This window comes from Nicotiana tabacum, chromosome 12 (assembly GCF_000715075.1).
Source record: "Nicotiana tabacum cultivar K326 chromosome 12, ASM71507v2, whole genome shotgun sequence".
Lineage (NCBI taxonomy): Eukaryota > Viridiplantae > Streptophyta > Magnoliopsida > Solanales > Solanaceae > Nicotiana > Nicotiana tabacum.
In genome coordinates, this window is record NC_134091.1 from 117,666,791 (window position 1) to 117,738,879 (window position 72,089).

The 72,089-nt window shown below is 38.8% G+C and overlaps 2 protein-coding genes across 2 annotated transcripts; one reads left to right on the forward strand and one right to left on the reverse strand.

Annotated features, from left to right (window-relative positions):
* The first annotated feature begins 21,194 nt into the window (after positions 1-21,194).
* On the forward strand, positions 21,195-32,459 carry LOC107821284 (plant UBX domain-containing protein 7-like). The gene is made up of 10 exons (XM_016647714.2): positions 21,195-21,497; positions 23,296-23,420; positions 23,894-24,007; positions 27,907-28,102; positions 29,137-29,214; positions 29,336-29,404; positions 30,593-30,736; positions 30,818-30,923; positions 31,374-31,636; positions 32,009-32,459. The coding sequence occupies exons 1-10, from the start codon at positions 21,396-21,398 to the stop codon at positions 32,171-32,173; spliced, it is 1,362 nt and encodes a 453-aa protein (XP_016503200.1). The 5' UTR covers positions 21,195-21,395; the 3' UTR covers positions 32,174-32,459.
* An 893-nt stretch (positions 32,460-33,352) lies between these two features.
* Positions 33,353-46,907, reverse strand: LOC107821286 (outer envelope pore protein 37, chloroplastic). The gene is made up of 6 exons (XM_016647715.2): positions 46,414-46,907; positions 39,825-39,914; positions 39,200-39,382; positions 38,185-38,279; positions 34,715-34,835; positions 33,353-33,726 (listed from the first exon to the last, which is right to left on the reverse strand). Exons 1-6 carry the CDS (start codon positions 46,804-46,806, stop codon positions 33,595-33,597), a joined length of 1,014 nt encoding a protein of 337 aa, XP_016503201.1. The 5' UTR covers positions 46,807-46,907; the 3' UTR covers positions 33,353-33,594.
* Between the last annotated feature and the right edge of the window lie 25,182 nt (positions 46,908-72,089).

A 72,089-nucleotide genomic window follows, 5' to 3' on the forward strand; every position in this document is an offset into this window, starting at 1 on the left:
ATGGTTTGTACTACCAGTCCTTGGGAAATGTATAAAGGTTCAGTTATTTTATCATTCATTTGTCTCAATAAATCTCATTAAATTGGATAGTTGTTAATTGGCTTACCTAACGGGTTGGGTTATGTACCATAATGACTAGTTAGATTTTGGGTCGTACCAAGTTGGTATCAGAGCTCTAGGTTCATAGGTTCTACGAGTCATGAGCAAGTATCTAGTAGAGTCTTGCGGATCAGTATGATGACGTCCACACCTATCTTCGAGAGGCTACATGGCATTTAGGATAAACTTCCCATCTTTCTTTCCTTATCATGCGACATTGATTCAGCTTGAAGCGTAACTCTTTGAAATCCTTCCACGCACTCGTATGCGCATGTGAGCGCTCGGTATCAACTATGCATCATTGGCATATGGATTCCATGGATTAGGTGCAAGATGTGTTTTTTGTATTTTGGTGATGGGCCAGTCTGGAGGACTTGAGGCCCGGTTTAGACCACAGCTTAGGCTCGGTAGTTTTAGTTGTGTGATCTTATGCTTTTGGATTTCTATGTTCGGTAGTGTCCCTACGAATGTGATTGGTGGCTCGGTGAGTGGTTGGATGGCTATATGATGCGTAGGATATGACTGCAGGATATGTTCAGATGGTTTGAATGTGACGGGAAGAGTTTGCTTGAGATGTGAAAAGGACTATTGGATGCTCGATTTTTGTGGATGTGTCATACAGTCTTGAGTTATGAAGATTTTTGAGAGATTTTTTTATGTTATTTCATTTATGGAACGAAGTAGATTTTCATGTCTTGTTGATAAGTTTAGACTCAGGAAGATTAATTGAGTGCGTAGTAGTTGTGGCTATGAAAGTGTATAAAGAGATGTAAGTTTGAGGCTAAGTAGGTGGGTTATCACTTGAGCGGTAATCTACGGATTTGTGATCCTTATGATGTTGTGTGGAGGCTTTCTTTTCTACCAGCAGGTATATGTGTTGCGATTTGAGTTTGGAGTGGTTGAGAAAGTTGACCTGACCGTCACGAGGATGAATGCGAGATTTGTAGATGATTTGAGATAATAGATGGTTTGTGTTACACGAGCTTATGAAGAATTTAGCTGAATCTCATTGTAGTATTATGGTAGTGATGGGGTATGGTTATTGTAAGTTAACATATGTTTGATTCCATGGTTCTGAGCCAAGTAGGGGAGTTTGTTATCGACGATTTGATTGCATGGTTACGTGTTGTATTGGTTTCGGTCTGAGGCATACTTGTGGATCGATTATGGCTTGCAGAGGATGGTTTGGAGGATGACTTAAGCAAGGAAATTTCTGGATGCATGGTGTATTACACTTTATGGGTATATGGAAATCATGGAATGATTTGAATGTTTTATTCATGAGGGATGTAGTGCACATGGAGTAGGAATTTACTCGGTTGCTTAGAGGTATGGATTACTTCTTTGGGTTTTATTGTGCTAATAGGGCACAGGTCGTTCGGCCCGTTTGGGTGGTGCAATTGAGATTTGAGCAGAGTAGATGACTCTCGAGAAGTTCTAATGGATTTAAGATTTATATGCAATAATTGAGAATTTATTCAGATTTATATATGGCAAGATCTAGGATTCGCATTAGATGGTGTCGAGACTCGCGGTATTTCTGTATCACTATGGATTCTACATTTTCAGTATCAGGAAGGTAAAGGAAACAGTTTTAGGTTCACATGAGGTCTCTTCAGAGTGGGTGTCTCTATTGTGGTACTTTGGGGTGCTAAGAGGGAATACATCGACTTTTGGACTTTAGGGCGGTGTGGTTTTATGCTAGGGTCTCGTGTGGTGAGTTTTGGTTGAGGATCGTGGTGTTCTGGCAAGGGGAAGTGTCAACTTGAGGGTAACTCAAAAGTAACTCGGAGAAATAGGACAACTTGGTAGTAGCTTGGATCAGCACGGTAATAGATATGATCAGTTCTTTGGGTGCTTATGATGTGGTGAGTCTCTACAGTTGTTTTGTGGCAATACTCTTAGGTTTGGCGACCTGTGTGGCTTGGTTGAGTTAGAGAGATTCAATTATGATGGTTTGGTTATGTGCAAATCAGTTTCGGAGAGTTCTCAATGGTTTCTTCCATAGTTTGAGATGGATATTTCCTACCGGCATAAGGAGCATGTTGCGTATTATGATTTTCTCCTGGATGGTATTAAGTGACATGTTTCTAACTGATCGGGTATGTATTCTGGTGGTGACTTAGAGTTGATTATACGATTCTCGTACTTTTCATATGATGGCATGGTGGATGCGGTATGTTGTGTGAGATTGAAATTTGCATGTGCAAGGTCACAATTCAATTTTGAAGGGAAGGCCATGAATTCTTAGGCAACATGGACGGTTTCATATGACTAGATGAATGATGTTACTACTTGGAATTGCCTGAGGACAGTGTACATTCAGAAGGCGCACTGAGTTTTGACCTACAAATGCTTCATTTGTATTGCGATACTCGTCTGGTTGATTGACTGTTGATGTTCAGGTTTTACTATGTGGTACAGAAGAATTATAGAAGTATTTTTCATGGGATAATCGTGTATGAGAGATGTGTTAGACATTCAATTGCTTTAGTTGGGATCAGCTATGGTGATTCATGTGCTCTATGGATTTTGAAACAGGGAGTTCTTAGAAGCAAATTGTTTCGTGCTTGTGTGCTGTGAAGATATGGCCAAAGCTAGACGGATGATAGAATATGTTATGGTTAGATCAGTGTGGACTTTCGGAGGGATTAGTTATCTATTTTTAGATAACCAAGGTTAATTTAAGGGCTCATTGGTAGGCCTAATGAGGATGTGTATCCTACACCGGGTCGGATTTATTGACTCAGCATCGTTATTGTAGAAAGGTGTGTCATTCAATTAGAATTGATCTTATGTGTATCTGATGGGTTCTATATAATGCTATTCTATGCTCTGAGGGATTGTAATTTGTTGGTTATATGAACACATGATGCGGTTCTGTTTGGGCCTTATAGCGGACTTCGTGTGATTTGGTGATTTGGGTGTGGAATAGTTGATTGCGTCATGGTTATGGTCCTTTCGGGTTATGGCATTGTGTTATTTGCTTCACCATGATTACGGTCATGCACCTTGGGTATTGGATGTCGAATTGTGTGTGGTTGTTGATTTTGAGCATTGTGGCTTGAGGTATTTCATATGGAACAGTATTTGGATGGGGTCACACATTGTAGCTGGGTTATGTCGGGATATGATCCTTTATGTTAGATTCGTGTGTCTTGGTTCTACTATGTTCGATGGGTTTTTAGCATTGCGGTTGTGGTGGTACTTGTTGAACTTGCGGGATGGTTCTCTCGTTTGAGTCATTTTCCATGATCGGGTACATTTGGGTTATTACTTATTGGTGCACAGATTGCACGGGTTGTGGCTTTAGGTTGTATTGATGTGGCATGTCACTAGAGTGGTTGTGTGATGAGACGAGGTCATTGGACCTAGGATGGATACTATCAAATTTGATTACAATATATATGAAGGAATAATATCTGAAGTCAGCTTAGGATTTGGCTCAAGTTTTTGTGAGGCAAAAGGGAACTCTATGACTTGTTGATACGATAAAGTGGTTATGAGTTTCTGCATGTTTCATTCATCATCGGCAATGTGCAAAGATTTTAGAATGAGGTTTTGCTTGATATGAGGTTTATTACCAGTACCGGGTTTGTTTTGAGCAGTTATTGTGGTTGGCAATTATTGCTACGAGTACGCGAGTTATGCGGTATATCATGTGATTATATCTGGGGTTATGGTTATGGCTTGATACAGCTTGTTCAGACTTATACAGTGTGTAGATGCGATATTCAGGTCTAATAGGAAATTTCGGATGTTGAAAATTGGATTCTGTGATTTACGGGCTAAGGTTGAAGTAATGATCTTCAGATATGTTGTGTTGTCGGGCCTATATAGAATAGGGTGATGTGGGATCACCCCCGAGTATGCACATAGTAAGGCTACACGACGGTTTGATAGCTTTGGAACGACTTTGGGTACGTTCGAGAATGAACGTATGTTTAAGTTGGGGAGAATGTAAAAACTCGGCCGGTCATTTTGAGCATTTGCATTTTGTTCAGCTATTTGAAGTCTTGAGCAGCATCATATGGTGTATTATGACTTGTGTGAATCGTCGGTTTTGGTTTTCAGGTTATTCTGAATTAATTTAGAAGAATGAATATCATGATTTAAACTTAAAGTTAGAAGAGTTGACTAAGTTTGACTTTTTAGTATTTGACCTCGGATTGTAGTTTTGATGGTTTCATTAGGTCCGTATGGTGATTTTAAACTCGGACGTGTGCCCGGATTTACATTTGGATATTTCTAGAAGGTTTCGTCACTAATTGGCGAAAGTTAGAAATTTGAAGGTTTGGAATATTCATAAGTTTGAATGGGAGTTGACTTTGATGAAATCGGGTTCGGATTGTGGTTTCGGCAATTGAAATAGTTTCGTTATGTCAGTTGGAACTTGTGTGCAAAATTTGAGTTCATTCTGGGTTGATTTGATATGTTTCGACGCGCGTTTTGGAAGTTGAAAGATTCAAAGTTCAATTTGAGGTGCGATTCGTGGTTTTGATGTTGTTATGCGTGATTTGAGGCCTCGAGTAGGTTCGTGTTATGATATGGGACTTGGTCCCGAGGGGCTCGAGCGTGTTTCAGATCGATTTCGGACCATTTCTTCTTCATATCGCATTGTTGGTTTCTGCTGAAGTCTGGTGCGCCAAATGGTCCTCGCGATCGTAAAGTATGTGATATGATCGCGTAGAGGAAAACTTGGAGCTGGGCAGTTTCTTAATCGCGGTCATGATTGGAGGGTTGCGATCGCGTAGCTTGGAGCTGGATACTGTCCGTGTTCGCATGGTGGAGGCCATACCCAATGTTTAGGGTAGATTGCTAGGGTTTGGTACTTTGACGAGCTAGCCGCCGAGAGAGCACTGGGAGGCGGGAAGCTGGGAGCTGGAAATTCTTCAACACGTTCGCGTAAGATGGGACGCGTTCGCGATGCTTGGTCGCCTGTGTGTTTTGCGTTCGCATGGATATTTATGCGATCGCGTAGCGTACTGTTGGGAGGCAGTGTTGGTTGTCCTTCGTGTAAGCGAAGGTTGTTCCACGATCGCGTAGGGTAATTCTGGTCAGTGCATTTTTTTGCTTCGCGATCGCGATTCATTGTTTCGTCCAGTGAAGATAAAATACTCCATTTTGGAGGTTTCAGCCATTTTATCATATTTGGCGCTATGGAGCTCGGATCAAAGTAATTTTTGAGATGATTTTCACCACATGGATTGGGGTAAGTGTTCCCTACTCGATTTTGATTTTATTTCATGAATCAATCTTCGTTTTGGGCATTTGATTGATGATTTCTTGGGGGGGGGGGGGTGTTAAGTTTCATAGAGTGAATTTTTGAGTTTTGAACGTCGATTTGGAGTCGGATTTGAGTAAAATTAGTATGGTTGGACTCGTAATTGAATGAGTTGTCGGATTTTGTAAGTTTCATCAGGTTCCAAGGAGCGGACCCGGATTTGACTTTTTGGTTGACTTTGGGATTTTGATTAAATATTCAACCTTTATCATTTGAAATTGTTTCCTTAGTCATTATTTGATGTATTTGAGTTGCTTTGGGCTAGTTTCGAGCCGTTCGGATATCGGTACGCGTGGAATGGTATTTTTATAGTACCGTTTTGGCTTGCTCAGTATTAGATTTGGCTTGTTCGAGGTAAGTAATACTTCTAAACTTTGTGATGAGGGTATGACCCCCTGAATATACGTGTTATGCATCGGTGATATGGTGACGCACATGCTAGGTAACAGGCGTGTGGGCGTGCACCATGTGAATTTTGACTCGGTTGTTTTTGTGGTACAGTGTAGTTACCTGATCTTATTTTTATCCACGAGGTCTATACGTGCTAGAGTGATTGAATTGTGATCCATGTTACAAATCATGTTTAGGCTATATGCTTATTCTATTGGGATCCCATTGAGGTCATATCTGTTGTTGAGTTATTTTCTTAAATTATAGTTACATACTTAGTCATACTCATTCATTTGCATATTATATCTTTGTCTCTGTTACTATTTATTGATACATCATATCATCATTTTTGGACTGATTTTCATGACATTATGAGCCCGAGAGACTGAAGAGATTGATGACTGAGTGAGGCCGATGGCCTAATTATGAGTGATATTGATGGTATCGGGCTACACGCCGCAATAAGTATTATTGATTCATGATGGGATGGGGCTGCACACCGCAGCAGGTATTATTGATTCATGCCATGATTGGCTTATTATAGCGCTTCGGTTGGATCTGCCCCTCTCGAGTCTGCACACCCACAATGAGCACAATTGCTATTGATTGTTTAGGTTGGATCTGCCCTGTACACTGTCGAGTGCGAGCGTGAGTGCCGAGAGCGAGTGCTGAGTCACTGTGAGGACTGAGTGACTATAAGGAATGAGTGACTGTGAGGACTGGGTGACTGAGAGTACTGAGTGAATTGATACTCTGAGAGTATGCATATGGTTTTATCACTGTGTTGCATTGCATTTGACATGCAGGCATAGAGATGCATTTTCATCATGATGTACGGTATTACGTTATTCATTACTTCTCATACACATTGACATGTAGGCATAGAGATGTACTTTTCTCATGCCTCTCATATTAAAACATTTACTTGTTGAATGTTTTGGGAAAAGTCACAGTTTTACAAACTTACTCATACTTTGGTGATTTCGGTTTGAGTTTTATTTTTATACTTGAAAAGCATGCCTATTTTCCAGAACTGTGAACGAACTGAGCATTATATCGTTGAGTTATTACTTGTACCGCTTTAGTTATATTGTTATGAGTTGTTCCTAGATGTTGGTGTTGGACTTTAACCCTTGTCCAAATTCGTCACTACTTTCAACCTAAGGTTAGGTTTGTTACTTATTGAGTACATGTGGTCGGTTGTACTCATACTACACTTCTGCACCTTGCGTGCAGATGTTGGATGCTGATGTTGTTGTGTGTGGTGGGAGATGGATTTGAAGATGTACATGCATTCCGGTCATAGCTGCATTTTGATCTTGGTAGCTTTAGATTTTTTAATATGTTCATGTATATTTCAAATAGATGATGTATTTTATTTCATACCAACTTTGTAAATTCTAAATATTAGAAGCTCATGGTTTATACAACCAGTCCTTGAAAAAGGTATAAAAGTTCAGTTATTATATCATTCATTTGTATCAATGAATCTCATTAAATTGGATAGTTGTTAATTGTCTTACCTAGCAGGTTGAGTTAAATGCCATCACGACTAGTTGAATTTTGGGTCGTGATAATAGTCAATTTTATTGTTAATTAATGCTAAAATGTGAATTTCTTAATATGTATGAAAACAACCAAAAATCAATTAAAATGGACTAGAAGGAGTACTATTTAAAATTTAAAGGATTTCGGAAAATCTTAAATTATTATTGTATACGGTCAAAATCCATTAGTCCGTCGTACGGACTAGTCGAGATGATAATACTTTGATCGAAGGGCGTCTGCGTAATATCAGGCTGAGGTCCGAAGTAAGGTCATCAAGTTTCGAGTTCTAAGACCGATCAATGACAAAGCTCGGTATCATTATCGAGCTCGTATCCAAATCGAACTACGAGGCAAAGCCAAAATGTCGAGCTTAAAACGCATAGACCGACCGGCACCGACCCCGAATCAACATCGGACTCCAAGTCAAAATCGAGCTCGAGTCAAGATCGAGGGCTCGAGTCAGTACGAGCTCGAATCAATATCGAGCTCACAGACAAGAGTCGTTGCAACCGCACTAAGGGAGAGAATCCTCGCGGGAATTAGGGAAAAACTAATTCATCATGGGTTCCCCACTATGTATTTTTTATTATATCTAAAGTAGGATTCCTCCACTATAAAAAGGGATGATTATTGTTTCTGTAAGAGACATTCACACATTGTAACAAAAGACTACTTCTCATATTGAAAAATCAATCCTTTGAGCTCTTTTACTCCATCTTATCTAGTTCATCCATGTTTCTCCTTTCCACCGTTTTTATCTTTCATTCTTATAGTCAAGATTGTATATTTCTATTTCTTTTTACGATTTGTATCAAGTTATACCACATACCCTTAGAACTACGTATAAATTCAACTCTATCTGATTTTCCAGGTAAACAGTTTGGCACCCACCGTGGGGATAAGGATAACAGTGGTTGTTTGATATAAATCTACAACACACACCATTTTACGCTTGTCTTTTGAAAGTATCTTTAACTTCAGAATTAGCAATGGCAAACCCTCGATTAATGGCTTTACCTATTGATAACGAAGCTGGCCTTCAAGATAAAACCAATAACATGACGCCCAGGGCCGGAAGTCCGCTTATCGATGCCATTGAAGCTCGTACCAGAGTACCTGAAGCTCGAGTCGAAGTACCACTGGACGTTAATTCGCATGTGGCCCTTGGGGAAAACCAACGTTCTAAACCTGAAAATAGCATTCATGGTGGCACTCGATCTGCAGCTCGAGACACCCATAACGTTGAGGAAAATAGGGTCAGCTTGCGTATGATTTTTGAAATGCTGCAAGCCCAATAGGTGGCGATAGCTCAGTCGCAGAGCCAAACCCAAGTACCAAGCAGGTCGGAGCCCAGTCCACCTCGAGAAATTGCCCACAGAACGGAGCCAGCCATAGTGAGGTCAAATGAGCAAGAATCGGGGACTACTCCTGAAATTACTAAGATGCTCGAAGAGCTCACAAAGCAGATCGAAGCCAACGATAAAAAAGTAGAAACATATAAATCCAGGGTCGATCAGATCCCGGGGGCTCCACCAATGATAAAAAGGTTGGATTCCAAAAAATTCGTGCAAAAGCCTTTCCCTTCGAGTGCAGCCCCAAAACCAATCCCCAAAAAATTCCGTATGCCCGAAATTCCCAAATATAACGGAACGACCAACCCCAACGAACACGTCACCTCTTACACGTGTGCCATCAAGGGGAACGATTTAGAAGACGATGAAATCGAATTTGTGTTGTTAAAAAAATTCGGTGAGACCCTCTCGAAGGGAGCAATGATTTGGTATCACAACCTACCACCGAATTCCATCGACTCATTTGCCATGTTAGCAGATTCTTTTGTAAAGGCACACGTCGGTGCCATAAAAGTCGCAACAAGGAAATCAGACCTTTTCAACGTAAAACAAAGGGATAATGAAATGCTGAGGGATTTCGTGCCCCGATTTCAAATGGAACGCATGGAATCACCACCGGTCACAGACGATTGGGCCGTTCAAGCTTTCACCCAAGGGTTGAACGAGCGAAGTTCGATAGCATCATGTCGGCTGGAACAAAATTTGATCGAGTATCCAGCAATAACTTGGGCAGATATGCACAATCGATACCAATCAAAAATCAGGGTCAAAGATGACCAATTAGGAGCTCCTTCCGGATCAGTACATCCAAACAGGCCGGCTATTAAAAACCAAAAGGACATCGACATAGAGCCAAGGTCGAGCAGAGACCGATATCAACCATACACTGTTGATCGAAGGAACAATGGTTCGGGACGCAATTCCGCCTGGAACAATCGAGGAAGTGATCGAGGACAAAATTCTCGGGGATTTATGAGCAAGAATGGTTTTGACAAATATGCCGATCCTATAGAGGCACCTCGGTTATCGGAATATAACTTTAGCATCGATGCATTAGGCATTGTATCAGCAATCAGAAGAATCAAAGATACTAGGTGGCCCAGACCCATGCAAACCGATCTTTCCCAAAGAAACTCAAATTCGATGTGCAAATATCATGGTAGGCATAGCCACAAGACCGAGGATTGCAGGCAATTAAGGGAGGAGGTAGCCCGTCTATTCAACGAGGGCCACCTTCGAGAGTTCCTCAGTGATCGAGCCAAGAATCACTTCAGAGAAAGGGACGCCAACAGAAAAAATGAACAAGAGGAACCTCAACATATCATTCATATGATCATCGGTGGGGTCGATACTCTACATGGACACGTACTCAAACGCACTAAGGTACCGACCACTGGGGTAAAATGAACCCGAGATTATATGTCCGAAGGCACTTTATCATTCGACAATGAAGAAGCAGAAGGCATTTCTCAACCCCACAACGACGCTCTGGTAATTTCTATCCTATTAAGTAAAGTTCAAGTTAAGCGTGTTTTAGTGGATCTAGGTAGCTCTGCGAACATCATCCGATCGAGGGTCGTGGAGCAGCTCGGTCTGCAAAATCAAGTCGTGCCCGCAGCTCGGGTCCTAAACAGCTTCAATATGGCCAGTGAAACGACTAAAGGGGAGATTATTCTACCGGTGAACGTGGCTGGGACCATCCAAAATGTCACGCCCCAAAACCGAGGAGCGCGACCGGCGCTCAACCGAGTGAACCCGACCGAGCAAGCCTATTAGATTTCATTCTACCCAAACTCATCCATGAATAGAGATAATACATATTATCATTAATTAGACGAAAATGTATTCATGTCTACAATACTAATTCATTTCCAATTGTTTTATCATTTTTAAAGTCTCAAATGGACAAGTAATACATCCACAACATAACATAGTTTGTCTTTCCCCAGCACCAATACACAACCCACACTATGTCTACGGAGCCTCTATAGATAAAGAAGAGTATAATGATAATGCTGGCAACAAGGCCCCGACTATACCTCAAACAGGATACACAAGTACAAAAGATTCATGACCCCGGAATAAAGTGGGGCTCACCAAGTCAGCTGGAAAAAAGGTGCACTGCTATCACTGATCAATATCTCCTGCTGTGGAACCACCTGCATCTATTGAAAGATGCAGCGCCCCCGGCAAAAGGGACGTTAGTACCATTGAATAGTACTAGTATGTATAACTAAACACCCTCTCAATAGAATGACAATTAATACAAACAAGATTATCATAATATCAATGAAAGCCTTAATCAATATCAAACCTCAATTTAGGATCAAGACAGTGTTCAAATTAATTTTCGTATCTCACATTGGGAGATTTTTAGTATCGATATACCATTGTCTGCAATACCAGTGTTCACAATACCAATGCCACCGTACTTTTAGCACGGAGTTCGATCACGACCCGATCGGCTAGGCTATCTCATTAGAGAATCAACCACAATTACCATAAATACCAATACCACCGTAAATTTAGTACGGAGACCGATCACGACTGGATCGGCTAGGCCATCCATTAGGGACATCAACCACAATTACTCTCAATATCAATACCACCATTTTTAACATGGAGTCCGATCACGATCCGATCGGCTAGGCCATCTCATTAGAGACATCAACCACAATTTCTCTCAATATCAATTTCCAGCACAATTACCGCCATGTGTGTGGCATGGTGTCCGATCATGACCCGATCGGCTAAGCCGTCTTATTTGAGACATCAACTTTTTTATATCAATCATCGCATTTTATAATACTTTTACATCTTTTCATTTCATTGGCACTAGTGGCCATAATTATAAGATCATTCTTGGCACGTTGGCCATATTCAGTATTTCATGCTCACATTATCGATTTCAAATATCATCCTCATCATCAACAACAAACACAATTCAAATCAAAGTGTGTAGTACACAGGTGAGCAATTTAGAGTCTAATGCACATAGAGATATTTCAGAAAAATTTGGCATAATAGCCTTCATTTGAACTTGACTTAAAGTCGAAACATTATTAATGCACAGCCCATATTTTAACACATCCTCAATTGGTAAAATAACATTAATAGAGCATTTGTGATGCTTGTTGAACATATATCTTTCAACCCAAATCTTACTCGGAATAGCCAATTTCATAATGAATCACTCGGGACTTATATAATTTACATGAATATCGTGGGATTCAATTCTAAGAGAAGAGTTTAGCCAACATACCTCACTTGAGCTTCCTTACACTCTAAAATATTCCGGAATTCTTAGCAACTTCAATCTATTTTGAAAATATAACAAATTGAATCAAAATTAGGAAGATGATCACAGTTCTAGCTCATTTGAGCATTTTATCAAACACTAGATGTGCATTAAGGTTTCAAGGTCCTTTTATGGAGGATTTCATCATCCCACAACCCAACCTTTACCATTTTTAGCTCAACAATATTTCTACACCCTTTGATAATACATGCATGTAAAATAACCAACCCTCTTGCCCAGAAATTATCTTGCTTATTATCCATTTCTACACAAAATTCAAAATTGAGGGTTAGGGTGTAGAATCTTACCTCTAGGATGAAGACCTAGTGAGTTTCCCTTCTCAATCTTCCAAAACTTGGGCAAGAATTGAAGAACAATTATTGGAGAACACCTTCTCACTCTAGGGCACCCTTTCCCACTCTAAAATGTCAGATAATAGCTCAAAAATGACCCAAAGAGTGTATTTAACGAAATACGGTCGGGTTTTAAAAACCCAAAATTAGAGCTCCGGAACAAGGTATGCGATCGCATAACCGATATGCGGACTGCATATCGGTCGCATATTTGGTTACAAAATAGCCAAAAGAACTGCATGTGTATGCGGTCACTATGCGGTCCGCATAACTGTTATGCGGTCGCATAATGCACTGCATAACAGTTATGCGGTCGCATAGTCGACCGCATAGCTGCTTCCAAAATAGCCCTCACCTGCTCACTTCTGCGGCCATTATGCGGCCTGCAGAGTCATTATGCGGTCGCATAATGGACCGCATAAATGCACATTTCCGGCAAAAAATTTCCTTTACTTTCCCGTGCATTGTTCAACCCAAAAAGTCCAAGCCGCGGTGAGCAAGCTCGCCGCGAAGAATTTCTATAATCCTCAAACATGTAAGCCTAGTCCGGCACCATGAAACATTATTTTCTTTGGAAATTTTACTAGGCCTTACACTTAAGTACTTCGAAATTTTCCGGGGTGTTACACAAAATACCAAGTTCCACGTAATCAAGGGCGACATGAGGTACAATGCCCTACTTGGAAGGCCTTGGATCCACAATATGAGGGCAGTACCTTCGACTCTCCACCAAGTAATGAAATTCCTAACGTTGGACGGCATGAAAATAGTATACGGGGAACAACATGCTGCGAAGGAAATGTTTGCGGTCGATGAGGTAACACCGATATCAACACTATCAACCTCGAAAAGATCAAGCATTAAAGGTAAACGAGGAGTCAAATAGCAATCATAACCGCCAGTCTCGACCGAATCGGGGAAACAGGAAATAGAAGAAGAGGAGGAGGACTTTCTGACCCCTCAAACTTTTATTATCCCCGAAGATTCTGACGCCACCAAGTCAACGATCAAAGAACTGGAATAGGTTATATTGATCGAGCATCTGCCTGAGAGAAAGGTATACCTGGGAATGGAATTGACCCCCGAACTCAGGAAAAAACTTATTCAATTTCTTATTGATAACATAGATTATTTTGCTTTGTCCCATTTAGACATGGCAGGAATCCCACCGTCGATAACAACGCACCGGCTGATCTTGGACCCTAGGTTCAAACCGGTGAAGCAAAAAAGAAGACCTCAGTCCGAGATAAAGCACACATTTGTAAAGGACGAGATAACCAAACTTCTCAAAATAAGGTCGATTCGGGAAGTAAAATATCTCGAATGGTTAGCCAATGTAGTTGTAGTCCCTAAAAAGGGGAACAAACTTTGAATGTGTGTAGATTATAAAGATCTAAACAAGGCGTGCCCCAAAGATTCTTTTCCACTGCCTAACATCGATCGCATGATCGATGCCACAGACGGCCACGAGATCCTTACTTTTCTCGATGCCTATTCCGGGTACAATCAAATTCAAATGAACCCGGAGGACCGAGAAAAGATGTCATTTATCACCAAGTATGGAACATATTATTATAATGTAATGCCCTTTGGGCTAAAAATCCAGGAGCTACTTACCAACGCCTAGTGAATAAAATATTCGAAGAACAAATAGGTAAGTCAATTGAAGTTTATATTGATGACATGCTAGTTAAGTCCCTGCGCGTAGAGGACCATTTGACTCATTTGCAGGAGACGTTCGAGATTTTAAGGAAATACAACATGAAGCTCAACCCCAAGAAATGTGCTTTCGGGGTTGGTTCGGGCAAGTTCCTTGGCTTCATGGTATCGAATAGGGGAATCGAGATCAACCCCGATAAAATCAAAGCCATCGAAGACATCACCGTCGTGGATAGTGTAAAAGCAGTGCATAAGCTAATCGGACGGATAACTGCCTTAGGCCGATTCATTTCGAGGTCGTCGGATCGAAGCCACAGATTCTTCTCTCTACTCAAAAAGAAGAACGATTTTGCCTGGACCCCGGAATGCCAATAGGCATTAGAACGATTGAAGTGATACCTGTCGAGCCCACCACTGCTTCACACTCCAAAGACAGATGAGAAACTTTACTTATACTTGGCGGTATCAGAAATCGCGGTAAGTGGCGTCCTAGTTCGAGAAGAGCAAGGTACGTAATTTCCTGTTTATTATGTAAGTCGGACCTTAGGAGAAGCAGAGACTAGATATCCACACTTAGAGAAATTGGCACTTGCACTAATAAGCGCCTCTAGGAAGTTAAGACCATACTTTTAATGTCACAACTCACCCCATATGCGTTTTAACCACTTACCCACTTCATAATATTTTACACAGGTAAAGCTAAGTTCATTTTATTTATGACTGAATATTTCTCTAAATGGGTTGAAGCACAGACGTTCGAGAAAGTGAAAGAAAAAAAGCTTATAGAATTCATCTGGGATCACATCGTGTGTCGATTTGGGATACCTGCATAAATAGCATGTGACAATGGTAAGCAATTTATCGGCAGTAAAGTGACAAAATTTCTCGAAGACCATAAAATAAAAAGGATATTGTCAACACTGTATCACCCTAGTGGGAACGGACAGGCTGAATCGACAAACAAGACCATCATCCAAAACCTGAAGAAAAGGTTGAACGAAGCTAAAGGGAAATGGAGAAAAAATCTGCCCGAAGTCCTTTGGGCATATCGAACAACATCGAAGTCCAGTACGGGGGCAACTCCGTTTTCCTTAGTGTATGGCTCCGAAGTCTTAATTCCAGTCAGAGAACCCAGCGCAAGGTTTCGACATACATCGGTGGAATCGAACCACGAGGCTATGAATACTAGCCTTGAATTATTAGATGAAAAATGAGAAGCGGCACTTGTCCGAATGGCTGCAAAAAAGCAACGAATCGAAAGGTACTACAATAGAAGAACCAACCTCCGCCACTTCGAGGTCGGGAACTTAGTCCTCTAAGGAAGATCACCATCAACACTCGAGATCCTAATGAAGGAAAGCTCGGCCCGAATTGGGAAGGACCCTATCAAGTCCTTGATATAGTCGGAAAGGGGTCTTATAAACTAGGAACGATGGATGGCAAACCATTATCGAACAACTGGAACATATCACTTCTCAAACGATATTATTGTTAAGGTATGATTTTCTCCCTTCTTATATATATATATATATATATATATATATATATATATATATATATATATATATATATATATATATATATATATATATATATATATATATATATATATATTCGATGCTAACTCATTGTAGGAGTTCAACCAAAGACATCGAGACCTCAGGTTTTAAAGTACGTGTTGCACTCTTTTCCCTTAGATCGGCTTTTATCCTAACTGGGTTTTTCCGGCGAGGTTTTTAACGAGGCAACAACTATATGCTACCTGAGGACAATTCAATAGTATCCAAGGCTTCTTTACAATAAACCTCGAATACTAGGAGGGCTTTACAATCAAATAAATCGAGTTCGGTACAAGATAGTTATTTCATATCAAATTAATGTCAAGCAGGGTCTCGATAGGGAAAAAGTGTAAGGGCCAAATGGTCAAAACGAACCATGCCCGCATAGTTTTGCTCGAGCCATGGCACATGTATAATGACTTATAAATAGAAACTTCTTCTTTATCGTTACCACGTATTTTGAAAAGTTCGTTCTACTTCATGATTCAAACAGGCCTAAGGGTTATCTTACGTCGAGTTCGAACAATCACTCGCTCGACCATAAAGCCTACGGGCTATCTCACTTCAAGTTCGAGCAATCACTCACTCGACCATTAAGCCTAAGGGCTATCTTACTTCGAGTTCGAGCAATCACTCACTCGACCATAAAGCCTACGGGCTATCTTACTTCGAGTTCGAGCAATCAGTCACTCGACCATAAAGCCTACGGGCTATGATACTTCGAGTTCGAGAAATCACTCACTCGACTATTAAGCCTAAGGGCTATCTTACTTCGAGTTCGAGCAATTACTCACTCAACCATTAAGCCTAAAGGCTATCTTACTTCGAGTTCGAACAACCACTCACTCGACCATAAAGCCTACGGGCTATCTTACTTCGAGTTTGAGCAATCACTCACTCGATCATAAAGTCTACGGGCTACGAAGCTTCGAGTTCGAGCAATCACTCACTCGACTATTAAGCCTAAGGGCTATCTTACTTTGAGTTCAAACAATCACTCACTCAGCCATAAAGCCTACGGGCTACGATACTTCGAGTTCAAGCAATCACTCACTCGACTATTAAGCCTAAGAGCTATCTTACTTCGAGTTCGAACAATTACTCACTCGACTATTAAGCCTAAGGGCTATCTTACTTCGAGTTCGAACAATCACTCACTCGACCATAAAAGCCTACGGGCTACAATACTTCGAGTTCGAGCAATCACTCACTCGACTATTAAGCCTAAGGGCTATCTTACTTCGAGTTCGAGCAACCACTCACTCGACCATAAAGCCCACAAAATACAATACTCTGAGTTCGATTTCGGGCAATCACTCACTCGACTATTAAGCATAAGGGCTACTTTACTTAAAGTTCGAGCAAACACTCACTAAACTATAAAGCCTAAGGGCCACTCATACTTCGAGTTCAAGCAAGTATCAGTTATAAAGACTACAAAGTCTGAATTCAATCAAAATTGCCTAAAGCCTCAAACTTATGAACATTTTCATAAGGCACAAGTAAAACAAAATCTTCACTAGGCAGAAAAGAAAATAGAGACAAGTTGGGAAAAGAAAAGACCTTTATATATATGATGATGTTTACAAAATGTCTGATCAGGACCTTACACAAAAAGATCAAAATAAGAAAAACCCTAATTATTTACAGGAGCAGTCTTTTCTTCATCGGGCTCATCCCCACTCTTAGACCCGCTCTTGCTCCCGTCATCGTCATCGTCATCATCATCATCATCATCGGAGGCCAAGGCCCCATCATCGGCTTCAAGCTTTCTTGCCGTTGTTATCTCTTCAGTAAGATAGAAGCCTCGAGCATGTATCTTCTCGAGGGTTTCTCTCCGAGATTGGCATTTGGCAAATTCGGCAATCCAATGTGCTCGAGTTCAAGCGGTCTCGGCTACCTCTCTCGCATGTGATTGAGCGACTTCAGCATCGGCCCGATAAACAGCCACAAATGCGTCTGCATCGTCCTTTGTCTTTTTAGCCTTGGCAAGTTTAGAAGCCAACCGAGCCTCGAGCTCCTCTGTTTTCCTTACTTGAACCAAGCTTTTTTCCTTCAGACTTTGAAGTCGACTTTTGGCCGATGATAATTGGGCTCGGGCAGCCTCTTTCTCTGCAGCAAAGCTGTCCATATTTCCTTTCCATTTCAAGGACTCCGCCTTTATCACATCGACCTCCTCACGGAGTTTCCCGATCATCTCAAGCTTTTACTGTAGCTGTGAGACCGAACGATTAGCCATCATTCCAGTATCGAGCCCATAAGCTTTTAATAGTATCATTACCTGCTCGGACAGATCAGTCTGATCTTGGTGAGCTTTGGCCAACTCAGCTCGGAGGTCCTTGATTTCCTCTCCCCTTTGCCCTAAGAGGAGTTTAAGGGCATTCCTCTCCTCCGAGACCCATTGGAGGTCGGCCTCGTATCGACGCAACTCAGCTCGGGATCGAGAACATGCTTCTAGATGAGCTGTCATGGCCTATGAAGAAAGAAGAAACGAAGTAAGAAAAGAAAAACAGACATAAGAGATAATACCAACAAAATAATTTAAGGCTTACCTGATTCAAAGCCTTCTGCACTCCGTGAAAAAGATCTGATGTATCACTAGTGCCGGTAGCGTCCTCGACACCGATAAACATGTCACATAAAGGATCCTCTCCCTCATGAGGCCTGTCTAGTTTAAGGGCCCCCAAAGCTTGGGCTTCCCGAATCGCCCCTTCGGAAAAAGCAGAAAAGGAGGTCGAGTCTTCGATTGCTGCTGCCCCAAGTGAGTCACTTGAGGCGTTCTCTTCGGTTCGAAGAGATTCCAGGACAGCCCCCTCAGACATATCCCCCATCTGTTGGCTTTGTTGGGAAGCATCCTCGATCTCCAATGACTCAGGGACTCTGTCCGAATCTTTATCCGATATATCCTCAGTTCGAGGCGGAACCTTATAAACCACCATCGATCCAGCTGTCTGTGGATCATCGGTGGTTTTCTTCGCTCAGGCCACCAGTACGAACCCATCGTCTTTTTCTTCCTCATCTTCATCGATCCAGCTGACTTACGATTCGACCTTGCCTTCGGTTTTGGATTTTCGGAAGTAGAGGCCCTTTTTCTCTTATTTCCCTTCGCCGGTTTAGAAATCGGGGCCGAGGCTTCTTCCTCGCCGGACAGGGGCCTCAAAACTGCATCTCTGCCTAGGCCTACACACAAGAAAATCAGTTGAGTATGTGGAAAATGTTTCGTTCGAACTTTCAAAGACATGAGAAATAGGCTTACCATGATTTTTGGCCTCCCATCGGCCCTTTGCCAAATCACGCCACGAACGTTCGGCGTATGTAGAGGTCAAAGCTAGGGCCCGAACCCAGCTTTTAAGGTCGGGAACGGCAACGGGCATCCAAGGAACCACTGCATCACAAAAGAGATATCGGCAAGAGAGAAACAGAGAGACAATGCGATAGGGAATAAGTAGCAAAATTACACTTACGCTTCATATTCCACTCTTCGGGGAATGGCATCTTTTCGGCTGGGATCAGGTCCGAAGTCTTCACTCGAATAAACCTGCTCATCCAACCTCGATTCTTGTCCTCGTCTATGCTCGAGAACATTACCTTGGTAGCCCGGCGTTGAAGTTTTATTAATCCACCTCGAAAGAGGCGGGGACTATACAATATAATAAGATGATCGAGGGTGAAAGGCATCCCCTCGATCTTGTTTGCAAAGAAACGGATCAGAATAACGATCCGCCAAAAAGAAGGATGAATCTAGCCTAGAGTTATTCGGTATTGACGACAAAAATCGATGATAACAAGGTCGAAAGGTCCTAACGTAAAAGGGTAAGTATACACACTTAAGAACCCTTCCACGTGGGTGGTAATATCTTTGTCGGGAGCCGGAATTACCACTTCCTTATTATCCCAGTTGCAACCTGTCTTTAAATGTACAAGTTGTTTTTTTGTTATCGAGCATAAATACCTCGATACCGGCTCACACCGACCGAGAACCAACGAGCCTTTATCAACCTTAAAATCGGAGGTGAGAAGATACGTTCCGGGAACACACTCCTCAGGCCGTGGCTCCACTGGTGTTTTATCGGTGGCGGGCTATGAAGAAGAAGCCTCTTCCTTTTTAGGGACGATTTTTGATGTTTTCACCATTTTTTGAGTTTAGGAGAAGGAAATAAAGAAGATATGGTGTTTCAAAGAAAGATTTTGAAGTAAAAACCACAGAAGGAAAGTTTCACACTCACAAACGAATTCAGAAGGTATGAGAAAATGCTTAGGAATTTTTGAGATCAGAAGATGTAAAAGTGATTAATGGTGAAAAAAAGAGATATTTATAGGCTGAGCGGTGGCGGTTCAATATCGGTAATGGCCGACCATCGTCTGACACACATTAAATGCCTCGGTAAACTGAACCGACGAGACAACTATCACGTACGTCACGATTGAACTCGATGCAAACGTCAGTATATATCTAATCATACCGTTGATAAATCATATCGTTTCTCGTTACTTCCTTCCCGAAAAACTAGGGGACTATCTGTATACGGTCAAAACCGATTAGTCCGTCGTACGGATTGGTCGAGATGATAATACTTTGATTGAAGAGCGTCTGCGTAATATCAGTTTGAGGTCCGAAGTAAGGTTATCAAGTTTCGAGTTCTAAGACTGATCAATGACAAAGCTCGGTATCATTATCGAGCTCGTATCCAAATCGAACTACGAGGCAATGCGAAATTGTCGAGCTTAAGACGCATAGACCGACCGACACCGACTCCGAATTAATACCGGACTCCGAGTCAGAATCGAGCTCGAGTCAAGATTGAGGGCTCGAGTCAGTACCGAGCTCGAATCAATATCGAGCTCACAGGCAAGAGCCATTGCAACTGCACTAGGGGAGAGAATACTGGCGGAAATTAGGGAAAAACTAATTTATCATGGTTCCCCACTATGTATTTTTTATTATATCTAAAGCGAGATCTCCACTATAAAAGGGATGATTATTGTTTCTGTAAGGCATCAACACATTCACACATTGTAACAAAAGACTACTTCTCATATTGAAAAATCAATCCTTTGAGCTCTTTTACTTTATCTTATCTAGTTTATCCATTTTTCTCCTTTCTACCGTTTTTATCTTTCATTCTTATAGTCAAGATTGTATATTTCTATATCTTTTTACGATTTTGTATCAAGTTGTACCACATACCCTTAGAACTATATACAAATTCGATTCTATCCGATTTTTCGGATAAACAATTACATTTACTAAACTTTCTTTAAAGCACTAAAGTGCAAGTCATATTTTATATTTCAAGCTCTATCGTTTTTCAGTAAAGTTCGGTGGATCTTAGCAAACATACGTACGACGAATACAAATTAAGTGTTGAGATAAAGAAAGTGATTGAACTTATCATTTTCATTTTGCTAACAAAAATGGAGTAACATTTTAAAAGTACAAGCATGTTAAGAACACTATCAAATACTAGTAGAAAGCTAACAAGACAAATATAAAAATAAAATAAAAAATCAAACAGCATTTAGAGTATTGGGCATTCAAATTAATATTAATATATATATAGTAATAAAATTACAAGGGAGCTTTCTGTAATTAGAACAAAAATCAGTGGAGGTATACGTAAATTTAAACATGATAATAATAATTTCTTTTCCGAGCCGAAGAAGGAACGAACAGACTCATATATCAAAACCCCACCCCCCGCCAAAAAAAAATAAAAAAATCCCACCTCCTCACCTTCTTCATAGATACTCAATCGGTGCGTTGCAGAAGAAATCTACAAAATTCATCAAAGTTAGGGTTTAATTTTTCTCTTTCTAAAACTTAACAGCCGGAAAGTTGAAGAGAGAGAAGCAATGGACGGCGTAATGTCTGCGACGGACCAGCAGATTTTAGTTTCGTCTTTCCTTGAAATCGCCGTCGGTCAAACCGCCGATACTGCCCGTCAGTTCCTCCAGGTTCTAAAAATACCTCTTTTAATATTATAATGTATGTGTTTTACTTTCTGTACAGTAGTAGTAGATCGATGATTTAAGTCTCGCCTATCTCGCCTATGGTGTAGTTCGAGTTAAAGAGAGTAGTGAACTAGCATAATTTTATGTTAGTTTCGAACTTTTTCCTACTTGTATATAAAAGATTTTTCCCCAGCATTATCGTGTTGAGATAAAATTAATGTTTTTGAGCTTTAATTTTTGTTCTAGGTGATTTTAATTAAATCTTATCTATTAAAGATCCAAGCTTTATGATGAAGAATTTATTTACTTATCAAAAGAAAGAAATAAAGATTCGAGCTTTGCACAAAAGGGTGTGGCGTAGTGGACAATGAAGTGAGGTAAACCATGAGGTCTCAAGTTCAATTCCTAGCGAAGGCAAAAACATGCATCTACCTAAGTCTTGGTGGACAGAGTCACGCGGGACCTATGCTGGTTGGAGTAGCAAGTATCCCATGGAACATTCGAGATACACCAAGCTGGCTTAGACACCACCGTCATAAAAAAGATACAACAACAACAACCCAGTATAATTCCACTAGTGGGGTATGGGGAGGGTAGTGTGTACGCAGACCTTACCCCTACCCTGGGGTAGAGAGGTTGTTTCCAATAGACCCTCGGCTCCCTCCCTCCGAGAACTCCCACCTTGCTCTTGGGGTGACTCGAGCTCACAACCTCTTGGTTGGAAGTGGAGGGTGCTCACCACTAGAGCAACCCACTCTTGTCGGTCATAAAAAAGATAAAGATATAAAAAATAGGAAAAAGATTCGAGCTTTATAAAGAAGAATGTTCGCTGTTAATGGCTCAGGAGTGACTCCATGATGGATTTACGGCACAAAAGATTAGCTTAAAATTGGACTGAAATTGCTTTATTTTCGTTCTTGAACCTGTAAGTGTATGATGTTTTCCGTAAGGTGTGTTTTTATTTTTGGATTAGATTGTGGCTTTAGGCCCGTAGAACTCGTTAATGAACAAAGTTAATAGTTAGAGTATATACAGATTTGAGATTTGGAATAATAACTTAATGATCCTTCTTCCATTTATAATAGCAACCGATGGATAAAGTTAGCAGCTTTGGGGCATGTGCTAGTCGAAGGATGTATGTAGGTTGAGGTGCTCGCGGCCTTGTCCACCGTTACGGAAAATAGAAGAATTATCACCTTTGGGGCCTAGAGTTTATGCTATGATGTGTGCCCATTATTACGTCCTGTCTTTATCTTGTTACTCAAATATGAGATCCTGTCAATCTTGTGGAAGTTAAATGAATTTAGGGGTTTTCTTTTGTTTCGGCAAAGCATGTACAACTTTTAGGACAGAAACTAGATGGATGAGACTTGTATATTAGATTTGGTAAATTTGCTTACGGTTATATCAATTGAGCTCTTCCATTCAGTTGGACCTTCTGATTCTGTATCACAGTCAAATTAATTTCCTCAAGCTTTGGTGACAACTTAGTTTGGGATCTTTTAGTTATTGGGGTGTGAAGATACATTTATTTCATGTATTGGTAATAAGACGAGTCAATGGGTGGAAAAGTAAGCAGATAGTGAAACGCTGAGTAGGTAGAGGGTTTTATTGCTATTGATGGCATTGTCATTTGCTTGATTTTAGCTATTTTTTGGCTCTTGTTGCATCTTGTTTTCATCAGGGGCCTATGCAGAACATTTATTTATGGTCAATTGGAATTGATGATTTTTCTCCTTTTTGGTAATTTTTAGTGCCTAGTTACTATAAGGTGGAGATTGTAAATATTCTGTGCGCGCAGGCAACAAGCTGGAAGCTTGACGAAGCAATTCAGCTTTTCTACATCGGAAATGAGGCGGGGGCTGCAGCATCTTTTAATTCTCCGCAATTGGGAAATGATGCACTTCTTGGTGGTTCGAGCTTGAGGTATTTTAAATATAGATACACCCTGTGATCTTTCTATTTTAGTTATTCTTTTGTCCTTTTTAATAGTGTTGTCAAAGGCTCATTTGAGGCGCGATTAAGCCCTAAAGCTCAAAAAAACTCAGAGTATGCGCTTCGTCTCACTTAGGCTGCGCTTCAATATAGGCAAAGCACTAAGGCAGGCGCCTCATTGCCCATAAGTTCTATGTTAATAGAGCGGTAAAAAACAATAAATATAATTGGCAAAAAGATATATTAATTGTTAAGGAAATCATTATGAATAAAATTGTAACTTTTTTCTTGCATATATGTTTTTATTTTTTTCGTTGCACCTTTCTAAACTAAAACCCACACTTCAATTGTGCTTTGCGCTTAAAGATTTGATAGACCCGAAGCGCTTTTTAACGCTTTTCGCCCTTGACAACACTGCTTTTTAATTACTTTCTCTATCTTTGCAATTTTTGTGTTTGGTCCAGTGGAGCTGTGAAGGAGTCCGCAGACAACAGCTGGGGACAAGGCGATGGAGATGATATACGACCACCTTTACCTGTAAAAAGGGAAGTTCTTTATGACAATGCGGTACTATATGGGTATGCTATTCTACTCATGCTTCTGAATCTACTCACTTGTACTGTATTGTGAGCCTTTTGTTTTTGTTGTTTTCTCATTCTATTTCATTCTCATGTTTTTACTGGAGTTAGCATGGTCATTTTATGTAATAGCAACTACGGCCTTAAATTCCATGTGCTAGAAAATATGAAGAACATGAGGTTTGAGGAAGCTGTAAAATCAGTACACGTCCGCTGGAGAAAACTTTTATCCTCACTGTAGGAGTAAGATGCTCTTTTTTTAATGTGCCCCCAAGGCTTAGTTCGAGTGGCGAAGGTTGAAGGACTTGTGACTTTGCCCTTAGGTCACAGGTTCAAGCCCTGTGTCACGTGAACTAAGCCTGGTATAAGTGGAGAAGGTTAGAGGGCATGCTCATTATCCCCGAGTTTCGAAGGCTGTCAGGTTGGCTGCAGACAAATTTCTCTCATAAAAAAAATGCTCTTTCTTAATGCCTGGGCAAATTGATCAATATTTTGTTTGTTTTTAAATTTTTCTTTATTTGGGTTGAAGCAAGGGACTTGTTCATCCTCCTCAATCTTAGACTAGATTCTTCCTCTTCCTTTTGTCCTTATCAAAAAAAAAAAACTGAGGACCTCTTTTTATTGTTTTATGCCGGATGTGTTGGTGAACCCAAAAATGCTCGCCACCACTAAGGACTGAAATTCACTTCAGCACCTAATGTTATTCGGTTAAGCATTGAAGAGTAAGAAGCTGCAATTAGCAATTACTTAATTCAAAACTGTTTCCTTTCAATGCTCCTAGTCCGCATGAAAGTCTACCAAGATCAGGGTCCTCAAGCACAAGCTTACATTTTAGATTCAAAAGGGAGTAAGAGAGGAAGGAGAAACAGTGTTTGGTTAAGTTGTACTTTTTGTTACGTTCAATTTAAGTCTAAAGTTTAAAAATGCTTGCGGGAAAAAAACTGCACTATACCAAAAGTTTGATTTTGGAAGTTGTTTAAGCATAATAATTACGAACATTTTCTTATTATAAACGAAAACAAGTAAATTGAACCAGACAAAGTCTTTGTTATTCTGTCTTAGAATTACTCTTTTTCTTCATATTTTTTCCGTCACACCAATCCTCTAGGTTCGATAGAGCAATCTTCCTCCCTTTATTGTTTTTTTAAAAGATGAAGTAAGGTGTTTATTAATAAAAGGCATCAAGAAGATGCAGAGTTACAAAAGACAAAAGCACTAGAGCACAAAATCAAAAAATTGATCAAAGCTAATTACAGGAGTTAAGTTAGTCCAGCAAAAAAAATTAAGCAGACAACTAGCTTTAAGAGAGTGAGTTGGAGTTGAGATCCCATCAAAACATCTATGATTCCCTTCATTCCACAAGCACCAAAGAATAACTGCAGGGATCATCACCCAGATCTCTTGATAGTCTGTCAACTCTCCATAGGCTCCAGCTTGCATATGTTCATCAACGTGCTGTGGCATGACCCAGTGAATGCCAAAGAAAAATAGAACATATTCCATAGATCCTTAGCCACTCTACAATGCAAGAACAGGTGGCGGACTCTGAACTGCTTTGACACATATAGTATCTATTAACCAATTTAAATCCCCCTATGTTGAGATTGTCTTGTGTTAAGCATGCTTCCTTAAGAGCAATCCAGCTGAAGCAAATGACCTTAGTAGGCACTTTGGTCTTCCAGATTAGCTTCCAAGGCCAGAAGTCAATTATCTGATTCTGAGAACTTAATAGCTGGTAGCATTCCTTCACAGTGAAAAGGCTGTTGTCTCCCCAAATCAGTCCGTCAGTTTTGGTTTCAGCAATGATGCACCTCTCTACACTAGCTAGTAATTCCAACACGCTATCTATCTCCATTCCCGAACATATCTTCTGAATAATACATTCCAGTTGTTCCCACATCTGTTTTGAGCAATAGAGGAATTCTTATCTTGGGAAATCTGGAATAAATTTGGGTATACCTCCATGAGTGAAATATAGTTTAATCATTATCCTTCCAGAAACTAATGTTCAAACCATTCCCAGCTTTGAAAGATACCTGCTCAAAGAATTCATTTCCCAGCTTGCTGATGTGCTGCCAGGAACCAACCCCATGAGATGACGTAGATGTTTTTGTTCTCCAGTTGTCCCTTCTACCATGTTTAGCAACAATTACTTTTTCCAAAGGCTTGTCTCATCTGTACCGAACCTCCATAACCATTTCATGAGCAGACTTTTGTTGTGTAAGGCCAAGTCTCTAATACCCAGTCCTCCATTTTTAGATTAAGTGACTTTGGACCGCTTGACGAGATGGTATTTGTGGGAGCTGCTGTTTCCTTCCCAGAGAAAGTCTCTCCTGATCTTGTCTAGCTTCTTAAGTACCTCGCTAGGGATGGGAAATAATGACATGTAGTAAGTGGGGATGCTATCAAGGACACTATTGATGAGAGTTAATCTCCCTCCCATGGAAAGATACTGCATCTGCCAAGCTGCCAGTCTCTTTTTAAACTTTCCAATGATCCCGTTCCAGATTTCAGTATTCTTGTATTTGGCTCCAGGGGGGAGACCTAGATAGGTGGTAGGGAGTGACCCAATTGTACAACCCATAATGTTAGACAGTTCCTCTAAATTAGGCACATCATTTACTGGGTACATGACACTTTTCATCATGTTGATATGTAAACCTGATAGTGCTTCAAAGAGGAGAAGTGTTAAATTCAAATACAATAATTGTGATGTTACAGCATCACAATAGATGAGTGTATCATCAGCATATAGCAAGTGTGACACTGTGACTAAGTTCCCAGGATTAGTACCCGTATTGAATCCCTGAATCCACTGCAGTTATTTGGTCTTATCCAACATTTTGCTCAGACCTTCCATTGCTATAATGAACAAAAAAGGGAGAGGGGATCTCCTTGTCTGATCCCTTTTTGAGGAGAGAAGAAACCCACTGGACCCCTATTGACTATCACTGAGTATTTCACAGTTGAGATGCTGAATCCGACCCATCTTATCCATCTGTCTCCAAATCCCATTTTCCCAAGTATAGAGATGAGATAGGACCGGTTGAGTTGGTCAAATGCTTTTTCTATGTCAAGCTTGCACATCACACCAGGTTCACGACATTCCTCCCTATATTGTTTCTGGCTTTAATATTTTGCATCTCCACTCAACTTTTTGGGGTTAGGGGATATGGTTTCTTCCCGAAATTATGTCTTCACTGTACATTCCAACACTCGTCAGCCACAACAAACTTGGAGATTTTAGGTTAATCTTTGGCTTCCAATGTAGGAGAAGCTTAAATCATCTTTATCAAAAGAAAGCTCAAATCATTGTTCTTCTACATATGGAAATAAGATGCATTTGCCTAATAGAATTACTCAAAATTACAATAAGGATCAGGCTGGTTGCAGTAGTTCAGGATTGTAGTTCTCTGCTTGTTGTGTTGCACAAGAATTGTTATAAATTCTTGTCTTATGTGAGGCATCATAGAGTTTCTCATATAGATATTTATCCAGGCGAAAATGTGTTTCCTCATTATTATAGATATTTAGCACTCAGAATAATTGATGCTACTCATAAATTCAGACCTACTGTGGTCCTCTTCATGTCTTTCTCTTTTCATTATTATGGTTTTGATGCGACCAAAGTACTATGAACTGTCTACCTTTTTCACAGATGGTACAGCTCTTTCTTTCCAATTTTTTCAGTATCTGGAGTGCGAATGCATGATGTATATGCACTTAGATATCAAAACTTGCTAATTGACTGTCTTGACAAAGAATACTAGCAGTTGTGTGCATAGCTTATCTATACTATTTTGCCATTTTCATTTTCTAATTTTCTTTCTAAAGGATGTTTTCCCCCATTCATTTGTACCCTTATTTTGTTGAATTGATTTTCCTGTGTTGTTCTTTAGTTCATCAGGAGTGGGAGGTTCATCACGTGAACCTCGATTAGTAGTTCCCTTCCGCAATTTTGAGGAGGAAATGAAGCGTCCTGGAGTTTGGGAGGCAGAGAAACGTTCTATTTCTACAGCAGATGCTGCTCAAGACAATCTTGCTTCTTTGTATCGTCCTCCTTTTGCCTTGATGTACCATGGGCCTTTTGAGAAGGTAAATGGACCTTCTTACCGGAAAGATTTGTTGCTCAGTTTCCTGCTTCACTAAGTACTTTATTTGTTTCTGTGGTGATTTTCCTTGCTCTTGTTGCTCTTGCGAGGGTTTTTCTTGATTTATACTTTTAAAGTTTATGCAGTCTGTTCTGGCAACTAGTGAGTAGAGAGGTTGCAAATTTATATGTTAGCCAAAGAACCTTATTATTTTGTGGCATTTTAAAAGTCAAAACTAAGTAACAAAAAGTTATTCCCTTCACAACTTATGATGATGTTTGGTTACTTGTGTTCCTTTGATTAAGTAGAGGGTGGTTAACAAAGTAACTTCGAATCTTGTTGGATTTGGTTTTTCGTAGATGTTAGACGTAAACTTTTCTTCTTATTATTTTATTTGCTTCTACCACTGCTTATTTACTTTTTATCTTATCGTAGTAGCCATATTCTTTTAATAGTAATGTCATGGGTCAACGGATCTTTTATTCTTTTTTTGGTTGGTTAAAGAGTATTTGCATTAATAACGAAAAACACAAACCATATACCTTACTTTATCAATACCTTATAAAAAAAAAACCTTATTTTATCCACAAAAAATACGAAAAACACAACCCATATACTATATATTGTAATGTAGGAAGTCCTACAAAAACAAGTGTCTGGCCACAAACAACAGCCTACTATCTGTACGAATGGGGATATTTTGAAGCTTCAAAAATAGAGAAAGTTCTATGAAATGGGTATAATTTATTCATTTTAAAAGGACAAGTAAGTTGAATAGCAATCTCTATTAATGTTCTGGAGGCCTAGTACTAGTACTGTATTGAATTGATTCTTAACCCATTTGTTTTATGCCTATCAAGCTGGTTGTTCTAAACTGTGGAAAAGAGCAAAATCTTGTGGTCAATGGTTGCTTGTCACTTTTTAACCCAGTTACTTTGTATTGTACTTCATTGTGATATTGTTACTAATGGGAGTACATTACCTATATTGCTGTGTTCCTTGGTGGATACTGTTTCCCTGAATAATCTGTAATTGCAGGCGAAAGATGCTGCTAGAGCGCAGAACAAATGGCTCTTGGTGAATATGCAATCCACACGAGAATTCAGCTCACATATGGTAGTCTCTTAACATCTCCCCCTTTAACTGAAAATGTTGGGAACATAGAAGCTGACACAATATTTCTTTTCCTTGTTACGTTTTTTGGCTCACTTTTGGTTTGTGTAACCTGCTTTTGAAGCTTAACCGAGACACTTGGGCTAATGAGGCTGTTGCTCAAACTATCAAAAGTAACTTCATCTTCTGGCAGGTTGGTGCTACTTTTTTCTTTCTTTTAAACTAGCTCTATAGTCAGAATGCATGCAGTTTTACCTGTGTGTCTGATCTCTTATTTGTCTACATTAATCAAGGACTTGTTTCATTGGCTCTTTACCAGTTATGGTTCTCTACACATGACGCTGACCTTTTGACAATGTTGCCATTATGTGTAACTAGTTTATTTGCTAGATATATCCTCCAGAGGTCACTAAATTTGTTAGAATTACTTGTGCTGAAATCTGATAGAAATTTGGCTCCGTTTGTTGTCATGTTAGACGACTTGAAATGAATCTTCTGGTCTTGAAAGAAAGAAGAAGAATAAGAGATTATATGGCTACTTTTACGCATGTAATGCCAATGTGACTGACCATAGTGCCAGGTTTTATCTGTCCATTCTAAGTTTGAAATACATGAGCTTCTTTAGCCTTGAGCTTGGACAGGGAAAGAAAGCAAGTAAAAAATATGGTTCTGCACTCACTCAAAGGAACACATGGCATGCAGTCCTTACACTTCTGATGGTGCCTGGGTGAATGGTTGGAATTAGATGAGGACACGATCCCAAATACATCTGTGACAACTTTGATGTCGTAAGCTAGCAGCTAGAAATAAGACCACCAATGGGTATGTAAGTTGATGTTAGTCTGGTTTCCAAGTTAAACCTTAATGGACTAGCCTACATGGTAAGATCGAAGAGTCAGATTTTTTTAGAGAACTTGAAAATAATTATTAGTATGAGTAACTTTGTCTTGATAGACTAAATGGACCTATGAACTTATTCATTCAGAGGGCAAAGTTTCAATTAATAGATCCATGCTGCACATCTGGCCGGTAAAATCTTGTCACAATCTTGGATTCATACTTGAAAGAGCTGATGGGGGAACCAGAGTACTATGTGGAAAATGTAAAAATGACAGAAAGGATTAAGCAGGCTGGGCTGTCTCCTTTGTTCTATTTGGGGGTGATTTTGTGGAGGGGTTACTAAATTACTGTCATTTTACTGGATGTCCCCAGGGGGACTAAATTACGCTATCGTTTTATTGGCTGCATGATTCTGAAAGGAGTTGCTTGGTGACTTTTGTGTTTTTCCTTATTTTTTTTGGTCCGAGTCAAGATTGGTTAAAAACTCTTAGAATCTCTTTTGTGCTTCACTCACTGTTCTTTTTTGCTTGTTTACATGCAGGTGTATGATGATACTGAGGAGGGCAGCAAAGTTTGCACTTACTACAAGTTAGATTCTATGCCTGTCGTGTTGGTACTTGATCCTATAACAGGTCAAAAGATGCGTTCTTGGCGTGGAATGGTTCAGCCAGAAACTTTGCTAGAGGTTTGTTGTTTTTTCTTTTGCCTTGTTATATTTGCCTACATAACTTGTAGGATTTGAGTAACTTTTTGTGTGCTGATGCAGGATCTCATATCTTTCATGGATGCTAGCCCCTCAGAATATCATGTTAATCTTTCTCATAAACGACCTAGAGAAACTCCTCAGGCACCTCGTCAACCTCAACCTCAGAGTAAGTTCAATGTTTTTAATGCTGTTACCTCAGAGTAAGTTTAATGTTTTTAATACTGTTTAGTCTCTCTGCTGTTTGATGCTAGCTGTTGGGGGGGGGGGGTATACAAAGAAAAAGGTTTTGGTGTTCTCGGAAGAGCTATATATTTTAAAGGCAAAATGAAACTTTTTGGTGAGGTGACACTCCAGATTCATAATATGGCCTCAAAACACAGATCATATTCGAAGTCTCTATCTCTTTCATCCTGATTTAAACCTTATCGTGCAATGAGTTGCGTCTGTGGTCCACCTTAGCCAAACACGTCTTCATTTTGACCAACTACACAATATTGAGCATGTCTCACCGCCACCTCCACGCAATGAAAAGTAGAAAAGAAAATAGGAAACATAAGAGTCAGATGCCGTACCAAATACAGATTGAACCTCATTTATAAGGCTTTGTTATGTGCAGATGAAATTGGAGAAGAGGACGAAGAACTACAACGAGCATTGGCAGCCTCTATGGAAGGCATAGAAGATCCTGGTGCAGTTGCCTCTAAAGAAACTAATGAAGCCAATGATGATGGAGAAGAGAAGCACTTGATAAAGAAGCCTTCTTATCCTTCTTTACCTGAAGAACCCAAGGGTGACAGGACCCTCCTCTGCAGAGTTGCAATTCGCTTTCCTGATGGTCGCAGGCTTCAAAGGAATTTCTTACGAACTGACTCAATTAAGGTAAAGCTTTATTTCTTTTTTCTGTTCTATAGAGCTGATGCCTCTCAAGCTTGACCTGTGGTTTATTCTGATTTAATCTTCCAGAAGCCAGTCTTGTAGGCTAACATGTCAACTTCTCCCCTTTGATATGAAGAATACTCTTGGCATATAGAGATATAAATTCTGCTTAAATAATACTGCATAAGATACTTACATTAAGAGAAGTCAACTCTCCTTAGCTCACGTGGATACAGCTTCTTAGTTAGATTTAATGTTATCTACATAATGCAAGAAAAGTGAACTACATCTGATAAAGGCACAACATTCTTTTGCCTGTATGATTATTTGGAGTCCTTGGAATGCAGCTGCCTTATTGGTCTTCTCTCTTTTCAGCTGCTATGGTCCTTCTGTTCTACTCAGCTTGAGGAAGCCGAGACAAGGCCATTTCGATTTACTCAAGCTATCCCAGGCGCATCGAAGTTTTTGGAGTACGATAGCAACATAACCTTTGAGGAATCAGGTCTTGCCAATTCTATTATTTCATTCACTTGGGAGTGAACCGATGGATTTACATAATGATGTAAATCTGACATTTTATTTATGACCACTGGGCAAGGATGTCGATCATAGATCCTACTGGTCGAGTGCTTTCTGCCTTTTCTACTTACCAACAAAAAAAAAAAACTTTCTGCCTTTTTTCTTTTCCGTTATTTTGCCTTAAATTATAGTATCTTGGCTTTGGAAGTTGTATAAGATGCTATTAAAGTTTGTACATTTTGTTAAACATGTACATAATTATGATAAGTTCTTGGTGTCTAGTATTATGTCAATTTTATCACTCCAACCTTGTTATGCTATTGGTAGTTCATTTTTTTTTTTACTTTGGACTAAATATTGTTTTGCATTCTCCTTGGGTGAGAACCTGGAGTAATAGATGTTTAAGACGAGTGCCTATTGTTCTGAGCGAGGGCAACTGGCTCTTTAGTGCCCGTAACTTTTTCGATACCATTATATAGCTTTAATTTTTTGTTTTATTGATAATTGTAAGGGAGGGAGGAAGTGCACAAGATTTCTTATTAAGGTTGTGTTTTGAAAATATTTATAACATTCGCGAGCTAAATAATTATTAAGTATCTGATCTTTGCAATTTGGTTCTCCTCATTTCACTTTCTTCCTATTAAACGGAAAAGTGGGAAAACTTGACTTTCTTCAAATTTATTGTGACAATAAAGGGCCCCTGGTTTAGTTTCAGGATCTTATTTCCTTACGTGTTTTTTGGGTATAATCATCTAGCATTCGGAATTCAATTGTCTGACTAATTCAGATTTGTGCTACTTAGAATTCATTTAATGGAGATTTGATCCGTATCAAGTTTTTCCATGGTTAAGTTGGGGGATCCCAATCATCCCGAACACATCCTATGATGGTATTGGCTCCACTTTTACAATAAAAATCGTAACTTATGGAAAAGAAACTATTAACAAAATGTGTTTCTACCCTACTCAATCTTAGAAGTTAATATCACGAATTTTAGTCTGATAAGCCAAATTCATCACGATGTTAGACGACAATGTTATGCACTAATTGAAGTAGGATGAAAGACAACAGATTGTGAGTAACCAGTCTCTTTCTTGTTGAACATTTTAAGATTGCCCAACTCACAGAAGCTAGAACACGGGGCTCAAATTTTTCCCGTAGCTGGCGAGATAAAGGTCAATATTGGTTTAACGAAAAATATGGCAGGAAAATTAGCATGACATTTCTCATTCAGCTGAAAGATGGGGGCTTATTGAGTGCAACATGAGATATTTTCAAGCTTTACATGCTTTGTAAAAAGCGAACAAGAAGACTTGCTAGCATATGAAAGTAACAAGGATGAATTTGGTAGGAAAGGTTCAGAATTTGTGACAGCTAAAGAAACATCCATATTTCCATTGTAAACAATTACTATCTCATTACAGCAAGGTAAGATAGGAGTCTTATATATCCCACCTCTTCTTCACACGGAACATCAAAGATGAAGATGTAATGTCATCTTGAGGTACTTGAAGCATAAATTGAACTTTCATCTTCATCGGAGCTGTCTTCGCTTTTCCAGCTTCCTCGCCAGCCTAACAAAGAAAATGTGGCAGGAGCAGATGCTATTATTATGTATCATAACTTTGTAGTTTTTTTCTTGCTTCTTTTTTTGGACAAGTAGGAAAAACATTTAGCAACAACAACAACAGACTCAGTGTAATCCCACAAGTGGGGTCTGGGGAGGGTAGTACATACGCAGACCTTGAAAGATAAAAGGAAGGGCAGCAACAATCACACCAATTATAAAACCGAAGAAAAAAATACAAAGATACAAAACTAAAACTGAGTATTGTAATCAGAAGGCCAAAACGAAAGCAACAACAAGTACAACGCTAGGAAAAGCATTTAGCACAACACGCGATTTCCCATATAATCCCATAAGATTAATAGATATCTTTAAGCTATGGGAATTAGTGCACAACATCGTCAACATCACTTCCTGTTTCCTTTTCCTTACTTCCTGTCATCATGGTCCAGTTTTTATCAACGTAAATCAAGAGAAAATGTTCAATCACCAAGATTGGGCGCTCATATCAGTAATGTAGCATGAACGAAAATAACACTATTAGAAAATTGCCTTTGCTAGCAAACCTTAATGTTAAAGCTGTCAACCCTGCTCATTGCAATAGACTTATTGTTGAAAAGGAAAAAAACCCTTTGTTCCAATAGCGATTTTCTATTGGGTTTGTTTGCATAAAAATAAAGAGACCTTCCTTTCGATTGTTTCTATCTTTAGTTAAATCGTCTCCTCTGGCCACTAAGAAAAATACTAATTTAAAAACGCAAGTAGTAGTTACTTCAATTAAAAAGGCATACAAAACTTTGTTTTTTTAAAAAAAAAAACAATGGAAGAAAGGGAAAAAACACGTCAAAGCTATCAATATACTTGGAGATCTCAGTGAAAAAATTTAAGTAATTGAAGATAACTACTACATCAAATTAAAGCAGCATAACAATCAAAGCTGAAAAGCAGTTTGTTCCTATTTGCTATGAAAGGACTGAAGCACCAAAATAACTTACCCATAGAGATGCCCAACCAAGTCGCACTTCTGAATCATAACCAGCTTTAAACTTGAAGTCTTTTCCAATATTGTGTTTATAAACTGTGCTCCAGTAGTTCGTGTCCAAATTATACCAGTAGCTGAACCCCAGATCAAAAGATATCAATAGAGAAGCACCCACTTAATCACAAAAAAATGGCTGGAAATCTCTTGTAGTTAAAATTAACAAATTCATTAATAAATACAAGTATATGCATTTGTAATCATGAAAAGTACTTTAAATCATGGATTAATATTTTCTCTATTAACAAAAAATGTATTATTATATCCAGATGAAGCCCTATAGTTCAGGCTGTATAACAAGCAGTTCCCACCTTTTTGGTATACTAGCTTTAGAGTATGCGGTTTGCGCGTGTACCCTATTTATGTATTCCTTCGAGCTTGCATTTTAATCATTTTGACTCTAAGATCATAGTATAAGTGACTTTGCAAAATTTAATGACTCTTAATATTATTAGGTTGTGTAAGCTTAAAATTATTTTTTACTTATATGACTAATTTGAGAAAAAAATGGATTTTCTTGATAATTATTAATTCAAATACTTAATTATTTATTCTCAATATTATAGGAAATCATTTATTTTTGTTGAATTTAGCTCATCCAAAATTTTAAGTATTTAATTATAATTATAATTTTATTGAGTAAGAATTCTATTTTTAAAGGATAAGACATTGATGTATATTTCAGTTCCGAATCTTTGTGTCTACGGCACTGTTAGTATTATTAACTTTGTCAATCACTTTTCTCTCTCTCTCTCTCTCTCTCTCTCTCTCTCTCTCTCTTTTCTATTGTTAGTTTTTTTTTTTTGGTTATTTATTCAAAGTGTTGAGTGTAATTTTCAAATATTATACAAAAACCGATAAAGAGAAAAATATTATTTTAGTAGAAAAGAGTTAAAATATAATATGAAAATGTATTATAATACAAACTTAATTATGGGTTCAAAATTCAATCATCTTAACAAAGGTGATGCCAATTAATGAATGCACAACTGAAAAAAAATATACTCCCTCCGTTTCAATTTATGTGAACCCATTTGACTGAGCACAGAGTTTAAGAAAAAAGAGAAGACTTTTGAACTTGTGGTGTAGAATGAGGCACATATATTTTGTGTGGCTATAAATCATTGCATAAATGTAAATTGTTTCCAAATAAGGAAAGTGGTCATTCTTTTTGGCATGGACTAAAAAGAAAATAGGTTCACATAAATTGAAACAAAGGGAGTATATGAAAATGCTCGTATTCAGATAATAAAACCATAGAATTAGTCACATAACATATAAGCTACCCAATTACTTGGCATCATGACGTCAAATGTCACAAATTTAGTTGAGACGAAAACCATTCCTAAAACTAAGAGGAATGGAAGTGCTCGAAATGTAAATATGCCAAAATTAGATCGGGAAAAAAAGACTTAGTTATGTTTTTCCTTTACAAATTTGTGAAATTATATAGTATAAATAAGAAAGAATTTAATACACTAATTTTGTTGATTTTGAAGACCTAAATATTAGGGAAATAATTAAATGTCTATTCTTAAGTATTAGAAAAATAATTAAATGATTATTTTGTCTAGTACAACAACAACCCAGTATAATCCCACTAGTGGGGTCTGAGGAGGATAGTGTGTACGTAGACCTTACCCCTACCCTGGGGTAGAGAGGCTGTTTCCGATAGACCCTCGGCTCTCTCCCTCCAAGAACTTTCCGCCTTACTCTTGGGGTGACTCGAACTCACAACCTCTTGGTTGGAAGTGGTTGGAAGTGGAGGGTACTCACCACTAGAGCAACCCACTCTTTGTCAATTTTGAAAGGTAAAAAAGGCGAATAAAATTGCTAATATAGTATAGATTTAGGAAATGACAGATGTATCTGGACTCCTACATCATAATATCACTATATGATTTCTAAACTACCAGTGACATCCAACATATAGTACATTTTATGGAAAAGGGTTAAAACTGTCCCTAGACTATTCGATTTGGTACAAAAATACCCTCCGTCCACCTATTCGAATAAAAATACCCCCATAGTGGCTCAACTTTGTCCTTTTTATTAACGGACCTATCTGAAGGAAATTTTTTAAATTAATATCTACTTGTCACTGTTCCATTGGCCTAACTTAAATCCCACCCCAAATAGAATTAAACGCCTGAAACACTACTTCTCCATCTCTCTTTTCTTCCCAGTAACTTACTCTTTTCTTCTCTGGTTGTATCTATCACTGTCCAGATCTCAAACAACAGTCCAGCAACATCTTTTAGAAAAAGAAGAAAAAGCTAAGAGAAGAAAAAGTAAGCTGAGAGAAGACAAAGTAAGCAATCCGCCCCGAAAAGTTTGACTTTATTTTAGATTTTCGGGCCTACGATATCGCCAGATGTATGACGAGCCTCAATTTTTATATTATATACATATACACACATGACACAACATACATATCTAAAAGAAAGAAGAACAAAAAGAGAAATGATTTTTCTTTCTTCGGTAGATTTGTCAGAATCCGGCGACCTCCATTGAACTCGGTTGCTATTGAGTTTTTTTCCTCTCTGTTTGCTGTCCGGATTGATGATTACTGAATCTATGTCTATCCATGAAAATTTTATTGGAACAAAATCTATGTCCATCCATGAGAACTGAATCTATATCTGGATTGATGAGAACGGTTGAAACGAGGGAAGAACAAAGAGATGGAGAAGTTGTGTTTTATAATCGGGCGGGTTACAGGCCGGTTTAATTCTATTTGGGATGGGGTTTAAGTTAGACTAATGGGACGATAACATATGAATATTAATTTAATTTTCTTTTTCTTCCACATAGGTCTGTTAGTAATAAGGGCAAAGTTGAGCCACTAAGATAACAGTAGGTGTATTTTTATTCGAATAGGTGCAGGTGGACGGAGGGCATTTTTATACCAAATCGAATAGTCTAGGGGCAGTTTTGGCCCTTTTCCGTAGATTTTATGCTATTCATAACTTCAAGCAGTTCAGTCTATTGAACCTAAATATGTAATTTTTTATCATGGATCAATATTTTCCATTCCTTAGACCCCACTTGTGTGATTTTACTAAGTTGTTGTTGTTGTTGGATCAATATTTTCCAAATTAACAAAAAGCGTATTATTATTATTTCCAGATGAAGCTCTATAGTTCAGGCCATATATACAAGTAGTTCCCACCTTTTTGGTATATTTAGGAAATGACACAGTATACAAAATTCCTGCAGCATGATATCACACACTGATATCACTGTATGATATCTAATCGAACAGTGACATCTAATATCTTATGACATTGTTTTCTAACTTCAAGCAGCTCAGTCAATTGAAGCTAAATATTTTCTCATATGATATGCTTTTGCATAAGAAAATCATAAAATTAAAACTTAGAAACATTATGTTAAAAGGAGGTCAAATGAAGATAGAGGCTTCACCTCAACTTGTCCGAAGGACCAAATCGACGCTTGAAGGCAAATGACATTGCATTTGAAGGCAATGAAATGCTGGGAATAAATGCCATTTGCTCATCCTGCAACATAGGAATGGTCAACTCCAAATATAGATTCAAATGTAGACAGAAAAATTCCTAACCATGTGGGATCAGATGCTGCAAGTTCTAAAATAATTTTTTGGTGTTCCATTCCAAATAAAAAAATTTGGTGCGAGTTTCAGATATACAGACACATGAAATCACAGAAGGACCCAATTGAATCAAAATGAATGTTTAATCCTATTCAAAGTGAACGGAATGGAAAAAATTTCAGAAAATACACAAATGAAGCAATTGTGGATCAATAACTCCACAATACCATGCACATAAGCACATTTTTCAAGTTCAAGCTCCACAGCAAATCTGCAAGATGATGTGATTCACAGCATAAGTTTGAGCAGCAAATACTGTTATTTCAGACATTCTCAATATCTACCACAGGGTATCAATTTGAGAAGGGAAAAACAGATAAGTGGCAATCAGAATTTCAAAAGATTGCTTTGCCACTCTAGGCATCTAGTATAATTCTCTTTTCACCCTATTATCTATTTCATTTTTTTTCTTTTTCTTTCTATTAAACCCATATGTCACTCAATACAAAAAGGTCTATCACATTAACGTAAAACACATCAAACAAATCCTTCACAAGCACTATAAGATAAGACAAATTTAGCCTTGTCACAAAATGTTTCACTGAACTTGCTTCGCTTCACATGTTTAGCGCCTAAAAAATATGCTTCATGAGCTCTCCCTTCAAGAGCAATAGGCCACCTTGTATGGTACTGAGAGAGAGAGAGAGAGAGAGAGAGAGAGAGAGAGAGACCACGCATTTCATGGGGTGTACAGTCAAATCCATTAAACAGCCAAGAAGAACTCAAGAAAAGAATAAATGACTAAACATCTGCAATCCAGTAAAACTTGGGTCAAAACAACATGAACAGTTGGTGAAAAGAAACTACCTTATAGCAGTATGTCAGATCCAAACTTTCATCCTTATATTTTGCAGTACAAACTCCATTCAGGATGTTGCCTTTGAGGATGCCATTCACTGACAGTATTCTCTTTGCTTGCTCCTCCTCTTCCTCCTCTTCTTTTTCCTGTAGTGAAACTTCACCCAGAGGAAATTTGAGGGTTGCTCTTGGCTGCAGCAGGATGATTAAAGAATGAATAAGGGAAAAAAGTAGATGCTGTATAACAAAGCACAGATAGATAGAGCCACCTCTCAGATGCCACAGTAATTGTCAGACACAAGAAACTAATTGCATTCCGAAAATCTAAGCTTTCTTCTCACTACCTCAGCAGGAAGGTAAGAATTTTTTGTATAGCACAAGAATTTACAGTCCTATATCTACCAGTGAATGAAGTGCTGATCCATATGTGCGGACACGTGCTTAAGAAGTATGATAAAAGAAGCTGCAAGTACTGTATTGTTCAGTATTACATTCCCTATAATCTTCTCAAATGTAAACCAGGAACCATACTCGATACTATAGAGCCAGTGAGTTGATAATATCTTGAACAGCACTTTTCTCAAAGATAACCAAGAATCCAAATAAAATACTGTACATAGAGATTCGGTCTTACCATGCCAATTGATGGATAAGCAGATGACAACTCAAACTTGTAGGCTGGACCCGCCAGATCAGCTACCATTGCCAGTTCTCCTTGTTGTGCCTAGTAGCATGACCAAAAGAGGTGTAAGAGTGGTATAGTGCACACACAGCATGTAAACAGAATCAATCATACTACATCCTGAAGTAGATAGGAATATGGTGACTGAAGCATCATCATAAAGTACTCAAAGAGTCCACAAAATTTCAAGAAAAATAGAGTTTGATTACAATCCTGCAATATTAGTGTACGATAACTTGCTCATAACTTCAGTACAAATTCCATAAGCTTCACAACAGGATCCCACATAAAAGAGAGCACAGAAAGCATGTGCATCTCTATAAGTGCCAAGCTATCTACCTTCTCCAACCATTTAGTGTGATGGTGTATGACTGGATATGGGAGTTTAAGTTGTAAATTTACCATATATATTGAATTGGTGACAGTAGAAGAAAATGCTACGGTAATGGTTGAAAGATACTTTATTTAGAGAAAACATCACATCAGATTTTAAAATTTTAATATTTAAATGCATTTGAATTCTTGAAAGTTGTGAAAGTCATAGAGAAAAAATTTAATAGTGGGATGATGTCAAACATGTTGGAATACCCTAAAACTGAAGGACGATATATAAAACAAAGAAAGTATTAGTTTTTCAATGGAAAAGTGGGATAATTCCTCTTTTCTCCATTCATTAAGTTATTTTTCAAAGTCAATTCCCTAAATAATTTTCCGTTCCTTCAGTACTTGTATCACTGTTCCTTAAGTTAAATGAATTGCAAATTAACATTGACTTGCAGAAGATAATCAACAGACAGTTTCTAGACTGTTCAATGCTTGTGCCAGCAAGGAAATAGGAATAGGTCGAGACAATGCAGAATTGGTGGCAACAGGTCCTATGGTAGTGCAAGCGGGGAATTTGGGCAAGTCTCCCACTTCGCAGACATACAAAAACCTAGGGCCGAAACAGATGTACTCTGCCTATCCAATTTTATATGATACTATTACTGTTTAAGGATTTAAACAATGTTTCTTTTACTACTCTATTTTGAAATATTTCCTAAATAATTTAATTATAAGAAATTAAGACTTACATTACTTTTTAGGTAAGATTCAAATAAGTAAATTAAAATACATTAAGAAATTGATATAGAATTAACCCGAAATTGGAACTGTTACTTTGTATCTTAAATTTCAAAAATATTGAGAATCACTATCCAAATTCAGATTTTTTATTTTAAATTTACATTTGAGACGAACTTCTGATTCAATCTTCTTCTTCTCAAATCCGTTGTATTCTCCGATCTCATCATCCGCCGGAAACTCGCCTTTTGTTTCTTTGTGTATATACAATTTTTACCCTTTTTTATTTCATTTTTCCTTGTTGGGCTTTTAGCTTTTACGCATTTGTGTTTTCGGTGTTGGGAGTTTAGAAAGGTTAGTCTGGCGGGCACCGAGGCGATTGGTGGTGGAATGACGTGATCCAAGGTAAAGTGGAAGCCAAGAAAGCGGCTTACATTAAGTTAGTAGAGAACACCAACGAGGATCAGAGGAGAGCGAACAGAGAAAGAGATAAGAAGGCTAGGAAGAAGGCGAAACTAGCGGTCACAGAGGCTAAGACTGCTGCATTTGGTCGGCTGTATGAGGAACTTGGGAGCAAAGGTGGGGACAAGAAGTTATTTCGGTTGGCCAAAGCGAGAGAAAAGAAGGCTCGCGACCTGGATCAAGTGAGGTGCATCAAAGACGAGGACGATAGAGTATTGATGGAAGAGGCCAAGATAAGACAAAGATGACAGGCGTACTTTCATAAACTTTTGAATGAAGAGGGGGATGGAAACATCGTGTTAGGGCAATTGGGGTACTTCGAGAGCCACCGCGACTTTAGGTATTGTAGGCGTATTAAGGTTGATGAGGTCGTGCGTGCGATAGGTAAGATGAGTCGGGGCAAAGCGACCGGAAGCTACCGGACCAGACGAGATTCCAGTAGAGTTTTGGAGATATGCGGGTAGAGCAGGCTTGGAGTGGCTGACTGGGTTGTTTATTGTTATCTTCAGGACGAAGAGGATGCCTGATGAGTGGCGGTGGAGTACAATGGTTCCAGTGTACAAGAACAAAGGTGATATCCAGAATTGTAACAACTATATGGGTATCAAGTTACTAAGTCATACCATGAAAGTTTAGGAAAGGGTGGTGGAAGGGAGGATAAGAAGGGCGGTGTCTATATCGGAAAACCAGTTCGGGTTCATGTCGGGTCGTTCTACTACGGAAGCTATCCACCTTATCAGGAGGTTGGTGGAACAATACAGGGATAGGAAGAGGGATTTGCATATGGTGTTTATTGACCTAGAGAAGGCGTATGACAAGGTCCCCAGGGATGTCCTTTGGAGGTGTCTGGAGGTGAAAGGTGTGCCGGTGTCTTATATTAGGGCGATAAATGATATGTATGATGGAGCTATGACTCGGGTTAGAACTGTGGGAGGTGACTCAGAGCCTTTTCCGGTGGTTATGGGGTTACACCAAGGATCTGCGCTCAGCCCGTTCTTATTTGGCCTGGCGATGGACGCACTGACACACCATATCCAAGGAAAGGTGCCATGGTGTATGTTGTTCGCTGATGATATAGTTATGATTGATGAGACGCGAGGCGGCGTTAATGGGAGACTGGAGGTATGGAGGCAAGCCCTGGAGTCTAAAGGTTTCAAGTTGAGTAGGACTAAGACGGAATATGTGGAATGTAAGTTCAACGACGTGACGGGGGAAGCGGATGTGGAAGTTAGGCTTGACTCACAGGTCATCCTCAAAAGAGAAAGTTTTAAGTACTTAGGGTCAATTATCCAGGGACATGGGGAGATCGACGGAATGTTACGCACCGTATTGGGGTGGGGTGGATGAAATGCTGGTTAGCGTCTGGAGTCTTGTGTGACAAGAATGTGCCACCGAAACTCAAAGGTAAGTTCTATAGAGCGGTGGTTAGACCGACCATGTTGTATGGGGCTGAGTGTTGGCCAGTCAAGAATTCACATATCCAGAAGATGAAAGTAGCAAAAATGAGGATATTGAGATGTATGTGTGGGCACACTAGGCCGGATAAGATTAGGAATGAAGATATTCGGGAGAGGGTGGGCGTGGCTCCGGTGGACGACAAGATGCGGGAAGCGCGACTTTAGATGGTTCAGACACGTGCAGAGGAGAAACCTAGATGCTCCGATTAGGAGGTGTGAGCGGTTGGCTTTGACAGGTACGAGAAGAGGTAGAGGGCGGCCCAAGAAGTATTGGGGCGAAGTGATCAGACAGGACATGGCGCGACTCCAGATTTCCGAGGACATGGCTCTTGATAGGAAGGTATGGAGATCGAACATTAGGGTTGTAGGTTAAAGGGTAGTCGAGCGATTTTCCTCTTTGTCCCGGTTTCCCTCTTTGTACCGACGAGTATGATAGTGTTTTGTCTAGCACTGCTAGCGATTTATGTTGTGTTTCACACTTTTGCATAATATTTGTATTACTGCTTTTCCATTTATTTGCTCTCTCACATTGCTGATTATTTTTAGGGTTTTGTTGTCAAAGATCTATTGTCTCTGAGCCGAGGGTCTCCCAGAAACAACCTCTCTACCCCTCTGGGGTAGGGGTAAGATCTGCGTACACTCCACCCTCCCCAGACCCCACTGGTGGGATTTTACTGGGTTGTTGTTGTACTATCCAAATTCACAAGGAAACATAGGACTAGGGAGTTTGACCTCTGAAAATAGATGCTGAATCTACATAGATGGAGCATATATATATATACAAAACAAATTGTCGATACCCAAACACTGTCATTCGTTTTGGAATAGAGAAAGAATAAAAATTAGCCCAATAAAGGTTAAACTGCACTGAATACAAAACTTCAGCTTAAAATCACTTTTTGGCTTGTTTTGGTGTTTGAAAAACTCAAAAAGTGCTTTTGAGCCAAGTGCTTTTAAACCAAAACAACTCAAAACAAGCCAAAAGCCCTAAGTTGGCGTACCCTAACTTATAGTTTTTGCATAAAAGAACTGGGATTTGACCAAGTAATTTACATTATTGTCCGTTACATTTTTTATAAGCCCCAAACTACCCTTTCCATTTTAAAAGCCCTAATCCATTCTTTTCCTTTGTTGCTAGTTCCTCTCAACCACAATGTCATAATCAGCTATCTGAAATTTCTCTCAATATTCAAAATCCAAAGCATAAGAAAACTAAAGTAGGCTAGGAAGGAGGTACTGTAGCAATGTATCGTTTTCATTCAAGTTTTATATACTCTTCTCTATGCAAAATGAGTACTGTTTCTTTACAATGGAAATCGAATATTCTTTTTATATGCCGAATCAAGTTCCATCGAATCAAGTTTTTCATAAATAAAGCATTTACATGATTCTTTGATTTTGAAAAATATTTTACATTGAATTTCTTTTTATAATTAAACATCGCTTTATTTATAAACTATCTAAAGTACGTTTTTTATTTACAAATTTTACTCAAATCATTGATTAGAATTTGTCTTTTAAATATATAATTTATATTTATTAGAATAATCTTATCTAATCAATTTATAACTTAAAGTGAATTGATACACAAATTAATTTGTATTTGAATTAATTATAATTTAAAAATAATGCACCAATAAGCTTATCTTTAGTTTTAACAGCTTTAAGGGACTTTTCAGTCCGAAGACAAAAAGTATCTATCAAACATAGTAATTGCTTATTTTCAGTTTCAACACTTTTATCCGGTAACGGTTTATTCAAAAATTCAGCCTTAGCACTTAAAAAGTGTTTTTCAGCACGTATGCTTAAAGCTGCTTAAATTCAGCTTATCCAAACAGGCTATTAACCACCCTTACAGACTTACAGTACCCACAACAAGTGTTCAGTAAAGTGTAAAGCATAAAATGCAAACAACAATTTAAGGAGCATTGATACTATTTAAGATTGGGAAGTCAAGCAATGTACTCTTTGATTTAAATTTTCCAAAATTCCCTAAATATTTTTAATTATAAAAAAGCATGACTATAGTACCTTTTCAGCAATCTTACTTTTCAAAAATAATGAGAACCCATATCCCATTTTCACTGAAAAGTAGAAAATTTAACCCTCCTACCCCACCCATCATTCTTTTCGAAATGAAAGAAGTATACAAATTAACCAAATGAAGGTCAAATTGCATTGAATACAATTCGAGTTTAACTAATATCCACCAAGGGTGTAAAGCATATTTACACTATTAGGCCACTTATACATGTTGTGGCGTGTAACTTGCCGTACTTCCAAGATAACAAATTCTCATATCAAAATTTTTGATATGGGTTACATGTAGACATCTTTTGAATGACCTGATAGTATAAAAATTTAACTCAATACAAAATTCCATATCAAAATACCAGTGATTAAAAAAGCGCTCGCTTCGTCGCTTTAAGCGAGATGCGATGCGAAGCGACTCAGTGCCCGCTTCACATAGGTGAAGCGACTCAGGTATAAAAAAGCGACCGCTTCCCACTAAAAAGCAAAAAGCGACCAAGCGATGCGATGCGAAGGAAGCGACCGCTTCTTTGTTTTTAAACAGACCCAGGCTATTTAATTAAAAACGAAGTTGTTCTGTCTTTTATTCTTCAACTTCAAGTCTTCAACGGCAACAGGTATGTTCTGATTTTCCTTCTTCTTCTTCTTCTTCTTCCTCTTCTTCTTTTTCTTTCACTGTTTCAACGTCCAAATAGCAGCGAAATGCTGGCGAATTTTTTTTTTTACCTTCGATTCTTTCTCAGAATTGATGCCAATCCTTGGGTTCTTCTTTCTCTGCCCAGTTTTTAACAGAGAAAAACTGCCCTTCCTCTAATTTTTATATCTTTTACATTGAAGTATTGAACATTTGCTTGCAATTACATGTGTTGTCTATGCAGTATTTATTTTTTTATTTTTTTTAAAAATTCCGCTTCACTTCAAAAAAGCGAGCGCTTCGCTTCTCGCTTCTCGCTTTAAGCGAAATGGGGGTTGTCGCTTTTCCTCGCTTCACGCTCTTCACAACATGGCAAAATACAAACACCCTTACACAGTACACACAACAAGTGTTACATAAAGCATATTACACTATCAGGTCACTTGTATCTCTTATAGAAGGTGACTAGCCCTATTTTTTGAGATTACGAATTCTATTTTTTTTACGGAGTATTAAATGTAGATATCTTTTGGGCAACCTGATAGTGTAAAATTTTCCTTACACTATGGTGTCATATGTTAAACTCAAAACAAAAATCCATATCAAAATGGATATAAGTTCTATACACCGACATACCAGGTTAGTTACCATTTTTATCATATTACCTAAGCTTATCAAGAAATTACCTCTAGTTACCTAATAAATGACTTAATAGTGTAAATACTAATAAGTGACTTGATAGTGTAAATATTGTAATAAGTTACTTGATAGTGTAATTCGTCTTAATACCGTCAGTGCATACTCTTTACACCGTCTTAAAATCTATCAGAATACAAACACAATTACTTAGGGCTCACAACAAGAAATTGCATAAAGCTGTAAATAAAGTTCACACCTTTACAGCATGAGCAGCTTTAAACTGCAAACCAGGAGCCATACTAAATGAAGCGTTAACAAGAGCATTTTTGTCTTCAATGTCATACTGAAGTGACAAATACTTCGTAGATAACGCCAATTGCGGGTCCGATATTTCTCCCTTACCGTTATTCTGAAACGATAACTTCAATTTCGCAAAACTATCAAGCACTTTGCATGAAATCCTGTGGAAGAATACAGAGCTGTCGCTGTCAAATTCAGTCGTTACTCTTATCTTTGGCCGTTGCCGGAGCCATATCGGTCTGCTGCCGGCAGTCGACGGCGGTGATTCCGGTGGAGTTGAGGGCGGTGCTGATACAATTAAGGAGTTAGGGTTTGGTGGAGACTTCAATTCCAATTCGGATTCTGCCATTAGAAAATGAGATTTTGTGTATAAAATTCGTGTAAATGTATAGTAGTGTGGTTATATATATTATAGATATTCTTTTGTATGGGGGAGGCGGGGGTTTTTTTGGGGGGGGGGGGCGGAGCTGGTATTGTTTTTAGGCGGAAATATATATATGAAGATTTGATTCTATTTATCCTTTGTTTGGGAAAAAGGGATGAAAAGAAGTGGGAAAATAAAAGAAGGTACCAACACGTCTTAGTTCCAAACAAATGGGGGCTATATCAATATTTACTTCTTTTATTCGGGGGCCTTAATTTATTTTAAGAAAACTTCCTATATATTTTTATTTGAAGCTTATTTTTTTACAATTGAGTTATTCTAAATAATTTTTTTCAATTAATAGTATATCTAATCCATTTAATCTTTCCTGAAATATTGTTGATCCTAAGTAAGATTACAATTTCTTTCTGTAGTTGCAACTGTTATAGGGACATTATTATATAAGAAATATAGACATTTAGAAAATAATAAGTCTTGTTATCTAATTTTGATATATGAATTAAGTCTTGTTATCTAATTGAGTATATCGATTATAGTATTATCTTCTATTTGTAAATTTTCTTTAATACTTTTAATTCAAAAAAAAAAAAGTCTAAACTATCAATATAAGAGTGACCATTATATTTTTATCGAGGTTAAGGCAGTATCTCTTTAGATTCTTATCCTCTAGTGATCTCAATTTTTTTACTAAATAAAAAATAAAAAATAATTTTATATACTTCAGTTATTAAATCTCAAAGGTCATCATCATCATCAATGACAAATCAAAATTTTCTTTTCCTTTTTCTATTAAAAATTGTATATTTTTTATTTTGAGATATTTAATTTTCTTAAAAATAATATTATTAGTGAAAAATGGCCCCCAAAATTTTAGGGGCCTAAAGCCATTATTTTGGCTGCATCATTATCTCCTTTTATAGTACGCTATAAGTATTTTTTTCAAGTCTTTTTAATTAATATAAGATTTTATTATTTTCTTATATAGAGATATGGGATCGACTAAGAATGGGTATAAAATTGAGTTTTTTACACGCTTGATCCTTTTTTAACTATTATTTTAAAAAATAGCATTATTTATTATTTATTTCATAAATAGTACTTTTTTTTATTATTAGCATATTATAAAAATTAAGCCCAACATTTAATAAGTTAACTAACTCACTAATCAAGGGAAGTACTTTTTTTGTCCATCTCCATTCTCCCTTTCCAACATTCATCTTCTTTACTCCATTTTTGAAAATCTGATGTATATGTGAATGCCACATAAATTAAAGATGTATTGATTTATACGTTTTTTATACTTTGTATATAAAGTATCACTTTAATTCAAAATGTATTTTTATGTATATAATTTTTGTATATTTATTTGTGAAGTGGCATCTTATTTTAAGATGTATTTTTAATGTATATTTCAAATATATTTTATATGTCAAGTACCATTTTAATTCAGGATGTATTTTTAATGTATATTTTTTTTTGTATATTTATATATATATATATATATATATATATATATATATTTGTATATTTATATGACATCTTAATTAAATTTAAGATATATATTTTTTATGTATATTTCACATGTCTAAGTGTCATCTTAATTGAAGATGTATTTTTAAGTATATTTTTTGTATATGTGTGTGTGTGTGTGTGTCTGTGTGTGTGTGTGTGTGTGTGTGTGTGTGTGTGTGTGTGTGTGTGTGTGTGTGTGTGTGTGATATATATATATGTGTGTATATATATGTTAATTCAATATTTTTTTTTTTATATACGTTTTGTATATATTAACGTATATTATTATTGAAGTAAGATCTTTATGTTAAGAAAGGAAGAAAGAAGGAAGAGAAAAATTTAAGAAAGATAATTAAAAAGAAACGAATGAAACAAATTTAGAAAATATATTGGCTTTGGCAGAAAACAAAATTAAGAAGATGAAAAAAAAGAAGAAAAACTAATAGATAAAGAGAGAAAAAAGGCATGATTTTTGTACAAAGAATTATTGACTTTATATTAAAATTGCTTATGTTTAGAGTTTAATAATTAATATTCCTATTTTAATGGAATTGTGTGCTACAAATATAAATATTTTCCTGCCACAAGTGTAATATTGGATTTCATGCTAAGAATTTGGTATATTTCTTTTAAACTGTGACAGTTATATAAAGTTCCCTATAAAATTGTAGGCAAACAAGTCCAAAAGTAAAGAATTCTCCATGTAGAACCTCTGCATATGAATGCTAAAGTTGGTGTAACGACCCAACTTGTCGTTTTGAGTAATTACTCTCCTTTATACTTTTTGAAGTCTTGAATAGCTTCATATGATATATTATGACGTGTGTGAATCGCCGGTTTTGATTTCCAGGTGTTTCGATATTAGTTCGGAAGAATGAATTTCATTTTGGAAGATTAAATGAAAAGGGTTGACCGGTGTTTGACTGTTGTGCAAACGACTCCGGAATAGAGTTTTGATGGTTCCAATAGCTCCGTATGGTGAATTTGGACTTAGAAGTGTATCCGGATAATTATTTGAAAGTCCGTAATTAAATTTATCTTGAAATGGCGAAAATAGGAAATTAAAAATTTGAAAGTTTGACCGGGGAGTTAACTTTCTTATATCGAGGTCGGAATCATATTCTGAAAATTGGAATAGCTTTGTTATGTCATTTATGACTTGTATGCAAAATTTGAGTTCATTCCGGATTGATTTGATATGTTTCGGCGCGAGGTTTGAAAGTTGAAAGATTTAAAGTTTATTAAGCTTGAATTGGAGTATAATTCGTGGTTTTAGTGTTATTTGATATGATTTTAGGCATCGACTAAGTTTGTATGATGTTTTAGGACTTGTTGATATATTTGGTTGAGGTCCCGAGGGCCTCGTATGGATTTCTGGTGGTTAACGGAATTTAAGTTGGATATTCATAGAATGTTCGATGTCGATTCTTCAAGAATACGTGGTACCACATTAATAAAATGAGCTCAAAATTCAGTTTTATTAAAGCATTAGGTCCGTATTGAAATTACAGAGCCATAGCAAAAAGAATCGTCGAATTCGGACATCGTATGAGAGAGTTATGCCCATTTTCGTGTCAAGAATGATTTCCTGTCGCCGTCAGCGCCCAGGGTAGCGTGGGGCGCTATCCCTGGCGTTGGGACTGCTGGAGGTACTGAAAAGGGCGCCACAGGCAGCGCCCCATGCCACTTGTGGTGCCACAGATGTAAAAACCCCATAAAATGGGGAGTTTTGCCATTTTTACTCATTTTTAAGTCTGGGGAGCTCGGTAAAGGCGATTTTTGGGCGATTTTCACGGGAAAACATTGGGGTAAGTATTCCTTATCCTATATTGATTATATTTCATGATTTCATATTCATTTATATCATGAATCCGTGAATTTATGGAAGAAAAATTAGATTTTTATAAAACCTTCCAAAAATATAAAATGAAGATTTGAAGGTCAATCCGATGTCGGGATTTGATAATTTTTATATGGTTAGACTCGTATCGGAACGGGTGTTCAGATTTTGTGAGTTTCGTCAGATTTCGATACGTGGGCCCCACTGTCAATGTTTCGAGCGGAGTTAGAAATTTTTGTAAATTATTAAATTGTAAGCATTAGAGTAAGTTGTGATTAATTTACACGTTGTTTGAATAGATACGAGTCGTTTGGCTTGAATTGAGGAAATAGGAAGGCGTATGGAAGTTGATACACGCAGAATGGAATTTTCAGAGTATTGTACAGCTTGATCGGTATTGGATTTTGCTTGTTCGAGGTAAGTAACTCTTCTAATCTTGGAGTTGAGGGTATAAACCCTGAATTATACGTGTTATGTGTTTGGTGTTGAGGTGACGCACATGCTAGGTGACGGGCGTGCACCGTGTGAACTTTGATTCCGTTATTCTGGTGGTACTGTGTAGTTACCTGCAGTGTTTTAAAAGGTGTTTTAAAAGGTGTTTTCGGGGCGAGCTCCGGAGCGAGGCGCACCAAAAACGCTTCGAGGCGATGGTGTGGGGCGAAAGTCTCAAGAGGTGTACGCCCGGGCATTTTGAGGCGCGTTTTTTCAGTGAGGCGTAAGCCCCAGAAACTTTTTTCAAATTAAAACAAAATTTGTTGAATAAGTCCTTCATATAATACCCAAATTATCAAAATTCAGCTTGGTAATTGCTCAAAAGTTTTAAAAAGGATATGAAATGTATTAAATTTAAAAGTCAAGACCTTTTTTATTGATTGGAGCCCCAATTCATGGTCTTTCCTGATTCTTTATCTTGTCTGCTAGTCTGCTAATATCTTCCAAAAGCAACGAATATTCAATTTTTTTTACAAATACAAATAGAACTCCATTCTCCTTCGCAGCAACAAGTTCAAAGTTCAAATTGAAGGTTAGTCATCATTTCTGTTCCTCCATGTAGAAAACTTTATTCGTTTCGACTCAAGTTACTTGAGCTTCTAAGTAGCGTATAATAGATTATTTTGATTAGTTTTTTGTGGGGATGAAGTGCGTGCGCGCGAGCGCACACACACACACACATATATATATATGTCACATATTTATAGTTTTCTTTATTTTTTATGCAATTTTACTTATTTATAAATATTTACTGTAATTATATTATTTTATAAAATATTAAAAATTAAATACCTATGGGGCTTACGCACCATACCTCGGGGCTTCCGCCTTGCTGAGGCATATGTAAAACGCCTCGCCTTACGCCCACACCTTTTAAAACACTGGTTACCTGAACTTATCTGAAATCATGGAAATCTCTACGTACTAGAGCTATTGAGCTGAGAATCATGTTAAAATCATGTTGAGGCTATATGCCAGTATTATTGAGACCCACAGAGGTCATATTATTGTTGAATTTATTTAAATTGAAATTTTAAAACTCAGTCATGTTCATTCATTTCATATCATCTCTCAGTCTCTGTTCCTATTTATTGATTCATCATATTATCATTTTAGGCTGATTTTCATGACATTGTGAGCCTGAGAGACTGGAGAGATTGATGACTGAGTGAGTCCGAGGGCCTGATTGTGAGAATAATTATGGGATCAGACTGCACACCGCAGCAGGCCAGATTGGCTTATTATAGCACGTGAGTTATCCGTGCGGATACAAATATTGATACTATAGCACGTGAGTTGTCCGTGCAGATTATAGCGCTTGGGCTGAAGGAACTCCTCCGGAGTCTGTACACACCCCTAGTGAGCGCAGGTACCTACTGAGCGCGAGTGCCGAGTGATTTGGGAGGATTGAGTGACTTTGAGGCATGCGTGACTGTGAGGACTGAGTGATTGGGAGGACTGAATGAAATGATTTTATCATTGAGTTGCATCGCATTGACATGCATATTTTACATACAGGCATAGTGATGCATTTTTCACTAGTTATCTGGAAAGGAAATAAAATATTTTATCAATGTTGAAAGGAATTTTGGAAAAAATTACTTTTTTCAAACTTACTTATATTTTTGATAAACGATTTGGGTTTTCATTGATATACTTGAAAGGCAGAACTATTTTCAGAAATTATATTTTTGCTGATCATTTGATTGTTGAGTTACTTCTGGTTATTACTTGTTTAAGTTATTATGAACTATTGTTGGTTATTGAAGTTGGGACCCTACCTTGGTACAAGCTCGTTACTACTTTCAACTTAAGGTTAGGTTTGTTACTTATTGAATATATGTGGTCGGTTGTACTCATACTACACTTCTGCACCTTGCGTGCAGATGTTGGTTGTTGATGATGTTGTGTTCGACGGGAGCCGGAACTGAAAACGTACCTGCATTTCGGTGGTAGCTGCCTCTTGTTCATGGTAGCCTTAGATTCATAAAACTCTTTTATGTACTTTTCAAACAGATGATGTATTTATTTCATACCAGCTTTGTAAACTCTATTCTTAGAAGCTCATGATTTGTACTACTAGTTCTTGGGGAATGTATAAGATTCAGATAATTTCTTTACTTAATTACTTTATTAATTATTATTGGAATTAATTAGTGGTTAACTGGCTTACCTAGCGGGTTGGGTTAGGTGCCATCACGACTATCTAGATTTTGGGTCGTGACAGTTGGTAATGAAATAAATCTCATAGTGAAACAGAGAAAGCCAGTGATTCTAACTTGGCCTTGCCATCGTCTTCCCACGAGTTCTGTGGACAAGATAAGCACCCAAGTACCAATTGTAGCTCTTCCAAATCCAAAAAGAAACCTCAAGAATGAATACATCCATATATTGGTAGAAAAAATAGCGATTGCTTCAGTAATGGACATCAAAAAACATGACAAAACCAGCATGTTTTTTCAGCCAAGTGAGGAATCAGCAAAGTAGTGTAACGACCTGACTTGTCTTTTTAAGCATTTATGCTCCGTTCAGTGATTTAAGATTTCGAGCAGCCTCGCAATATGTATTATGACCCGCGTGTGTGGTCAAGTTTGAATTTCGGATGATTCGGAGTGATTTTGGACACTTAGTTCCTAAAAGGGAGCTTAAGTTTTAGGATTTTGACCGTAGTCGAAACTTTATAAAGACGACTCCGGAATAGAGTTTCGTCGGTTCCGTTAGCTCCGTATGATAATTTTGGACTTAGGAGCGTATCCGAAAAATTATTTGGAGGTCCGTAGTGGAATTAAACTTGAAATGGCGAAACTCAAAATTTTGGAAAGTTTGACTGGGGGTTGACTTTTTGATATCGGGGTCGGAATACAACTCCGAGAGTTGGAACAACTCTGTTATGTTATTTGGGACTTGCCTGCACAATTTGACGTCATTCCGGGTTGGTTTTATAGGTTTCGACACGAGTTTTAGAAGTTGGAAATTTTTGAAGTTCATAAGTTTGATTTGTGGTGCGATTTGTATTTTCGGCATAATTTGATGTGATTTGAAACCTAGAGAGAGTCTGTGATATGTTATGGGATTGGTTAGCATGATTGGACGGGGTCCCAAGGGGCTCAGGTGTATTTCGGACCAAATTGGAGCTGTTTGGACTGCTGTTGCTGAAGTCTAGTTTCCTTCTTCGCGAACGCGAAGGAAGTCCCGCATACGCGAAGAGGAATTTGAAGGGCTGATGATTTGTCCTTCGCGAACGCGAAGCTATGAATGCGAACGCGAAGAAGGAGCAGGGCAAGCCTTCGCGAACGCGGCCCAGGCAACGCGAACGCGAAGAAGAAAGGAAGATAGGGGCCTGGGGTCGTTTGGCCTTCGCGAACGCGAAGTATGGAATGTGAACGCGAAGGAGTTGGTCAGCTGGTCATCGTGAACGCGCTGAGGAGTTCGCGAACACGAAGAGGAAATGATGGGGCAGAAACAATTGGCCTTCGCGAATACGATGAGGAGGTCGCGAACGCGATGAAGGATTTGAGGCAGTTGGGTTTTGGCCTTCACGAACACGAGGAAATGGTCGCGAACGCGAAGAGGGCCTATCTGGGTAGAATTAAAAGTGCCAAAAGTGGGGGTTTGAGTTCATAACTCAAAACAAAGTTGGAGCTCGGTAGAAGGCGATTTTTGAAGAGATTCTTGCGAGGGTGTTTGGGGTAAGTGATTCTTATCCAGTTTTGATTAATTTCCATGATTATGTCTTTGAATCCATCGTTTAATTCAGATTTAATGGAGGAAAAATCAAGATTTTTGTAAAATCTTTCAAAAACGAAAATTTAAGATTTGAAAGTCGAGTTGTTATTGGAATTCGATAAAATTGGTATGGTTGAACTTATATCGGAATGGGTGTTCGGATTTCATGAAAATTATGTCAGGTTCCGAGGGGCGGGTTCCTCGTTAACTTTTTGGAATAAAATTTTTAAGTCGACGTATTATTATCCGAAATTATTTTCGATGAATTTTAATGAAGTTATACAATTAATTTGGATATATTTGATCTATCAGGAGGTCAATTCAAGCAAGAAGGCGATTTTGGAATATCGGCATAACTTCAAGGATGTAAGTATCTTACTTAACCTCGAGTCGGGGAAATTCCCCTTAGGCATTGAGTTTTATGTGCAACTTGGGTAATTGAAAACCATGTACGGGAGGTGACGAGTACGTACTTGGTTTATATGTGCAAATTTTATTGAGTTAAAGTCTTGAACATATTGTGTAGTAAATTGGATAATTATTGTCATATATTTAATAATCTACTTGTCGTGCCTAAACCCCGGTTGTTGACTCTGTTGTTATATGACAATGTGATGTGATTGTTATTTGATTATTTATGAAATTTCGTAAATTTGCTGGTTTGATAATTATTAGAATTTAATTTTATTTTGGATTTTCCCTTCTGCAAATAACTAATTAAATGAGCTTAAGAAGAGGTGTTTATATAATTATTGAAAATTTGATCTTTTATGAAGACTTTGCTTTATGTTGAGTAATTTCTATCTCTATTGATTGTCTTTGGGTGTTGTACACATTGTGTGAAGCATTTGACTATTTGCTGTGAAATTAATTGATTTGGTTGTAGCTTTGAAATTTGGTTGTGGCCATTGGGCAAATTGTGATATGAATTGATTTTTGTTATGTTGTTGTGATAATTTCCCGTGTAAATTGTTGTGTTGTGAGTTGTTATTTTGGGGAGATAAGGGTGGCATTTTACCGTTGATATTATATGGTTATAAGGGTGGCATTTCACTGTTGTGTTTGTTGGCTATTGATATTATCTAGGGGGAGCGATAAGGGTGTCTATAGGAGCGATAAGGGTGGCAATAGGAGCGATAAAGATGGTTATTGATATTGTCTGGGCGAAGCGATAAGGGTGGCTATAGGAGCGATTAGGGTGGCAATAGGAGCGATAAGGGTGGCTATTGTCAGGGACGATATGTGATGATGTGGGGTTGTGGTGTTGACAATTTTCATGTGATGTGATTTTCTTGTGTTTATTTTTATACCTTGTGCAAATTGTCTAGTTGTTAGTAAATTGATAATAATCTGATTTATGTTGAAATTGGAAGTATGTGGCTATTGCCAGGCGGTTTATAAAATAAAATATGGACACGAGGTGCCGTGAATTGTGATATGAGATGGGGATATTGACACGTGAATTATCCATGCATATGTGATATAAAAATACGGGCACGAGGTGCTGCAATGAAATGATAATGATATTTGGCACGTGAATTGTCCGTGCAGTTGTGATATGAAATGAGGGCACGAGGTGCCGGGCAAATATGATGATTTAATTATGGGCACGAGGTACCGTGGAAATATGAAAATGGGCCGAGACTCGTATTTACGAAAAATATAAAAATGGGCTGAAACCCGTATTTTGATGATTTTGAAATGAGGTGTCACATGGTGACTTTTTAATTGAAAGAATTATATTCAAAATATTTATTTGAAAGGAGTTTTACTTAGAAAGTACTATATAAAAGAATTGTATTTTGAAAGATATTTATTTGAGGAAATTGTATTTGAAAAGATTTATTGAAAGAATTATATTTGAAAAATAATTATTTGAGAAAATTATATTTGAAAGAGAGTTATCTGGAAGAACTATGTGAAAGACATTTATTTGAAGGGCTTGATTTAATTGGGTGTAATTGTGTTTATTAATTGTTGAGTGATATTAATGGTATTCTTGTTGTCGGTTGCGCATATCACTGGTTGTTTTATCCTGCCTTTATGATTATTTGTTTTCTATTATTTTGTATATTATATTGCACAGGTTATTAGACTAGTGAGTGTCTTGACTGTACCTCGTCTCTACTCCATTGAGGTTAGTCTTGATATTTACTGGGCAAAGCTGTGGTGTGCTCACTCTATATTTCTGCATATTTTTGTGCAGAGCCAGTATTGAAGATAACGGACTTGAGCAGAGTTAAAACGGGATCGTAAGGATTCAAGGTAGAGCTGCTTGGTTGTCGCAGTCCCTTGGAGTCTTTTCATTTCATTGTACTGTTCATTTGTAATCAAACAATATTGTATATTCGGTCCTCGTGATCATTCTATGTCTTTAATTAGAGTTCGTGACTCAGTACTACTAGTCTTGGAATGTTGTATATTGTAATTATTTCCGTTGTTGGTTTTGATTATTTATTTAATTAAAAAAAATGGCTTCAAAAAAAATTCAATGGAAATCGGCTTACCTAGTCTTAGAGACTAGGTGCCATCACGACTCCTGTGATGAGATTTTGGGTCGTGACAAGTTGGTATCAGAGCTCTAGATTCATAGGTTCTACGAGTCACGAACGAGTCTAGTAGAGTCTTGCGGATCGGTACGGAGACGTCTGTACTTATCTTCGAGAGGCTACAGAACTGTTAGGAAATTTCCATTTCTTTCATTCATGTCGTGCGGAATTTGTTGAATTTGAAATTTGAATCTTTGTATCTCCATTCTCTCACAGATGGTGAGGACACGTGCTACTGAGTTAGCTGAGCAGGAATCCGCACATACTGCTAGGGCTGCAAGAGGCCAAGGCTGAGGTAGAGGCCGAGGTAGAGGTCAAGGAAGGGCACGTGCTGCGACTATAGCACCTGTCAGAACAACAGATGGGGAGCCACTAGTAGCTCCAGTTGGGGGACAGGTACCAGAAGCACCTGTTGTTACCCCTGGACTTTAGGAGACCTTAGCACAGTTCCTGAGTATGTTTGGTACATTAACTCAGGCGGGATTGATCTCTGTTGCACCAAATATTTCGAAGATTGAGGGAGTAACTCAAACTCCTACCACCACTCCAGAGCAACAGGTTCACGTTGGTCAGGTTCCGGGTGCAGTACCAGTACAACCTGTTATTCCGGTTTGACCTGAGATCAGGCCCGAGACATCAGAAGAAGAACAAAAGAGACTTGAAATGTTTAAGAGGTATATTCCACCTACTTTCAGTGGTACAGCTACAGAGAATTCCCAAGAATTTCTAGAAAATTATCACCGTATTCTCCGCACCATGGGTATTGTAGAGGTGAGCGGAGTTGCCTTTACTACATTTCAACTGTCAGCGCAGTGTATCGGTAGTGGCAAATCTATGAAGAAGGTAGACCAGCCGATGCCACACCACCAACTTGGGCTCAATTTTCGGAAATGTTCTTGAAAGAATTTGTTCCCCAGACTCTCAGAGATGCGCGGCGCATAGAGTTTGAACGGTTGCGTCAGGGCACTATGATAGTGTCAGAATATGCCATCAGGTTCAGTGAGTTAGCCCGTCATGCACCTATCTTGGTTCCTACAATTAGAGAGCGGGTCCGCAGATTCATTGAGGGGCTCGATTATGATATTAAAATATGCATGGCTCGAGAATTGCAAACTGATACTCCATTTCAATAAGTAGTGGAGATTGCAAGGAAGATTGAGGGTGTTTTAGGCGAGGAAAGGGAGTTTAAGGAGGCCCAAAGGTCTCGAAGATCTGGAGAGTTCAGTGGGTTTTACTCTTCAGCTACAACCCATTATAGCGGAGGCTCGAGTAGTCGGTCAGCTCAGTCCGCACATAAGATTACTCAGATTGCTCCAGCAAGTTCTTACAATGCACCACCGACACGAGATTCCTATAATGATTATTTCAGTTATCTGCCACAGACTCAGTTCGAGCAGCCGCGACCTCAGAGGGGTTGTTATGAGAGTGGTGATGCTAGGCATATCATGAGAGATTGTCCCAGACTTAGGAGGGATGGATTTCATCAGAGTACTCAAGCTACAACCTTTATTCCAGTTAATACTCCACGTGCACAGTCAGCTAGAGGCGGAGGACAGGTGGGTAGTGGGCGCCTAAGAGGTGGAGGCCCGACCCGTTGATTTAATCACTATAATTTGGCTGAGGCCAATATACCAAATGGTGTCGTTACAAGTACGATCCTGATTTTTATTATAAAAAGATATTTTCCTTAATTTGATTCGGTTCTGAATATTGAGGTGAATCCTCCTATTATGCTCCACTTATGGGTGAGCTTCATAAATTTGTGACCTACTTATATGTGTATCCCTGTTGGGAGATTTAAAGACGTGAGCCTATGTCTGTCACTTAATTTTTGTGCACCATTGAGGGCTATAAGTCCAAAAGAAAAAATAAATAAATTATTATTCAATACAGTGGGTTTAATGTGTTTCGGAATAATTGATTCCAATTTTTATGAATTATACGCCCTGCCGGTATGGGGGTTCATTATATGTTGTGAAAATTATTTATGAAATATATTGAAAAGAAGAAAGAAAGGAAATTGAAAATTTCATTTGGCACAATGTGCAAAATACTTGTGATCCTCGTATTTTATATATAATGTGAAATAATTAAACCGGGCTACAAGCCGCGGTGGAAGTTATGTAAGGCGAGATCCTTGTGGTGAAATATTTATGAGTTTAAAATTCTCCCCTGTGAAATTTAATTTGTGCAATAATATTAATAGGGAGTCATGCCTGTTAGGTTTATTTGATAATACTTGTATATTTTCTGTTCATATTCATCCATTTTTGTTCTGTAAATATTGAGTTTTAGCCTATGAGGTGAGTGCCCAGGTGGCGTTAAATGTAACTCATTAATCCGAGTAAGTAATCATGAGGTCTTCATGCCTTACGTTCTGTTGTCAGTGTTGTAAAAATTTAAAACGAGGTGATAATTAATATGAGATTAATTGATGATGTTGGAATTAATTATAAACAACTTTTAAGACCAAATAGTATACTTTTTAAGAAATAGAGTATACTTTTTAAAATAGTATCTTGTCAATTTTCCAAAACTTCACGTGCAAAAGAAGAATGTTTGGACATGATTCGGATAGTTTTGAATCACCTCATAACGAATCCACAAGAAGAAGAACATGAAAGGGGATTAAATAACCATTGAATTTGTTTAAATATATAACTACTAAAGTTGCTTAGGATTCTCTTATTGTTAATTCAATTATAATTGAAAATTAATCTAGTGACTCGATGAATAATAAACTTATTAATTCCATTATAATTAAATACCAATAAAGCGATTTTTACAGATAGCAAAACATAGGAGACCTTTTTAGTTTTTCTCAAAGTTTGTCTCTAACTTAAAAATTTTGAACGACTTCAGGGAAGTAACTGCCTTCAAACCAAACTTTCAGGGCACAAAGCTATAAGCTAATTGTGTACTATTTTTTTCTTTTTGTTGAATTTCAGACATCAAATAAGCATGAAAAATGAAAAAAAGAAACAAAAAAGGAAATATGATTTAGGGATGAAAAGAACCAAACAAAGAGATAGATTAACCCCATTGGGAGTGGTAACATACCAAACCTGGCCTTTGCGTAATCTGGAGAATAAAGTATAAAACAGGCGTTCTTTAAGTGTGATACTTCTACACAAATATGAAATATGGAAACATCTATTACATTGGCAGGGTACTAAAAGAGACCCTATGTGCTGTGACGAGGAACCAATGTGCGCTGTTCAGAATGCAAATGGAAAGAGCCCCAGAGCTAGAGCTGCAACAGAGGCGTATCCAGGATTTTAATACTATGGGTTCACTATTTGAAAGTAGTGAAGCATTTGTCATCCTTTGAACTTTCGGAACTATTTAAGAACCCACGGATGACCGAGTAGTACTAGAACTTGGCTCACTATTTTTCGGCTTGGTGAGAAATCTATCCATTTCAATGTTAAGGATTATCGTTCCTACAAAGTTAAACATTTACACTTTTATTCAATTTATCTTAATTCAAATAGAAAAGTATGATTCAAATCATAGAGTAATTGAATTTAAGGTACACAAATGAACCGATTACTACATTAGATCAATTTTCTCATTCATTGGCTTCATAGTATGATTCTTTCTTTGATTGTTAGTAATTACTTCATTTTTAGAGAATTCTTAGCAGAAGTTCAAATTCTAGTTCCTAGCAGAGTTCAATCTTATATTATCTTGGCCCAAAATACTAATACTTAGTCAGAAATTAAGTTCACATGGCCCCTACTTAATAAAACTCGATCAAGCATTTTTTCAAATACAATATGTGGGCAAATCAATACTGCCAATATTTAAGACTTTGAAGCCATAGCTCTCCCAAATTCTTCCAAGAAATAGCATTCAACAGCCCAATCTTAGAAATAAACAATAATAATCACCAACAACAAGACAAAATCTTGGCAAGAGATTCAAACATTGAACAGAGAGGGAAAAGAGAATTCGGGAAATTGCAAGACGAGAAGAAAGTTCAACAAGTAAATTAAAATACAGAGCAAGAAGAGAGACAACGTAGTTGCATACCTGAGAAACTAAAAGTAGAGACCAATGGGAAGATATTGCGCTCTTTGACGAATCCACCGAGGGCGAAGAGAGAGAGTAGTTGTATCTAATTTATTTTAGGGATTTAAAAATTTGACTAAGAGAAAAAGGAAAGAAAAAGATAGTAAAAAGGGACGTGGGGTAGGGGTCTTATAGCCTGTTTGACCAAGCTTTTTTTGGGCCAAAAGCACTTTTGGCCAAAAATTGAGGTGTTTGGCCAAGTTTTTGGAAGAAAAAAGTACTTTTGAGTAGAAACAGAAGCAGTTTTTGAGAAGCAGAAAAAAATAACTTCTCTCCAAAAGTACTTTTCTGAGAAGCACTTTTGAGAAAAATACACTTAGAAGCAGTTTTCAAAAGCTTGGTCAAACACTAATTACTGCTCAAAAGTGATTTTCAAATTAATTAGCCAAACACAAACTGCTTCTCACCAAAATTATTTTTAAAAAAAATACTTTTGAAAAAAACACTTCTCAAAATAAACTGATTTTAGAAGGTTGGCCAAACAAACTATTAGTGTTTTAGGGATCTATTAGATATTTTTAGTCAAAAGAAACTTTAGAAAAGAAAAAAATAGAAAATTTTAATTAAAAGTCAAAAGGAACTTTAGAAAAGAAAAAAAAATTAATTAAAAAGAAGTAAGCAGGGATAGGGTTCGATCTCTGGACTTGGGAGACAAAAGGGGCCCTCAATCACCAATACACCAAAGTATTCAATTGAGTATGGGTGGTCACCAATATATTTATGTATATAACTGAAAATTTTGTACTGTATATACATCGCCTAGGGAGGGGAGCATGTACCCCTCCCCTCCACATAAATCCGCCCCTGAGCTGCAGTGTATAGGATGCTGCTATCTGCAATGGTCTACTATAGGTGGAATGAAAAAAATCAAAGAGTTTTGGCCAACAAACAATAAAGAAATGAAGTTATTATCAAACAGATTATTCAAAAGGTACATCATAGAGGAGCAATGAAGCAGAGGACCGCAAAATGGCTGGAGCGGCTAAATTTTTACCCATTATAGTTAGGACTGTCAACCTGAGATTACTTGAATACAGATTTTTTTTTTTTGGGGGGGGGGGGGGGAGATTTATTGGATGGAGATGGATGAAATTTATAGATTTGCTAAAAAATGTACAGAGTTGTGCGTCTAAGATATATTTTGTGGGGTTAAATGATTGCAATCTTTTTTATTGGCTATGCAGATGAATATAGTGAGCTGAATTGTCTTTTTGTGCAATTCTCTATGCAGCACGCAAAGGACACCATGTACATTTCAGCAATAGTATTTCTTGTCTTCATATATATCTCAGCCCACACTAATATAACCTGTCTAAGTACCTTTTGCCAAGGTATGAGCTTACTCCACATGTAACTAGAAAATTCACAATGAAAGAATAAACGAGGGATACTTTCCTTCATTTGCATCAAAGGCGTATCCAGATTAGGGATATGGGTTCACGTCAACCTATACTCCTTTCCCTAAATTATGTATAACAATATTATATTTCTTTAAATTTATTTAAATATATGTGCATGCACCCATGTTCAAAGACTCCTATGGTGATTATTGGGTGCACCTCTACAAGCAAAATCAGCGGTTCAAATCTAACTCCGAACAGTCTTGTTTCGACACTGTGTGTGTGTGTGTGTGTATATATATGTGTGTGTGTAAAAATTATTAAAATTTCAAAAAGAATATAATTTTGAATTTATAATTTCAAAAGTGTTATGTGTTTATAGTTCCGTCAAATGTAAATTCTAGATCTACCTCTTCACAACAGTGCACCAATCCTTTTAAAATCATGGATCCGCCTCTGATTTGCATGAGGAGATTTGGTGTTGGGCATATTTCTATATGTTTTAATGTTACTTTACCCATGTTTTAACTGCTTTTTGGTGCTATTAGTGTTAAAAATGCCCAACATATATTAATTATTAGTTTTACGACTAATTAAGTAGTGTGTGATGATTTAGGATATTTGGAGTGCAAAAATATGAAGAAAAGATGTTCCAGCTATAGGAGAAGAGGGTGGATGCGTTGCATCCAATCTTGGAAAAAAGGCCATTTGGAGTACCCTTAGCAGTGAAGTCTCGAGAAGGCATCCATCTTAGCATCCACACATGGGCGCAATAAAGTTGAGGGAATAGAGGGCGGATGCGAAGCATCCACCCCAGCATCCTATGATGAGAAGTTCAAGTTGAGGGTGACGCAAAGCATCCAACTCAGCATCAATCTCTAAAGCTGATTCGGAAAAGAAAAATGAAAGCTTTGGCCAACGACTTTTGTACGCAATATATTAGCCAAAAATGCCTCTTTTAGGTCGTCTAACACACTTGAAAGCGGAGAAAAGTCATTATAGAGTATGAAAACTACAGAATTCGTCTTGAGTTCTTACTTTTCTCTTCTTTTATTAATTTTTATATATTCTTAGGAATTAATTGAGATTGCTACCATGACTATGCGTGGCTAAACTCGTTTATTCTGGGGTTATGATTTTTGTCACGACCCAATTCTGGTTTGGGCCGTGATGGCGTCCAACACCATTACTAGGCAAGCCGACAATGAACAATCTAGTGATTTCCATTTTTAATAAGTCAAACAGCTAACTTTCTTTAAAATTTAGAGAATTTAACAAATAACGGAATTTAAAGTGAACAAAACGAAAACAGCTAAATGAAATCATAAACGTAGAATTATAACCCAAAATCATAAGTCTACTAGTGTGTGCCAAGATCCGATGTCACAAGTATATGGGCTGCTAGTAGAATATACAAAATAATTCTAATCTACTGTCTGAAATAGGATAGATAGAACAAATAAACAAAGAAAAAGACTCCGATTGTTGCAGAACGGCTCGGAAGGGCAAATCAAGTGCAGAAGTGTAGCGTGAGTACATAAACAACATGTACCCAGTAAGTATCCAGTCTAACCTCGAAGAAGTAGTAACGAGAGGTGGACTTTGACACTTACTATGGGCCAACAATGATATATCAAATATATACTAAGCATGAATTTCATGAACAATACTAAAAGCTCAATATCAAGAAATAGTAAATTCTTCTTTTGCAAGTATTAAATCCCATGCTTAGTTTCATTATTTAACAACTTGTAATTCAAGGCATTTTAAGCAATGTAAAACATGAATAGTTCCAAAGGTTTTCATGCGCATATTATGACGAGGTCGTACGGCCCGATCCAACATTATATTTAAATTGTGCACTGTCGAGGGTCGAACAACATGAACCATAGATGCATCTATCTGCTACCGAGGCATTCGGCCCGCTCCACAAATAGAAAATATTTCAAATAACACACAAATTCTCATTTCTAGTCAAGTGTTCCATTCGCAACTTTAAGTAAGTAACTTTAACCTTTTTCAATTCTTTTATCAACTTCCAAGATGCCTTAAGAAATTTAAATCAATAAATGGGAGTACAAACATTTCAAGTATAGCATGGTATAGGTCCTAGATTACCCGTATAATAGTATAATTAGTAGCTACGTACGGACTCTCGTCACCTCGTATGTACGTAGCCCCCACACGTAGGAGCACATTTTAGTTATAATTTACCTTACAAGGTTAGAAAAGAGACTTACCTTGTCTCAAAGTCTACTTTCCAATTCAAGAATGTGCTCAAACCTCCAAATTTGATGCCAAACGACTCGAAACTAGTCAAATATTACATAAATCAATCAATCTATGCTCAAAAGTTTATATCTCCACTATTAGAGTGATTACCCAATCCAAATTGCAAGATTCCGGAAATGTTTGAAGAAAGTTGTTACCCATCACCTTAGGAACATAAATATATGGTTTTCACTAAGTTTCATAATCATTTTCGTGGCAAAATCTTAGTTTTTATTAAACCCCTAGGGTTTTCATCTAAGCCCATGATTTCTACTAATTTTTATGTTGAAATCTACCCATAATCTATGTATTAAACTCACATTAAGATAGGAATTACTTATCCTCAATAGTTAGGTTGAAGTCTCCCTTTTTGAAGCTCTAAAATTGGCCAAATGTATGAAGAATGGGAGAAAAATTCCTAAGTCCCGTACTAAATGAAGTTCACTGCCTCCAGCGATTTCTGCACCTGCGGTCATAGGGCCGCACCTGCGCCCTCGCTTCTGCGGACAAAAGTCCGCTTCTGCGGAACTCCCCCGGGCTGGCTGGCATCGCTTCTGCGGACGGGTTTCCACTTCTGCGGTCCCGCTTCTATAGAGGATGGGCCGCACCTGCGGAATCTGGGCTGCCCTTCCTTGGCTGCTTCTGCGAGGCTTGGCTTGCACCTGCGGCTGGCCAAGCGCAGGTGTGATTAAGACAGACCTGATGCTTCAGCTGTTGCTCCAAATTCTCATCTTGGTCCGATTCTCGTCCGATTGATACTCGGGGCCCCGTCCGAACATACCAATAAGTTTGGAACCATAAAATGGACTCGCTCAAACTCTCGGAACGCCCGAAACAACATCAAAACTAAGAATCGCACCCCAAAACCAATTGAATCGAACTTAAGAACTTCAAGTTCTTCAATTTACTTCCAATGCGCCGAAACGTACTTAAACTACTCGGAATGACACCAAATTTTGCGTGCAAGTCGTAAATGACATTACATAACTATTCACAGTCTCGGAATTCTGTTTATACCTCGATATCACCAAAACCCGCTCCAAACCAAATTTAAATAACTTCAAGATTCTTCAAAAACCAACTTTTACTATTAGGCGCCAAAATGCTCCCGGGTTATCCAAAACCCGATCCGAATATACGCTCAAGTCTGAAATCATCATACGAACCTATTGGAACCGTCAAATCTCGATTTCGAGGTGGTTTACTCAAAATGTTGACCGAAGTCAAACTTAGTCTTTTTAGCCAACCTAAAGGAACAAAGTTCTCCAATTTTAACTCGAACCCTTCTAAATCACGAACCAACCATTCCCGCAGGTCATAAATTAATAAAAGCACATAAGGGAAGTCTTATTTAGGGGAATGGAGTTCTAGAAAGTAAAATGATCGGTCGGGTCATTACATTCTTCACCTCTTAAACAAACGTTCGTCCTCGAACGGGTTTAGATTCATACCTGAAGTGCTGAATAAGTGTGGATATCTGCTCCGCATGTCCTCCTCGGACTCCCAGGTCGCCTCCTCGACTGGTTGGCCCCTCCACTGAACCTTTACCGCGAAAATCCTCTTCGATCTCAGCTGGCGATCCTGTTTATCAACAATAGCAATTGGCTCCTCCTCATACCCCAAGCTCTCATCTAGTTGAATAGTGCCGAAGTCCAACACATGCGACAAGTCGGGATGATACCTCCAGAGCATCGACACGTGGAAAACCGGATGAACTCCCGATAGACTAGGGGCAAAGCAAGCTCATAAGCAACCTCCCCAATTCTCCTCAACACCTTAAATGGGCCTATAAACCTTAGGCTCAACTTGCCCTTCTTCCCGAATCTCATAATCACCTTCATCGGCGAGACTTTCAAGAGAACCTTCTTGACCACCATAAATGATAAATCACGCGCCTTCTGATCCGCGTAACTCTTTTGTCGAGACTGAGCTGAGCGAAGCCGCTCCTGAATCAACTTTACCTTTTCCAAGGCATCCTTCACCAAATCAGTCCTATACAACCTAGCCTCGCCGGGCTCAAACTACCCAATGGGAGAACGACACCGCCAACCATATAAGGCCTCGAACGGAGCCATCTCGATGCTGGATTGATAGCTGTTGTTGTAAGAAAACTCGAACAAAGGAAAGAATCGATCCCACTGCCCTTCAAAGTCAATCACATATGCTCTGAGCATGTCCTCCAATATCTGAATTGTCCGCTCCGACTGACCGTCGATCTGCGGATGAAATGCTATGCTAAGCTCTACGCGGGTCCCCAACTCACTCTGTACCGCTCTCTAGAAATGTGATGTAAACTGAGGCCCTCTGTCTGAAATGATGGAAACGGGCATACAATGCAGCCGAACTATCTCCTGGATATAAATCTGGGCCAATCTCTCTGAGGTATATGTAGTCATCACAGGAATAAAGTGTGCCGACTTGGTCAATCTATCTACAATGACCCAAACTGCATCAAACCCCTGCAAAGTCCGCGGCAACCCAACCACGAAGTCTATAGTGATGCACTCCCACTTCCACTTGGGTATAGTCATCTACTGGAGTAGGCCTCCTAGCCTCTGGTTCTCATACTTAACCTAGTGGCAATTTAAGCATCTAGCTACATACTCAACTATGTCTTTCTTCATCCGCCACCACCAAAAATGTTGCTTCAGGTCGCGATACATCTTTGTAGAACCTGGGTGAATGGAATATCGAGAACTGTGTGCCTCCTCTAGAATCCTCTCCCTCACATCATCGACATTAGGAACACATAGCCGACCTTGGAGTCGCAGAACACCATTCTCGCCAATAGAAACCTCCTTGGCACTACCCTGTAGTACCGTCTCTCTGAGAACTGCCAAGTGCGGATCATCAAACTGTCGAGCCTTGATATGCTCCAATAGTGAAGACTGGGCAACAACACATGCAAGAACTCGGCTGGGCTATGAAATATCCAACCTCACAAGTCTGTTAGACAAGGACTGAATGTCCAAGGCTAGTGGTCTCTCCTCTGCTAAAATGAATGCCAAGCTACCCATACTCTCTGGCTTTCTGCTCAAGGCATCCGCAACTATATTCTCCTTTCCCGGATGATAAAGAATAGTGATGTCATAATCCTTTAGTAACTCAAGCCATCTGCGCTACCTCAAATTAAGATCCCTTTGATTGAACAAATGCTGCAAGCTGTGATGATCAGTGTAAACCTCACAAGACACCCCATAAAGGTAATGCCTCTAGATCTTAAGAGCATGAACAATCACGGCTAAACCTAGGTCGTGCACAGGGTAATTCCTCTCATGAGTCTTCAGCTGACGCAAAGTATATGCAATAACTCGCCCCTCCTGCATCAGTACACAACCTAAACCAACGCGTGAGGCATCGCAATAAACTGTATACATCCCTGAACCGGAAGGCAATACTAGAACCAGTGCTATAGTCAAAGCTGTCTTAAGCTTCTGAAAGTTTGCCTCACAATCCTCGGACCAACGGAACAGAGCGCCCTTCTGGGTCAATCTAGTCAAAGGTGTTGCAATATATGAAAAGCCCTCCATAAACCGGCGATAATAACATGCTAATCCCAAGAAACTCCTGATCTCAGTCGTCGAAGTGGGACGAGGCCAACTCTAAACTGCCTCAATCTTCTTAGGATCCACCTTGATACCCTCGCACGATACCACATGCCCCAAGAATGCCACGGAATCTAACCAAAACTCACACTTGGAGAACTTAGCATATAGCTTCTGTTCCCGCAAGATCAGAAGCACTACTCTCAAATGCTACTCGTGCTCCTCCATGCTAAGTGAGTAAATCAAGATGTCATCAATGAAGACAATAACAAAGGAATCAATATAAGGCCTGAACACCCTATTCATCAAATCCATAAATTCCGCTGGGGCATTGGTCAAGCAGAAGGACATCACTAGAAACTCATAATGGCCATATCTAGTACGGAAGGCAGTCTTCGGAACATCTGAGTCCCGAATCTTCAACTGATGGTACCCCGATCTCAAGTCAATCTTAGAAAACACCCTAGCACCCTGCAACTGGTCAAACAAATCATCAATACGCGGCAACATGAACTTGTTCTTAATGGTGACTTTCTTTAATTGGCGGTAATCAATGCACATACGCATAGTCCCATCTTTCTTTTTCACAAATAATATTGGTGCCCAAGGTGATACACTCGGCATGATGAACCCCTTTGCTAACAACTCCTCAAGCTATTCCTTCAACTCCTTCAATTCTTTCGGAGCCATATGGTACGGTAGGATAGATATAGGCTGAGTGCCTGGAGCCAATTCAATACATAAATCAATATCACGATCTGGTGGCATGCCTGGAAGGTCCGAAGGAAACACATCGGCGAACTCCCGAACTACTAGCACTGAATCAATCGTCGGAGACTCTGCGGTAGTATCCCAAACATAGGCTAGATAAGCCAAGCAACCCTTCTTAACCATGTGTCGATCCTTCATAAAAGATATAATTCGACTAGATGTATTGATGAATGAACCCTTCCACTCCAATCTCGGCAACTCTGGCATCGCTAAAGTAACAGTCTTGGCATGGCGATCAAGGATGGCATGATATTGGGATAGCCAGTCCATGCCCAGGATGACCTCAAAATCGGTCATATCAAGCAACAGAAGATACACCCTAGTCTCATATCCACAAAATGTAACCATACAGGACTGATAGATCCAATCCACAACAATAGAATCGCCCACAGGAGTGGACACATAAATAGGAGTACCCAAGGACTTACGAGGAATATCCAGAAAATGGGCAAACAGGGATGACACATACGAATAGGTAGATACTGGATCAAATAATACTGAAGCATCCCTACCGCAGACAGAGATAATACCTATGATCACGGCATCTGAGGCCATTACATCTGGTCTGGCCGAAAAAGCATAAAATCTGGTTGGAACGCCCCCTGGCTGGCCTTCGCCTGCCTGGCCTCCACCTCTAGGACGGTCTCTACCCACCTGCCCTCTACCTTTGGGTGGCCGGATGGCTGGTGCGGCTATTGGAGCTATAATCATGGGCTGCTGGCCCTGCTGCACTGCCTTGCCCCGAAGCCTGGGGCAAAATCTCCATACATGACTAAGATCCCCACACTCAAAATAACTTCTCGGCGTGGTGATCTGCTGCGCTGAAGTCTGACCCTGATGGCCTGAATACCTACCGGAAGAACCCTGAATAGCTGGTGAGAGATATGAACTCTCTAGCATGGAACTGAAGTAAGCACTAGAAGAACCCTGGTGACCGGAGTACCCACTAGAAGGACCCTGAGCAGCTGGCGGTCAGTAATAACTCTCCGGCATAGCGTTGAAATAGGGTCACACTGGAGTACCCCGTGGAGGCGGTGGTGCTGGATATGGGGGCCTACTGGGCTAACCCCTCATGAACTGACCTCTGCCCCCCAGTTGGGGAACCTCTGAACTCCCCGGAGTAACGTACCCTCTTGTCCTGCTGCATCTGCTCCCTACCCCTCTGGAGATAGCCCTCGATCCTCTGAGAAATCTCCACTACTAGCTGGTAGGAAGTCCCCATCTCTACCTCTCGGGCCATACTAGCCTGAATACCTTAGTGCAATCCCGCAACAAACCTCCGCACCCGCTCCGCCTCAGTAAGGAGTATCATGAGTGCATGGCGAGACAACTTAGAGAACCTCGCTTCATAATTGATCACGGACATCTGACCCTACTAGAGCTGCTCAAACTGGAATCACAACTCTTCCCTCTGAGAGGATGGAATATACCTGTCCAAGAATAGGCGTGTGAACTGGCCCCAAGTCATGGGAGGAGAATCTGCCGGTCTACCAAGAAGATAAGACTGCCACCACCTACGAGCTCGACCCTCCAACTGAAAGGTAGTGAAATCCACCCCATGAGACTCCAATATCCTCATGTTGTGCAGTCTGTCGCTGTACCTATAAATAAAGTCCCGAGGATCCTCATATCGCTTACCCCCAAAGATCGGAGGGTGAAGCCTAGTCTATCTATCTAAAAGCTTATGCGGCTCACCGGCCACAGCTAGTCTAGGCTCAGGTACAACTGCTGCGACTGGCTGGGCTCCGCCCATGGGGAGAGTACCCGGGTTATGATATACGGTGGCTGCATACCCAGGAGCCTGATTGGTAGGGGTCTGTGCTCCCCCTCCTGCCTGAGAGGTGGCGGGGTTCGCTGGAAATAAACCAGCCTGAGTCATAGTGTCCATGAACTGCAACATACAACCAGTGACCTCCTGAAAGCCCAGTGCTGACATGAAATCTACCGGGGCTGGCTCTGCTACGGGCACCTTGCCTTGCTCCTCAATGATAGGATCCTCTACTGGATCTACTGGTGGTGCAACTGGGGCAGCTCTGGGATGTCCTCATCCCCTACCTCGGGCCGGTGCCCTCCCCCGCCCTCTGCCTTGGCCTCTAGCAACGGGGGGAGCAGCTCCTCCCGGGTCTGGAATGTCCACCGTACGCGTTCTTACCATCTGTGAGAGAATGAGAGAAAGGAACTTAGTATACCAACAACTACACGATAGGAGATGAATAAAGAGTAGCTTCCTAACACCCTATAACCTCTCGAAGATAAGCACAGACGTCTCCGTACTAATTCGCAAGCCTCTATTAGGTCTGCCCATAACTTGTGAGACTTACGTGAACCTAGTGCTCTGATACAATGTTGTCACGACCCAATTCTGGTTTGGGCCGTGATGGCGCCCAACACCGTTACTAGGCAAGCCGACAATGAACAATCTAGTGATTTCCATTTTTAATTAGTCAAACAACTAACTTTCTTTAGAATTTAGAGAATTTAACAAATAACGGAATTTAAAGTGAACAAAACGAAAACAGCTAAATAAAATCATAAACGTAGAATTACAACCCAAAATCATAAGTCTACTAGTGTGTGCCAAGATCCGGTGTCACAAGTAAATGGGCTACTAGTAGAATATACAAAAGAATTCTAATTTACTATCTGAAATGGGATAGAAAGAACAAATAAACAAAGAAAAAGACTCTGGCTGCTACAGAACGGCTCGGAAGGGCAGCTCACCGTGTAGTATTATAGCGGGATCAAATATGCGCACCAGACTGGTAATCAGATGTATCTGCCTCAGATCATACACAATCAAGTGCATAAGTGTAGCGTGAGTACATAAACAACATGTACCCAATAAATATCCAGTCTAACCTCGAAGAAGTAGTGACGAGGGGTCAACTTTGACACTTACTATGGGCCAACAATGATATGTCAAATATATACTAAGCATGAATTTCATGAACAATACTGAAATCTCAATATCAGGAAATAGTAAATTCTTCTTTCGCAAGTATTAAATCCCAAGCTTAGTTTCATTATTTAACATCTTGTAATTCAAGGCATTTTAAGCAATGTAAATCATGAATAGTTCCAAAGGTTTTCATGCGCATATTATGCTGAGGTCGTACGACCCGATCCA

Coding starts and splice junctions, on each gene's coding strand:
- LOC107821284 (XM_016647714.2), top strand. CDS start 21,396: ATGGACGGCGTAATGTCTGCGACGGACCAGCAGATTTTAGTTTCGTCT. Junction 29,405..30,592: donor GTAACTTCATCTTCTGGCAG/GTTGGTGCTACT, acceptor GTTTACATGCAG/GTGTATGATGATACTGAGGA. Junction 31,637..32,008: donor TACGAACTGACTCAATTAAG/GTAAAGCTTTAT, acceptor CTCTCTTTTCAG/CTGCTATGGTCCTTCTGTTC.
- LOC107821286 (XM_016647715.2), bottom strand. CDS start 46,806: ATGGCAGAATCCGAATTGGAATTGAAGTCTCCACCAAACCCTAACTCC. Junction 39,915..46,413: donor AAGCTGCTCATGCTGTAAAG/GTGTGAACTTTA, acceptor TCATGCTACTAG/GCACAACAAGGAGAACTGGC. Junction 33,727..34,714: donor TTGGTTGGGCATCTCTATGG/GTAAGTTATTTT, acceptor TTTCTTTGTTAG/GCTGGCGAGGAAGCTGGAAA.